The sequence below is a fragment of the Anopheles gambiae genome, chromosome X, assembly GCF_943734735.2.
Source record: "Anopheles gambiae chromosome X, idAnoGambNW_F1_1, whole genome shotgun sequence".
In the NCBI taxonomy this organism is placed as follows: Eukaryota; Metazoa; Arthropoda; class Insecta; order Diptera; family Culicidae; genus Anopheles; species Anopheles gambiae.
This window is the reverse complement of record NC_064600.1, coordinates 23,842,197-23,893,865: the sequence shown is the minus strand read 5'-3', so window position 1 is coordinate 23,893,865 and position 51,669 is coordinate 23,842,197. Positions and strand designations below refer to the sequence as shown.

Sequence of the window (51,669 nt, the reverse complement as noted above, 5' to 3'; positions counted from 1 at the left end):
ACTGAAACGCGCTTGGACAACCGAAACGCGCAAGTCAACCGGACGTCCTCAGAAGACCACGGCGAAAGAAGACCGTAAAGTTGTTAATAGATCGAAAAAACACTGATCGCGAGGGCGGTGGTTCTGCTTATTACATCAAAAACCTTACCCAAAACACAGAAAAACTACTAACAAATCTATACGAAACGACATACTTGTGAAACAAACACACAAATCAATACACATTCAAACATACATACACACACACATGCACACACACACACATGTTCACACACATACACACACATACACACACACACAAACACAAACACACAAACCACACATAAACCTGACCCAACAGGTGCATGCTGCGTTGAAACCACCAGGGTTCTATCTTTATGTCCGATACTGTACGATTGTATCTTCACCATTAACATGAGAGGGACGGAGCTTATACCCCGAACGTACCCGAAAGGTATGCATGCTTCACTCATCAGGATCTAAAGGCATGTCCTTTTGATGCGTTGTCTATGCGTCTCGCTCCGTATCACAGCGGCATACGGCAGGTAAGCAGTACAAATGCTGCTACCTGATACGCACGCATGTTTGTCGAACGCAACTATTCGGTTCGGCTCGGTAAACTCCACGAGGACGCCGGAACAAAAGGGCGCAGACTTTTTCATGATTTTGTATGACTTCGGCTGTTTTGGACTACGCGTGTAGGCGCTCGCAATTACAAGCCAGGTTAATGCCAAACGCAAAAAAAAATTTGAACACATTTTAACGTATTTTTGTGTGTTTTCAAATATAAAACAAGTTAGTTGCCTGAGTCAAATGAGCTACTTTGATCTACATGGAGTGAAATTTTGAGATAATTTTCGTCGCGCGCGACGTTGTCGCTGTATGTCTATTTGAACGGTCAAACGCTGTGTCGTAACCTGTACAGAGTCTAATAACCTTGACATCCACGGCGATGCTCGACGCCATCAGTGGATGAAAGTATGGAAAGAAACGAAGAAAAGCATCAGTCACCATCAGCATCATCTTACTTTCACACTTTTACATTGGTTGATGATTATAAACTTTTCAAATTCACCAAAACAAACAGCGATGGAACCGAATCCAGAACACCAATATTATTATTATTGTTATTTAATCTTCGGGCCGTATGGCCTAAATAAGATGTAACAGTTCAATAAAAAAAATACATAGCAAAAACAAGATTTGCATCGCAATTCACTGCGGCCACGGCAAAAGCCGGAGACGTTCCTTGAAGCACTGAGTTGAGATGTCGAAGTCGAAGCAATCCGAGACAGTGTTGAAGACAGCCGACATGCGGAACATAGGGTCAGACCAACCAGCACTGGAACGGGATTGAACGAGCCGTAGAGTTTCTCTAGACCTAAGTGTTCGGGATGGTGTTTAGATATCGACTCGATCCAACAAAGCTTTGATGCACATGGGGTTGTGGAATTCATCAGTTGTCCGGATAACCACGCCAAGTAATTGATTTCCTCTGGCTACAACGTCATCGATATGCTGTTTAAAGTTCAAACTAGAGTAAAGCAGAACGCCCAGGTCTTTGGCATGATTTTGTCGATTAACTGCAGTGCCGTAATATCACAAACGAGGTAAAAACCCAATACCGCGCTGTAAATAAACCAGTGGCAGTTCGAACATGCGACCTGGGCACTGTGAGCCACAGTCAGTCAGTATGTCAGTTTCAATTGGTGTTGTTTTCATTTATGGCGGTTTGTTTACATTTCGTTGCGCTTATCATCAGGTTCCCGTGGTTCGATATTCGGTCGAGCTTTCTTTTCGTCAACCTCATCGTGACGATCGTGGTGCTCGGTGGACTGTTGGCAACGATCGAAAAGCATCTCCCCTCTGCCATCCGGCAGACGTTCCGGGTATGACAAGCATGCACTGAAGGGATCATCGGACCGATTGGTGTCCCTGCTGGAGATCCTGAAGGCGTGGTTTATACATTTCTACGTCTTTGCTGCCCTCTGGTCGGTGGCCGGATTTGCCGTCATGATGTAGCCAGCGCGTGATTACGTAATCGCCTTCCTCGATACGTTGGCAACCAACAAGCGTATGGTGCGCACCACGCCTACCGAGACGATGGTTGCCATGGCGTTGATCACGCTGCAGTGTTTGCGCCGGTTCTACGAAACCTGGTTCGTGCAGGTGTTCTCGAGCAAGCTGAAAATCACCCACCAGTGGTACGTGGAAAAGTTTCACAACTATCCTAAGCAAAGGAAAGCACTCGTCCTGTTCGTTCTGTGAGATCGACGGTGGGGTGCAGATAATATCATTCCGGTTGTTAGGCTTTTTTTTAGGATCGAAAAAATGGTAAGGTTGGTGTCCGGCTTTTTTTAGGTTGCTGGTTCCCGGCTGATGGGATTCAGCAGGTTTTCCTGGATCGTCTGTGAATGCCTTGTTCCACGGACCGGTCGTCGATGCACTCGAGGTGCACCGCATTGACGAGCGGCAGTAGCAGGATGCAATCGGCGCGGCCGAGCTGGCAGCGAGGCCGTTTCTCGGTGAGCCATTCACGCCGAATGAGGGCGGTCAAGAGCCGGCTGCATACGTTCGATTCGTTCGATTCGATATTCGTTACGCGCACGATCAAACTGTGTAACGATGCCGAGTGTGTCCGGCCATCGCGACTAGAAGCATAGCAGAAGTTAAGTTGCGTCGTCTATTGTGGTACGATGCGCTGTATGTTCCGGGTGTGCGATTGAGTTTCATGTTTGTTTCTTTCTTGTTCACAGACACCTTTTCATCAACAACTGGCATGACTATCGGCGCTCGGTCGGTGGCTCTAGCGAAGGGGAGGGTGCGTTCCAATCGGCTGGCAGGACACAGATCGGATCGGTTAGAACAGCGATCGGCATAGTACGGCTCGCGACCCGCTTGTGGCTATTTGTTGACTAGGTGGAGGCTCTTTATCGTTCACACATTTTAAATAATTTTCATACATGTTCTCTTTTGGTTGATCTAGTTGCCTCTTCAAATGCAAATTTACGAACATGTTTAGAAGATTTGGCTCTTTCGATCGCAACGTTAGCCGAGTCGCTGAGGATATTGGATTGTAAGGAATGAATATACTGTCCGCAGGAACCAGATGATGACATCACCAAGGAGCTAATGCGCTAAAGCTTATCAGGAGGAGGCGAGAATGGTTTGCTGTTTTTGGGACAGCTCCCACGTATCAGCCATACTAGGCATGTGTAAAATGAACGAGAATCGCACCGTTCGAACAGTTCGGTAAAGTGCACGAACGAACGAGGTTCTTAACAAAAAGAACGACCAGGACTTTTGGAAGAAACTGACTACACCGAACGCGTTCAAACGTTCCGTTCAGTGTTCGACGGCACACATAAATGTGGTAATAAAACGTACAAAATCATATTGCTTTCTCGCTCTTTCTCGCACCGTGCGAACGGGTCGTCAGAGATCAAAATGTACCCTGATGGTGTTGAAATCGTACCCATACAACTCAATTCCTCGAACGCCGTCGAATTTGTCCAGCGGTGTTCGATACGTGTGCTGTTGGTGTGGAAATCGTACCTACACAACTGAATTCATCGAACGCGTTCGATCTGATCCGTTAGTGTTCGATCTGATCCGTTAGTGTTCGATCTGATCCGTTAATGTTCGATCTGTGTTCTGTTGGTATGTAAATCGTACCTACACAACTGAATTTATCGAACGCGTTCGAACTGGTGTTCGATCTGTGTTCTGTTGGTGTATAAATCGTACCTACACAACTGAATTCATCGAACGCGTTCGAACTGATGTTCGATCTGTGTTCTGTTGGTATGGAAATTATACCTATACAATTCAATAGATCGAGCCCGTTCAAACGGATTAGTCATTGTTCGCGAATGAACTGAACTGAATTGATTGCGCTCATCATGTTGATCCACATTTAAGTAGTTTTTTTTTAAATAAAATCCTTGAGTGTGTATAAGGCATGGGGTACAATATATGCAGGAGACATTTTTGCTCGTATTAGTTTTTTACATGCTAGTTTTTGGTCGGTTTTGCGATGGATTGTGTTGACCAGACAGCCGAGTGTTTAATGTTTTTAAATGATTGGTTTCAACCGCAGAATGAGTACTTCTTTGGCTACAGTATGCGTCTATGGTGGGTAAATGAAAAAGATAACGAGCGTTTTTTGTGAATAAAAACCCCATGAAACAAAGAACGAAAGAATCGTCGTTCGCGTTCGGTTCTTTTTGGTAAGCGAACTAGTTCGTTCGCGTTCGGTGAAAAGAATCGTTTTGCCCATGCCTAATCCATACCACTCCAAATCATTATGGCGCAGCCGTGAATATGTACAACGTCATCCTGCTCGGGTTGGATGGTCTCCCGCTCGGTATATCTTGACGGCAGTATAACGCAAGGCAAGTATACATATAGTTTCAGTACGTTTAATAAGTATAAAGAATGCTAATATCTTTGTTTCTTATTCAAATTTTCAGATTCAAATGAACAATATACAAGGTGTACTAAACATACACTGGACTCTGTTTGGAACGGGTCTAGTAAAAGTATTTGTTAGTGGTGCGTGCATATTATTATGTGCACCTATTTTATTTTTCCTATCTTGTTACCGATCGAACCGACCGAACCCAGTAGAATAAAAAATATGATTGTATTACACATCCCAAATGTGGCTACTACACCCCAATGCCAAACGAAAGAAAAACAAATAGGCTATCAATTGGTGAGTAATGCGATATATTTATACAATTTCAGATAAAAAATGTGTAGTATATTTGATGCAATAATTATATATGTGTTTGTATAATGAATAATTTCAACATGTAAATAAGGTTAAAGTGCAATATCTTCTTCTTCTTTGGCTCAACAACCGATGTCGGTCAAGGCCTGCCTGTACCCACTTGTGGCCTTGGCTTTCAGTGACTAATTGATTCCCCCCCCATAGCAGGATAGTCAGTCCTACGTATGGCGGCGCGGTCTATTTGAGGATTGAACCCATGACGGGCATGTTGTTAAGTCGTACGAGTTGACAACTGTACTATGAGACCGGCCAAAAAAGTGCAATATACACTTGCGATAATGTCACGATTGTGTGCATGATTGTGTACACATTTCCAAATCAGCTTCATTATCTGTTCCATTACATAATGTGTTAACTGATTCAAATTTCAATTACAGTTTCCTTATGCTTGTTTCGTGGTTTTAACTATAACGGAACCATGGCCGTTAATAATACTGTAAGATGTTGTTAATATATAGTTACGTGCATCATAGTGACACGCAAGGCTCACCTCACCGCTTGAATTGACCATTGATCCGCTGAACCAGCGGAGAGCATCGGACTATCGCGACCAAGAAGAAATACTGTTCTATCGATTACGCACCTGCGGCAAGTACTAGGATCGATTGTCTACAACCAATTGTCTTGTCAGCATTTTGTTCGACCCGAGAACCGCAGCCAACACAACGAGCGTAACAAACAACGGCCTCACATACGCTCTAACACAACGGTTGGTTTTATGATTAGCAAATCTGATGTTAATTATTACTCAAAGTTCGTGCTTTCTCACGAGTATACGTAAATTATATTTCTTTACCCAAATGGTGTTGCTCAACAAACACATAATTATATGTTTGAATAGTCCATGCGTATATTAAGCACAATAAAATCTTATATCTAATTAAACCAAACTAATACTAATACTAATCCTTTGCTAACGTTAAACAAAAGAAAAAAAAGGCACTGGTCACATTATAAGGCAAACAGGGAGGTACATGATGCATAAAATAAACTCATCCATTCTATTCCGTTTGGTGAGTGTTTTGCTCAGCAATCTCATTCACCAGATGTTTCATGATCTGTGCGTTGAAGGACGTGCGTGAGTTACTGAGCACTTGCCTGTCACGGGTTAGCATGATACAACATTAATGTTTCGTCTATATGCTTGGCTATCGTAGGATGTTACGCAGTGACTGTTTCTTACAGTTAGATGAAGGAAAACGAATACCTTAGAAAACAAACAAATAACGTTTAAAAAAAAACATAAGAGATACAGTAAAAAGTAAATGAGCATGTGGTTACTTACCGATAGTGTTGTGTGTTGTGGCATGTGTACTGAAAAAAATAAAACGATTCGCTATCATTTCGCGTGCAATTCCAACATGTAGCACGAACTCATGCGGTAGGGAACATGCAAAAAAAAATAAAGAAACATTTAAGTTTACAAATTTTGTTACCGTCTTGTACTGGTGATGTGAAATAACTTACCGCAGGGAAAACCCCACGATAAGAGACGTTTCCTTTCTTATCGTGAACACTGTCGGATGGTTGGCGTTGTAGATTCCTTTTTCCGCTGCCACTTTAATCCGGATCGACGCGTAGGTCGGCGAGCTCGTGCGGCAGGAGGCATGCAAATAGAAAGTGTTAGGAAAGGAACGAAATTGTTATCATCTCGTGCAAGCCGATCGCTTTGATCTAGAATTACTTACCGCAGGGGAAAACCCCCGATAAAAAAATCGATGTTTTCAACTGTGCTGCCTAAAAAACAAAATTTTAGAAAGGGATTGGTTTTAAAATTTAATTTCTTTTTTTTTTACAAGGAGGGGAAATGTAGAATGCACCTTAGCAAGGTGCCATCAAAACCTCCTCCTTGGGTCCGTTTCGCAGCTAAGCTTCTATGGACCAAATGAGAATCTGCTTTGAGTGTACCTGCTTAAAAAAAAGAAAACTAATTATTAAAAATGTTCGATTTGGTTCCCCCAAGGCATCTATCAAGGCGACAAACACATCATCATTGCATTTCCGGAAGATATGCTCAGCAAAATATTTGTCCATGTTGCTTTTACAGGGTTTACCAGCATAATAAACAACTGTCCACTTGTTTATAACAATAGTCGTTTTGAATAGACACCGCTGTCTACCACTTGCTCACACGTCAGATGGTGTAAGCTACTCTGTCCAATTCAATAACACAATTTTCGCCTTCGATTGCACAACGGTCGGATTCGGCACGGTTTCTTGTGGTTGTTGTATAATTAACAAAATTAATGTTTTGATTTATTGAAATGTATGGTTTATACTGCATATTTCTTGAATAAAAGAAACGTGTTTGAAAATGTTTTGTTTTTGCAAAATTTGTCAAAACAAAACAAACTGTGCCGAATCTGACAGTTGCTTATCGAAGGCGAAAATTGTGTTATTGAAATGGACAGAGTAGCTTACACCATCTGACGTGTGAGCAAGTGGTAGACAGCGGTGTCTATTCAAAACGACTATTGTTATAAACAAGTGGACAGTTGTTTATTATGCTGGTAAACCCTGTAATATTAGTGCCTTGTTTTCTCAAAAATGCCTTCAACCATCTCCAAACATTCTCAATCCGTTGTGTGTTGATATTGTTATCATCTGGATTGAGGAAATTTCTGGAGTGGTTGACACATTCGTGGGGATATCCAAGCTCCTCCAGCCCATTATAACCTTTCCAGAGATCGGTCATAATTTTCGTTCCGGGTTCAACATGCCGAACCACCAGATCGCTCAAAACGGCTAGCGAGCGTTTCGGGACACGCTCCAGGAAAATGGCCTTAGTTTCCCGGCATATCCCACCCACAAGCCACTGAGGACCGGAACTACCGACCCGGCCGACATTGTACTTACGAGTGATGACAGTTTCGTCGATTTCCACCGTCATGCCAGGGCCCCCTATCTTCTCTCGTGTACGATCGAATGTTTCCCAAAGAAAACTTCGGATCGTATCGTACCACGAGAGAACCTCCCATTGGCCCACTCGTAACAGCAACGCACAAGGCTCCTAAGCGAAGCCTTGTGGTTGGCAAATATGGAAATGGCCCGGATACTGCTGGTCCCGCCGCAATTGTAGTCGGGACATACATACAGTATCGGCCAATAAGATAGGGCCTTTGTTTTTCATCGCACCGTGCACTTGTTTTACCTCGTTACTTGTGTTTGTGTGTGTGTGTGTGTGTGTGTGTGTGTGTGTGTGTGTGTGTGTGTGTGTGTGTGTGTGTGTGTGTGTGTGTGTGTGTGTGTGTGTGTGTGTGTGTGTGTGTGTGTGTGTGTGTGTGTGTGTGTGTGTGTGTGTGTGTGTGTGTGTGTGTGTGTGTGTGTGTGTGTGTGTGTGTGTGTGTGTGTGTGTGTGTGTGTGTGTGTGTGTGTGTGTGTGTGTGTGTGTGTGTGTGTGTGTGTGTGTGTGTGTGTGTGTGTGTGTGTGTGTGTGTGTGTGTGTGTGTGTGTGTGTGTGTGTGTGTGTGTGTGTGTGTGTGTGTGTGTCCGCGGGTTTTTGTCTGCAGAAACGTAGCTTGACATGATTTCATATTGCCTTGAAAACATTCTGATTATGTGTGTTGTTATCATGTGAAACAGCGTGCTTTCACACTTGGATAAAAGCTAAAGTTTGCATCGACAGCAGCGCTTCTTCCTCGGACGAGAACGCAGGTGTGCTGTTTCATGAATGTGAATGCGACACCGGTGCGAAATGGACACACGCACAATAGCAATGAACTCGGCATTCTCTCACAGGTGTTTCTCCAGTGCACGCCATTGAAAGGCCTTCGTGCATCTCTGCGTTGCACGTTGTGTGCGAATGGTAAACTTTGTGTGTGCAGTTAGCAAGCGCCCAGGTGTTCTTTTCAATGGGCGTTTTGTTTCATGAGCGCGGCAGTATTATGTTCTCGTTGTGAATGGGTAGATGCTCACTCGCTTACTCATTTATAGTTTTTATCCACACGCTCTTTTTTGGTGCTCGACAACGATGTGATTCATCGCGTATAAAAGCAGAACGCAGGCAATGCACGGCATCAGTCGTGTCCATGTTTTTAACCAGTGTGTTCTTGACGGTCTAAGCAAGCAATTTTTATTACAATGGGTCGAGGTAAACATTGTACCGATTATCAGCGTCATATCATTAACTGAATGGCGGCTGCTGGCATTAAGCGCAGAACGATCGAGTTCGTGGTGGAACGATCGCGCACTTTTGTGGCGAACGCGCTTCGGACAACCGAAACGCGCAAGTCACCCGGACTTCCTCGGAAGACCACGGCGGAGGAAGACCGTAAGATTGTTAATATATCGAAGAAACATCCGTTTAGCTCGGCACCAGAGATCCGAGGCAGACTGAAATTGGCGGTGACGCCGAGAACAGTTCAGCGAAGATTGGTCAGTGCCGGGCTACTCGCGCGAGTGCCACTCAAAGTGCCCAATTTAACACCTGCGCATTAAAACGCACGGGTGTTATTTGCAATTGAGCACATGTTCTTCGATGAAGAGGATTGGCGCAGGGTTTTGTGGTCAGACAAGTCGAAATTCAATCGACAGGGGTCGGACGGACGCAGGTTGGTTCGGCGCCCTGTTAATTGTGCTCTTGATCCGAAATACTGCTTCAAAACTTTTAAGCATGGCGGTGGTAGTCTCATGGTGTGGGGATGCTTCTCCTACTATGGGATGGGTCCGTTGGTTCGAATCCACGGTAATTTGAATCGGTTTGGGTATCGAGATATTCTTGATACTCATTTACTATCACACGCTAGGAAAAACCTTCCTCGGTCTTGGATGTTTGTCATTTGTTTTGTTTACACACTGTGCCGTAGGGTTCAATTTTTCATTCTTAAAAGTCCTAAAAGTAGCTAATAATCATTCTCCAAGCTGTTTAATACATAAATTAGTTGAAAAAAGCATTCTTTTTACGAAAGCCGTTTGTTTACCTTTTGATGAGAATGATCCAACTTGCAGTTCAAGCGGTACGAAAGTGACAGCTGTACAGAATCGCTGAACATGTCAACGTGTCCGAACAATTGTATATCTCGCTGAAAGAGTCTATTATATGCCTGAACGAATCTACAACTCGCTGAACATGTCTATATAATCCTCGAAAACCCTGTATTGCATTTTTGAATAGGGATCACTGCTCGCGAGGGCGGTGGTCCTGCTAATTACAACAAAAACCTAACCCAAAACACAAAATAACTACTAACAAATCTAGCCGAAACGACATACTTGTGAAAGAAACACACACCAATACACACTCAAACATACACACACACACACACACACACACACACACACACACACACACACACACACACACACACACACACACACACACACACACACACACACACACACACACACACACACACACACACACACACACACACACACACACACACACACATGCACACACATGCACACACACATGCACACATACACACACATGCACACACATGCACACACACACACATACACACATGCGCGCGCACACACACACACACACACACACACACACACACACACACACACACACATGTACTCATACACACACATGCACACACACACATACACACACATGCACACACACATACACACACACTCACTCACACACACACAAACACATACAAACCACACATAAACCTGGCCCAACTAAACCACATAAACCACCCAACGGGTGCATAGTGCGTTGAAAAAACCAAGGTCCTATCGTTATGTCCAATGCTGTACCTGTAGCCGTCGATGCTTTTGTAGGGAGTTAGCTTCATTTCCTTTGGACATCACGCACAATTGAACCGGCTGCAGAAGAGCCCGCTTTTGCATCCAGTCGATCGCTTGTTCATGGTCCTGAAAAATATCAGAAAGCATATCAGTATTGTAAGCCATTTTCAATTGCCTCTTTGCGCTTTGAAAAATATGCACAAGTGGCGCCAAATATTGTGTATGTGTGCGGTATATCGATGGGGATACAAACCAGGGTTAAGATATGGGTGAACAACGGTAGCACTGCTTAAATTTGCAAATGTAGGAGCTGGTATAAAATATAATATTTATTGCGGATACACATTGAAAGGGGTTAATAATTAATGCAGAAAACAAATTTATTTACTAAAATATACTTTCGTTATATTTTTATTTATGAGTTTTCAAATATTTTCATTTCATAAACACTGTCCGTCCCACAGTTACCTTTGCAATTACCGTTATTTTTAAAAATTCACATACGCACGCAGGCAATCAATGATATCGTAGTGTACGTGGTTAGCTCTCACACTGAAAAGGTAAACAAACCATTTCAGTTTGTTTACCACTAGCAAAAAGGTGTTTTGTGGGATTTGTGCTTTATTTTATTACAATAATCGTTTGGTTTTTTACTATCTCTTGGTATTTTATTACTTGAATCTACTATGATAGTGTGCCATGTGTGGAATTGAAACGCGTGGACAGTTGTTTGACCTTCTTCATTTTCGTTTTCCTTGCGTTATCGGAATAATTATATTATTACCTTCCGTGTGCCATTAATATAACATTGGTTTCGTTAAGCTTGCTGAAAATTGAACTACTAGCAGACCAATTCGCAGCCAGACAACGGTCATGTTGGGCCCCTCGAAATCCTCGCTCCAAAACCTGAAGAAGCAGCTGATGATTATTGATGGTAAGCATGCATTTTAATTATTGTGTGCGGCTAGGGCTGATGAGCGCAGCTTTACCACACAGTATTACTTCTCAGTCTGAATTTCTCAATTTCCATTTCGAGTGATTGCATCTCCCGGTTACATAGAAGCAGCTGGTGCTGTATCGAAAGCAGATACCACGAGCAGATGCCGATGGACGAGGTGCAATGCCGATGGACGAGGTTTTCGCAACAAATACTTTTGACCCAATACAAAGCTATGTGATAATATACGTAAATATTGTGCTATTTACAGTGCGGTAATTTGCATTTGCATTTCTGTTGGCCGTATGACTACAACATGCCCGTCATGGGGTTCAAGCCCCAAATGGACTGTGCCCCCATGTGTAGGACTGACTATCATGCTATGTGTAATCATTAAAGCCAGAGTGAACTGGTACGAAGCGGAGTAGTGGATCTTTGTCATCTGAACGTCCAGGCAATCACGAACACCCGGAAGGGTACATTTGGAACCGTTTGAGATTAGAAGCCTAACCTAGGGTAGGGGGACGAAATTAAGGTCATGAAATAAGTTGGTTGACAAAGTTTTAGGAAGTTTAACGACCTATGTTGGCAGTTCGAACGAATCTAAATTGCTATGATCGGTGGTGGTTTATTTATGCTACGAAAAGTTATTGATTTGGTACAATATTTTGTGGCGTTCTAATTATCATACGTGGTGATTGTTTTTCCTATTGATTCGTGTCCTGCAACTGACAGCATCTGAGATCGTGGAAGGCCGTTAAGGGTTTCGGGAGTGATCGGGCTACCGAGAAGGGCACTCGATCATAGGCTACGATCCGATATACATGTAGCGACCTTGGCTTGGCCGCAACGATTTCGGCTTTAATGCGGCGGCTACGAATACGGCGGCCGATGATAAGGAGGCGGACAACGACAACGAGAGCGACCGATCGGATAAACTAAGCCGAAGATGACAAAGAGGAGAATATATCGGGGTGATCAACGAGCTGGAGAGAAACTGCAGCTCTCTTAACTGGTGACGGTCTTAGTGTGCGGATCGAATGATTAATTAAATAAACCATAGATTCTAACTTAAACTAATAATTAGTCTTTTCATGTGGTGACAGCGGAAAAAAAGCAAATTGCTTGGAAGTCATTCTGACTGGTGGTAGAAACTGTATAAAAAAAGAGTGTTTATTACTAATAATAATCGGTGAAGGTTCTAATAGTGGGGAAAAAATAGTTTTGTGGTAAAAGTTTGGTGAGTAATCTGGTGATTAGAAATAAAATTCTGCTCCTTGAAGCACATCCCCTTCGCTGGGCCTAAGAAAAAAAAGCACAAATTTTTCTCAATTTTTGCGGTAAATAAATAAAATATTAAAATATACTAAGTGAAATTTTATTAAAGTAAGCATTGAAATCTTAAATTTAACATTAAACTTTAATACTGGTGGTGGGTTATTTTTAGCATTTTAGTTCAATTTTTAGATTAAAATAAAATTAATCCCATGCTCTGTAATGGGATGGGATCTGAAGCCCTCCAAGGGATAACATAGGCTCTCCCATCCAACTCCTATTCCGACACGTCCTCGTCGTGCAGAGTGGTAACATGTGCCTCCATATATCCTAGCTTGGGTACACGGGCTAGATCCAACCCCTTGGGCGGATGGTGGCATATGGCGAACCAGGAGGGGGGTGGGTATCCCGGGAAACTGGGTGCCTGAACGTCGGGGGGGCAACCCGACGCAAAATAAAACGGCCACGTGGGCGCAGGGCCAGTCACCCAGTCTCACGTAATAACTGACTACAGAAAGCACCAGAAGGCAAATTCTTTAATATATGCCTCATAAACGTTCACGCCCCTACCGAAGATAAAGAGGAAGAGGAGAAGGACCTTTTTTACGGCCGCCTCGCTAGAACTATAGATGCGTGCCCCAGGCATGACCTCAAAATCATCCTGGGGGACATCAACGCAAAAGTCGGTAGGGAGCCAATGTACCGCCAATACACTGGCTGTTACAGTCTGCATGAGCACAGTAACGATAATGGTAGTAGATTGGCCCAGTTCGCCGCAGCAAACAATCTGGTTGTAGGAAGTACCAAATTTGCGCGGAGGGACATCCACAAAATGACGTGGGCGCACCCGGATGGCGAATCCTTCAACCAGATCGACCACGTGTTAATAAGCCGCCGACGACAGTCGAGCCTGTTAAACGTCAGAACTTATCGAGGAGCCAATATCGATTCCGATCACTACTTGGTTGGCTTAGTGATACGTTGTAGAATCGCCCGCCCCCGCGCCAATGGGGGCGGAGAAAACACGCAGCCTCGGCTCAACACGGACTCTCTAAGGGACATTACTGTCCAACAGGAATTCAAAGCCGCTTTAGACGAGTCTCTACTACCAGAAAACAGATATGAAACTACGAGCGAGAGGTGGAACGCTCTAAAAACAAAAATAATAAACTGTGCAAGAAATATACTCCCACCACGTCGTGGCAACACCAAATCTGGCTGGTTCGACGATGAATGCAGACTAGTGACCGAACGTAAGAATACTGCATACCGAGCAATGCAGCAACGGCATAGAACGCGGGCATGCGCAGAGGAATATTCACGGCTCAGACGCGAAGAGAAACGAGTTCACCGCTCCAAGAAGCATGCTTTGGAAGAGCAAAACATGCGGGAACTCGAGCAAACCAGAGAGGCGTACGGACCGACACGAAAGTTTTACCAAGCGATAGCAGGTCACCGAATTGCTTGGAAGTCATTCTGACTGGTGGTAGAAACTGTATAAAAAAAGAGTGTTTATTACTAATAATAATCGGTGAAGGTTCTAATAGTGGGGAAAAAATAGTTTTGTGGTAAAAGTTTGGTGAGTAATCTGGTGATTAGAAATAAAATTCTGCTCCTTGAAGCACATCCCCTTCGCTGGGCCTAAGAAAAAAAAGCACAAATTTTTCTCAATTTTTGCGGTAAATAAATAAAATATTAAAATATACTAAGTGAAATTTTATTAAAGTAAGCATTGAAATCTTAAATTTAACATTAAACTTTAATACTGGTGGTGGGTTATTTTTAGCATTTTAGTTCAATTTTTAGATTAAAATAAAATTAATCCCATGCTCTGTAATGGGATGGGATCCGAAGCCCTCCAAGGGATAACATAGGCTCTCCCATCCAACTCCTATTCCGACACGTCCTCGTCGTGCAGAGTGGTAACATGTGCCTCCATATATCCTAGCTTGGGTACACGGGCTAGATCCAACCCCTTGGGCGGATGGTGGCATATGGCGAACCAGGAGGGGGGTGGGTATCCCGGGAAACTGGGTGCCTGAACGTCGGGGGGGCAACCCGACGCAAAATAAAACGGCCACGTGGGCGCAGGGCCAGTCACCCAGTCTCACGTAATAACTGACTACAGAAAGCACCAGAAGGATACGAAACGGACTTAACGATACCGACCCAACGCAATGCCCCCGGAAAACGATAAAAATGGGCTCATGGAACGTACGCACTCTTAGCAAAGCCGGAGCCTTGAAACAACTTGATGACGCCCTAGCCACACTGAGCATGGACCTCGTAGCTCTACAAGAGATTCGGTGGCTAGGGAACGGTGTGCACAACAGGCATGGTAAGCAATGCTACGACATTTACTACAGCTGCCACGACCGCCACCACGTGCTCGGAACGGGTTTCGCCGTAGGTCCTAGGGTGAAATCCATAATCATAGATTTCAAGGCTATAAACGATAAGCTCTGCACCCTGCGCATGCGAGGCAAATTCTTTAATATATGCCTCATAAACGTTCACGCCCCTACCGAAGATAAAGAGGAAGAGGAGAAGGACCTTTTTTACGGCCGCCTCGCTAGAACTATAGATGCGTGCCCCAGGCATGACCTCAAAATCATCCTGGGGGACATCAACGCAAAAGTCGGTAGGGAGCCAATGTACCGCCAATACACTGGCTGTTACAGTCTGCATGAGCACAGTAACGATAATGGTAGTAGATTGGCCCAGTTCGCCGCAGCGAACAATCTGGTTGTAGGAAGTACCAAATTTGCGCGGAGGGACATCCACAAAATGACGTGGGCGCACCCGGATGGCGAATCCTTCAACCAGATCGACCACGTGTTAATAAGCCGCCGACGACAGTCGAGCCTGTTAAACGTCAGAACTTATCGAGGAGCCAATATCGATTCCGATCACTACTTGGTTGGCTTAGTGATACGTTGTAGAATCGCCCGCCCCCGCGCCAATGGGGGCGGAGAAAACACGCAGCCTCGGCTCAACACGGACTCTCTAAGGGACATTACTGTCCAACAGGAATTCAAAGCCGCTTTAGACGAGTCTCTACTACCAGAAAACAGATATGAAACTACGAGCGAGAGGTGGAACGCTCTAAAAACAAAAATAATAAACTGTGCAAGAAATATACTCCCACCACGTCGTGGCAACACCAAATCTGGCTGGTTCGACGATGAATGCAGACTAGTGACCGAACGTAAGAATACTGCATACCGAGCAATGCAGCAACGGCATAGAACGCGGGCATGCGCAGAGGAATATTCACGGCTCAGACGCGAAGAGAAACGAGTTCACCGCTCCAAGAAGCATGCTTTGGAAGAGCAAAACATGCGGGAACTCGAGCAAACCAGAGAGGCGTACGGACCGACACGAAAGTTTTACCAAGTGAAGCGTTCCGCTCACGCTATAAAGCGCAACGCTAGGATAAAACAAAGCGGCGCGTTAGTGATCGCGCGGAGGACAACGTAAGGATCGACGAAAGATTGTCAAAGATAGAGAAATTGAGAAGAAGCAGAAGAAGGGGGGGTCGTCCGGTCATTCCTCCTCGGGAGAGAGGTCAAGTGGTGGCAAACTTGGATACGAAGGAGGATTAACTCGGTGGACGGGAAGCTAGAAGGTGCAATAAATTGGTTATTAACACGGTGTAACAAAAATAAAACTAGTTTCTTTTATTAATATAAAGTGTAGTTTAGTTCATCTGGTGACAGCGGTAAAGCAAATATTTGCATGGTGATTTCTGGCTGGTGCTAAAATTCAAGTGGCTAGGTGATAAAGTAAATTGGTGAAAGGTAAATCGCAGCGTAGTTATAGTAAAATTTAGTGATTAATTAGTTAGTGATTATAATAGTGATTAACACATAGTGAAGTTTTTGGTTTTGGATTTTTCAGTTTTTTTTATTAAACATATTTTTTAAATATTTTTTTTTGGTTATTTTAAATATTAAATTTATGTTTATGAATACAATAAGATTAAAAGTAGTTTAAATAAGTCAAATAATTATTGCGTATACAGCATTTGTATAAGAGCATTGGTACGGGAATGAACGACAGAGTGCTGGCGCTAAGGAATAGAGCTGTTCGAATCAACAATAGTTCGGATAATATTAACAAAATTCACAATTTGCACAATTTCAATTCAACTGCAATAAGTGAATCAAACGTAAATAAAGCTTATTGTTACAAGCAACGACTTCAAATACTTAAGGCGGAATTTTTTAACCAAAGTATTGAGATTGAAAAAGCTTTGAATAACACATTAACAAATATGGAGTACGCGTTCCCAACAGAGAGAGCAATGATGTGCATTCCGGACTTTCACGGTGAATCGAAAGATTTGGAAAGATTTTTATATCAAATCGACTTCTTTGCTAAACGAATCCCTGAGGGGGAGTCAGAGGAAGAGCTTATTCAAGTAGTAATGTTCAAACTTAAAGGAAAGGCTGCAAGTTTGTTTAATCGCATTGTTGATGAAAGTTGGGATAATGTGAAAACAAATTTAATCAAGCAATTTGGTGAAAAGGTTAACGTGGAGGCCATTTTCCAACAAGTGGAAACGCTACAGCAGGAGTTCAATGAACCTTTCACAACGTATAAGGAAAGAGTTCTAAAATTAAAAGAGCAGATCATGAATAACTATGCAAAAAACGCAGAAGATTCATATGCCATTAGAAGTTTAAAAATTCATTTCTTAGCTGGACTCAAAAATCAAGAACTGAAAACACTAGCTCGAACCAACAAGCATCTCGAATTTGATGATTTGTTAGATTACCTCGAAGAGGAGGTGGTGCAAATTGAGCACATTCGAAAGATTGAGGAAAGGTTAAATCGAAGCCAAGTTTCCTCACACAGTTTCCTCACACATGATACACACACCAATTATCAACCCAACCTGGAGGAAAGTTTCATAGATGATAACGTGCAACAACCGATGCAAAGTAGAAATTGTCAACACGGTAGTTTTTACAATAGAGATAGATTAACACGCTGCGATGAAAGTAGATGTAATAATTTACGGGTAGATAAGGGTAATTTCCAACCTCAACACAACAGTACCACTTATTATCCTAACACTTCAAGAAACTTTTCTCAACCTAAACAATTCACTTCATATGGCTCCTCATATAATCAACACTCATCACAACACATAAACTACCCAAATAATCCATCCTCCTTCCAACGTAACCAACATCAAAGTAGTTATTTGCAACAACCACAACGTAGTCAATATCAAAACCATAACACCCAACAAATACCAAAACATAACCCATATCACAACGATAAAATACAGCAACAGTTATGCCAGAACCAACAACAAAAAAACTAAATATTGGATCATTAGATATTGCTACTAAAACCTCTAGTGTTCCCATAGAAAAGAAAAATATTTTTCATATAAGCCATCCAGAGTCAAATCATAGTCAGACAGAGCCAACAGATGGGGATTATTATGAAAACATTCAGGTTAGTTTCTCAAATGAAGGAAAACCAATGGCTAATATTTTATCCGAGCATCGTGAAAAAATCGAGCTAAAATATTTAATAGACTCTGGAGCTTGTTTCAATGTGCTGAGCTGGGATGCAGCTAAAATGTTAGGGGAATCGGCTATTAATTATACCGATAAAATAATGTTGTCAAGTTTCGATGGAAGTTGTGTTGAAACTATGGGTTCAATGTTAGTACGCTTGTACATTGGAAAATTTATATATTGTGAGAAATTTCACATAGTGGAAGTTCTTTTGGTACCGGGAATTATTGGATCGAACTTTTTAAGAAAATATGCAAGCAAGGTTGAAAGACATTTTCAAAACATTCTTTTAACAAAGCCGCACAACGAAGAAGAGTGTAAAGAGGGTAATAATTTAGAAGGGAATGATGAAAACGATAAGGAGGTATTCTTGGAGAAGATTAACTCAGAAGAGAATGCACATGAATGCCTCTCTTACTTGGAGGAAAAAGATGCAGATTGTGATTTACTAGGTAAGGGGAAAGAGGCAATAGGTGAAGCAAGATATAAAGAATTATTAAACAAAATTAATACCAACCATTTAGATTTGCATGAAAAAACATGCATCACAAAAATAATAATGGATTTTTCTGATACATTTTACTTGCCGGGAGATAAGCTCACATTCACTGAAGCAACTAAACATGAAATAGAAACTAGTTCAAATATACCAATTTACAAGAGACAATACAGATTCCCGGCTACAATAAATGCGATAATGGAAGAAGAAATTGAGGAAATGTTAGCACAAAATATAATACGACCAAGCAAAAGTCCGTGGAATTCACCTGTCATGTGTATCCCGAAAAAGACGGACGAAAATGAAAAAAAGAAATATCGTATTGTTGTAGATTTCAGGGCACTAAATCAAATAACTAAACCATTTATCTATCCTATACCTAGAATAGACGATATAATGGATAATATAGGCAAAAGTAATTTTTTTTTCCACTATCGATCTGAAGTCCGGTTTTTTTCAAATATTAATAGATCCTAAAGATGCTGCAAAGACAGCTTTCTCTACAACTAGAGGGCATTATGAATTTACACGAATGCCTATGGGACTAAAAAACAGCCCATCTACGTTCCAAAAGCTGATGAATACCGTCATATATGCTATACAGCCGGTAAAAGCATTTGTTTATTTAGATGACATTGTAGTTTTTGGTGAAACCATAGAAGAACACAATATCAATTTAATTAAAATTTTAAACGGTCTAAAACATTACAACCTAAAAATAGAACCATCTAAATGCAAACTATTACATAAACAAATAAATTATCTGGGGCATACAATCAATTCAGAGGGAATTAAACCTACAAAATCTAATATTGATGCAATAGTAAATATGCCAGCACCAAAAACATTAAAACAACTCAGATCGTTTTTAGGTGCTATTAACTTTTACGGAAAATTCATTCCCAATGTTTCCGAGGTACGAAAGCCCTTGCACGAACTTTTAAAGAAAGATTCGAAATTTGCTTGGGATGAAAATTGCGATGAGGCTTTCCAAACACTAAATTTTTTTTTAATTTCTGAACCTATATTAGTACGACCAAATTACAATGATATGTTTATAATCACTACAGATGCCAGTGATTATGCACTTGGAGCAGTGCTTTCTAATGAAAAAACTAAAGAAAAACCTATTGCATATGCTAGTAGATCTCTTGTAGGGGCAGAGAAAAGATACCACCCTATCGAAAAAGAATTATTAGCGATTGTATGGGCAGTAGAACATTTTAAGCACTATGTATATGGTCAGAAATTTGTTATCTATTCTGATCATAGACCGCTTGTTTCTATTTGGCGCCTCAAAGAAAATTCTACGATATTAACAAGACTAAGACTTAGATTGCAAGGTTTAGAATGCGAAGTACGATACATGAAAGGAAGAGAAAATGTAGTCGCAGACCTTCTGTCTCGGCTTCCGGGTGTGGAAATGAAAGAGATAGAAGCTGAAAATCACACATTAGCTGTTGTAACGCGCCAGCAAATGAAAAACAATATAATTTGTGAAAACAATAAGCAACGTAAAGCTACGGAAGAGACATGTGAGAATTTAGAGCAACAACACTGGGAGGATTTATTAAAAATAACTATCGATAACGATCCAAATGAGAACGAAATGCGAAGGAAAGAACGATTGAAGGATATGCAACAAGTTGATAAAACTAAATTTAAAAATTACAAACCGGGCAATGAGAGAATAGAAGTAGATAGAAGTGAGATAGAAACAGTTTTGAAAGAATTTCACGACGCACCTTTAGGAGGACACGTAGGGGTACGTAGGATGAAAAAAAGAATAAAAGAACTGTTTTACTGGAAGGATATGAACGTCGATATAGAAAGATACGTTAAAACGTGTAGATCTTGTCAATGTAACAAAATTAGCCGGTACAACAAAATACCCATGCAAATAACAACCACTTCAAATAACCCCTTTGATAAGCTATACATGGATATTGTCATTCTCCCGGAATCAGAAAAGGGTAACAAATACGGACTAGTGATTCAGGATGACTTAACAAGATATTTAATAGTTTTACCAATGGAAAATCAAGAGTCAACAACCGTAGCAAAAGCATTTGTCGAAGGAGTTATATGCTATGTTGGAGCTCCTTTGGAATTAGTAACCGACCAAGGGACAAACTTTATGAGCCAGGTTATGAAGGACACTTGCAAACTGTTGAAAATTAAAAAAATAAACACTTCGGCATATCATCCTCAAGCAAACCTCGTAGAACGAGCTAATAGAGAGCTAAACATTTACTTAAGACAGTTTGTAGGGCAAAACTATAAAACATGGGACAGATATCTACCATACTTCGCATTTGAATATAATACTACAGTAAATACATCAACCGGATTTACCCCATATGAGCTAATCTATGGCAGGAAGGCAAGATTACCGACATCAATTTTTAACCAAAATAGTAATAAGCGAGTGTATAATGATTATTGCGAGGAACTGAAATTAAGATTAAACGAAATGCATATAATAGCAAAAACAAATCTAATCAAATCAAAAGAGATGAGGAAACAACAATATGATCAAGATGCGAAAGAATGGAAGCCTATGTGGGGAGAAAAAGTGTTGGTAAGAAATATCCCAACAGGTGCAGGACAGAAGCTACAAAGCCTGTGGAAAGGTCCGTATGAAGTAGTAGAGATTCCCAGCGACCAAACATGTGTCGTAAGAAATGGAAAAAGATTCGAAAAAGTTCACAATAATAGGTTAAAAAGATTCTATGAGTGATAAGTTTAGGATTTAGCTAGGTAAAAAAAAAAAAAAAAAAAAAAAAAAAAAAAAAAAAAAAAAAACTCTGTGAATTCTCTTGAAATACTTCATACCCCTATTATCTTTAAAATATTAATAAGTTCACTAGGTTTAGGTAGGTTAATTCATTAGGTTTAGGTACGCTTTTTCACTAGGTTTAGAAAGGTTTCATCGCTAATTTTAGGTAGGCTCTTTCACTAGGTTTAGATTGTAGGTAGCTTTAAGTACGCGTAGGTAAAGATTACTTTTATAACGTTATTTGAAAAAAAAAAACCCAAGCACACACATACACCACATTATGCCACTGTAAGCCACTAACAGTTACATTCCATTTTAGCAACTGCTTGGTTTTGATCTCGGAGGGGTTTGATAGGCGATCCGGAAGCCTCGCGCTCAACGTATCGTATGCGTAGGCGGAATGATTGTGTGAAGAAGAAGATGATCGATCATTTGTAAACGTTGATCGAAGAGAGCGATGATTGAGAGAGATGAGAGGTGAAGTTACATGTATTGTACACCAGGATACAACGGTAGTAGTATGGCTAAAAACTCAACGGAAAAAAGGTTAGAATGGGTCACAAAGAAAAATAGATATCCATATTACGTACTATTTCCGCGCACACACACTGAGTATAGCCCAACGGAACGACGATAGTAACGAACGATGATGATATGACAATGAAGAAGGGATAGCGATCGCTGAGCGATAATCATGAATCGATGACGATGTGTAGGGAGCCGAATGGTATGTGGATCAGCACAGCAGAACACCGTACAGCTAAAAGTCGGTGATAGAGAATGTTATTAGAAGGATTAGGAAAGCACCATGAAAAACTACTTAGTTAAGACACTTCGGCGAAGTTAAAGGTAGTTTCGGTATTGCTGCACGAAAGGATGTTTCCGGAATGAGCTATGACGTTTGTCACGAGGTGAAGAAAAAAAAAAAAAAAAAAAAAAAAAAAAAGGGTAATGAGATGAAGCGTTCCGCTCACGCTATAAAGCGCAACGCTAGGATAAAACAAAGCGGCGCGTTAGTGATCGCGCGGAGGACAACGTAAGGATCGACGAAAGATTGTCAAAGATAGAGAAATTGAGAAGAAGCAGAAGAAGGGGGGGTCGTCCGGTCATTCCTCCTCGGGAGAGAGGTCAAGTGGTGGCAAACTTGGATACGAAGGAGGATTAACTCGGTGGACGGGAAGCTAGAAGGTGCAATAAATTGGTTATTAACACGGTGTAACAAAAATAAAACTAGTTTCTTTTATTAATATAAAGTGTAGTTTAGTTCACAAGCGATAGCAGGTCACCGAAACAACGTTGTACCTAAGGTAACCTGCTGTCGCAACAAGGATGGAGATCTGGTTAGTAACCAGCCAGAGGTCTTCTCGCGGGGGGCTCAGTACTTTGATGAATTACTCAACGACCAGCTCAACGAACAGCCAGAAGCGCCACTAGCAGATAGTGTCATGCTACTGCCACCTAGCATAGAAGAAACACAAAAGGCTATCCGTCGGCTGAAAAATAACAAGGCACCCGGAACCGACGGAATTGCAGCTGAACTGGTCAAGAATGGAGGTGCAAGACTGGAAAACGAGATTCATCAAATTGTTACTGAGGTGTGGGATAGCGAATCGATGCCTTATGATTGGAATGTCGGCATCATCTACCCCATATACAAGAAGGGAGACAGGTTGGACTGCAACAACTACAGGGGTATTACGGTGTTGAATACCGCCTATAAAATATTCTCCCTGATCCTTCAGGATCGCCTTGTCCCGCACGTCAAAGAGATAGTCGGAAACTATCAAAGAGGATTCCGAAACGGAAAATCTACCACTGATCAGATCTTCACCATGCGGCAGATCTTGGAGAAGATGGCTGAATACAGACACGACACATACCATCTCTTCATTGACTTCAAAGCCGCATATGATAGCATAGCCAGAGTAAAACTGTATGACGCTATGAGCTCTTTTGGAATCCCGGCCGAACTGATAAGGCTAGTTAGAATGACTATGGCCAACGTCTCTTGCCAGGTGAGGGTGGATGGAAAACTCTCGGGACCTTTTGCTACCACCAAAGGTCTGCGCCAGGGGGACGGGATTGCTTGTCTCTTATTCAACCTGGCGGTAGAGAGGGCCATTCGTGACTCGAGGGTGGAGACTACGGGAACCATCTTCTATAAGTCAACCCAGATCCTGGCATACGCTGATGATAAAGGCATCATTGGTCTGCGGCTCTCCTATGTAGCAGAAGCCTTCCAAAGGATCGAGCAGGCGGCAGAGAGCCTCGGATTGCAGATAAACGAGGCAAAGACCAAACTGATGGTGGCAACATCAGCGGGCCTACCAATAAATAATCAGAATCTACGTAGGCGTAACGTGCAGATAAGTGAACGCACTTTTGAAGTCGTCCCACAATTCACCTATCTGGGATCAAAGGTCAGCAACAACAATAGCATGGAAGCTGAGTTGCGCGCAAGGATGCTGGCTGCCAACCGGTCATTCTACAGCCTGAAAAAGCAGTTCACCTCAAAGAACCTGTCGCGACGGACGAAGCTGGGACTATATAGTACCTATATAGTACCAGTACTCACATACGCCTCTGAGACATGGACACTGTCCAAATCTGACGAAACCCTCTTAGCCGCGTTCGAGAGAAAGATGCTCAGGAGGATACTTGGCCCCGTATGTGTGGAAGGACAATGGAGGAGCCGCTATAATGACGAGCTATACGAGATGTACGGCGACCTTATTGTCGTGCAGCGTATCAAGCTCGCCAGGCTCCGGTGGGCTGGCCATGTTGTACGCATGGAAACGGACGACCCAGCCCGTAAAGTCTTTTTAGGCCGTCCACAAGGACAGAGGAGGCGTGGTAGGCCCAAATTGAGGTGGCAAGATGGCGTGGAGGCGTCCGCCATTAAGGATAACGGATAACGGACTGGCAGACGAAGGCGCGAGACCGTGAGCGGTTTCGGACTCTAGTGAGGCAGGCCAAGACCGCAAAGCGGTTGTAGCGCCGGATAAGTAAGTAAGTAAGACAAGGAAGATGCAGCCAACTATAGAGGCATAACATCACTCAGTGCTGGAGCCAAAGTTTTTGAGAAAGTGATAAAAAAAAGTTTACTCACGGCTTCATATACACCTGTTCTCACTTTCCTCTGAATCTTTATCCGGTTGCTATGGATCGCAATCCATGAGATTGGATCGCAATCAAGTACGTCTGAATCGTTTGCAGCTACGTTTGGATCGTTTTCAGTAACGTTTGGATCGCTCTCAGCTACCTTTGGATTTTGCAGTAGCTCGCGCAAATCTCGTTGCGGCGCAAAGTTTATTTAGTGACCATTCGGCGTACCTCACGATTCTCCTCATAACAGACGATTTGAAAAGCAACAATTTCATATTGTTCTATGTTTGAACTTGAGAACCAATTGAGAATATGTGTTAAAACCCATTTTTAAGCTATGAACAACATTTGACAGATTTGTCTGCTTCTACGCATCAGAACAGTTTTCCTCCATTCTAAAGATGGAATATCCGGCTATACCTCGAAACCCAAGAACAAGACTGAATGACCACGTAGGTTACGCTAAAAAGAAGAAGATTGTGCTGGTTTGTTTGGAAAACTTGGTCTAATAATCAAAAACATATGAATGATGATGTAAGCTTAAAATACGATATGATTTTACAATCGAATGCATCAATTATTTAGTTCTTTCCTTGGGGTGCAAATGTGTCCCGCGGTCACCAAATAAACGGTGCGCTAAAATGAAATTCGCGCAAGCTACCGTAAAATCTAAAGGTAGCTGAGAGCGATCCAAACGTAGCTGAAAACGATTCAGACGTAGTTGAAAACGATTCAGACGTAGTTGATTGCGATCCATTCTCATGGATTGCGATCCATAGCAACCAGATAAAGATTCAGAGGAAAGTGAGAACAGGTGTAACTATATTAGCCCTCAACAACACGGTTTCGTTCCAAAGCGGTCGACGATTACTAACTTTGTTGACTTTACATCACAATGTCTCCGTAACATGGATAGCAGGATGCAAGCAGATGCAGTTTATATGGATTTAAAGGCTGCTTTTGATAGCATCGATCACAACATCCTTTTAGCCAAGATGAATAAGTTGGGACTTGGGCGAAATTTAATATGCTGGTTAAACTCGTACCTTGTCAATCGATCGTATGCTGTATCTTTCCAACGGTACCATTCAAGGTCTTTCATTGCATCATCTGGTGTGCCACAAGGTAGCAACCTGGGTCCACAACTGTTCGTATTGTTCATCAACGACCTATCGAATGTAGTACCAGCAGCGAATCATTTAATGTATGCAGATGACATTAAAATCTACATGACGATAAAGAATGACACAGACCACTCCGAGCTACAACAATACCTTCTCGATTTTCACCAATGGTGCAATCGAAACCGCCTGAGCCTCTGCATTGAAAAATGCCGAGTCATTTCATTCACACGAGCACGAGAAATTAGGAACACCAGCTACACAGTTAACGGTTTACCAATAGAACGCACTAATGCTATGAAGGATCTCGGAGTCATGCTTGATTCAAAGCTGTCATTTGACCAGCAAACAGAGGAGGTGATTACCCGAGGTAATCAATTGCTTGGCATGTTGTTTCGGATAACAAGAGATTTCAAAGACCCAGTCTGCAACGATTTCGCTGGTGTGCGATGATGAGTGAGGTGTAGTTTGTGTTGCTCTCCCTGTTGAAATGTTTAAAGTGGTGAAAGGTTGTAAATATGGTGGAAATTTTTGTTACACATGACGACTGAATAACAATACTTTGATATGTAGTGAAGTTGTATCGAGAGACGATTAAAATACTCTTGAGTTTAATTAATATATTTTGTGTTGTTTCAGTAGCTGTAAATAGCTCCAATGTGTTAGTGAACTCTACGAACGAAGGAGGATCTCCTGAAATAGCGTATAACGTGTATTAGTATTAGTTGTAAGCAAAACGGGCATCGATCATTACTAATACACTCGGTGTGCTGATGAGTGTTTATAAACACATGTATAAGACCGGTGTTGATTAGTGACGACCCTGTTACTTGTATGGGTATATGCCATGGTCAATTTCATCGAGCTTGCACAAGGCTTACTAAACCAGCGGCTAAGATGATTAACGACATAGTGAACGTGAAGTATTGGTGCGATGATTGCTTGGAACAAGAAGGCTCAGGTGCATCAAAATCCGACGAAATGCTAGAAATGAAAGCGATTTTAGAAAATATTAAATTGTCAATTGTTGCCATCGAGGAGAAAATAAGAAAGAGTGTGTGTGAAGTTGTTAGCATTGGTATTACCAATATGCAGAAAACTTCGATTGATGCTATTGAAACGAAATTTGCCAGTAGTGTTAGTGATGCGGTTAACACCGACATCTCTAGCATTGAGAAAAAATTAAATACAAAAGTTGCATGCAATATGCCAAAAAAAAAACTTGGTAGAAACATCTGATGCAACTTCCCTTATTTTGCAGGATACAGAACACACTGATTCAATAGGTACAACAGAATGGACAACTCTAACTCGTAAAAGAAAAAGGACAAATAGTGGAAGGATGGAGACTCCTAGAAATACCAAACTTCCCAATGTCTCAAAAATGGATAATCTAGTAAAAAACAATACTGGTACTTTAATAATTATACCAAAGATAGATCAAACTTGTGACAAAACTAGAAGCGACATGAGAGCGAATTTGGATCCAAGAATACATAAAATAACAAATTTCCGTAATGGTAAGCCTGGTCAAATTATTGTTGAATGGGCTTCACAAGAAGGGATTGACCATATAAGAAAGGAAATACAGACATCTTTGGGTGAGCAGTATCTAACTTCCTTGCCAACTAGAAAGTTCCGTATTATCGGTTTGTCGGAAAATTACCAAGAAGACGAAATGGTAGATCTCATCAAAACGCAAAATAATGGCTTTTCAGCAGCGTACATCAAAATTTTGGGAAAATTTTTAAAAAGCTGACTATAAAAACAAAAAGTATAATGTCATAATTGAGGTAGATCACGACACAGCAATTTACTTAGCCAGAGAAAATAATAAGATTAATATTGGATTTGATAGAGTCTACGTACATGAATCTTTTCATATTATGAGATGTTTTAAGTGCGGACAATTTGGTCATAAAAGCCCAACATGTGATAATCGACGACAGCACAACATGTGATGAGAGAGATCGACTGTCAAACCGAGTGATTGTGCCTTCCTTGTGCTCCTGATTTTTGATGCTGTTTTGCCGTGTTACTGCCTGATTTTCAACATTTGCAACATTGGTGCTGCTGAGTTGCTTGCACTGGCTAGTGCGTGCCTTCGATTGTTATCAAGTTGCACTTGAATTCTTGCACCTAGTCTCCTGTTATTTCGTCATTTTTGCCGAGATATTGTTTGGCTTCGTTTCTGCTCCTGTTACTCATCAGTTTGTGCTGTGTCATCGTTATGCAGTGCTCAACCTGCAATGCACCCACCGATAGTGCAAATTCGGTGTCCTGCGCCGGTGTTTGTGGTTCCAAGCATCATACCCATTGCACGGGTTTGTCCCGTGATTCTACTCGTGAGCTTGGGCGTAATAATCAGTTATTGTGGTTGTGCAAAAAATGTAACGAGTTTCGCAATGGCACAAACTCACTTCTCACAAGTGAGATAGCAGCCCTACTCGAGTTGGGGAAAGCAGATATTCTCACCACGATTGACTCATCTCTCTCTTCTCTTAGATTGACTATCAAGAGCGATTTGCTTTCCGAGATCCTCGCTCTCGCTGATAAGCTAACACCCATATTAGCTAAGCCGTCTATTTCTTACGCATCGCAAACGCACACGTCCACTAATGCATTGTCACTCAACGCCACTAATACCAGAACGACTAAAACAGCATCCACTCGCCGTAGATTTACCAACTCAATGAAGCTCACTGCAGATTTCCAACAAGCAGCGAACGATACCAACACTGTGGAAGATTCTGATAACTGTAACCACTACACTCATCGTACTAAGGTGACTAGTGATATTAGTGCTGGTCACTGCCGAACAAATACAAAATCATCTTCTGATCCTGTTTTGAACCATGATACCACGAACACTGGCATAGCAGAGAAAGTATGGTTATACTTCACGAACATCAAATCGCATGTCTCCGCTGATGATATGCGTGTGTGGCTTAAAGCTGTGCTGCCAACCGACAACATAGATGTTTATGTTTATGTTTATGTTTATTTGTCTATCGATGGACAATAATGCCATCTCGAACCATTTTAGCAATGTTTTACAATGAGTTCTTTACAATGGATTACAATAACATAGAACATAAAAATGTGCACTATGGAACCAAATTTAACACAGAAACACGATCATTAAACTCAGTTGTCGAAATCCTCGGCTCAAAAGCGTCGCTGACTGCGTTGAAAGCACGGCACATGAGTAGGAACGGGTCAGAGGAGCCAAATTGCGTTCTACGGTCGTCGAGGGCCAACATTGCCCGAGTCCGGAGCGGCCTGGCCGAAACGTACAGGTTGATGGCAGCCAGTAGTGACGGAGAGTCAATACGGCCGTCGAGAAGTCCCGTGATGAACGACAACCTGGCTTTTCGTATTCGCTCACTTAGGGTGGGTAGCCCTAAGTAAACTGAGTAGTAAACACCTAGTCCGGTAATCGAGGCGTACGTAGGCGTAACGTGCAGATAAGTGAACGCACTTTTGAAGTCGTCCCACAATTCACCTATCTGGGATCAAAGGTCAGCAACAACAATAGCATGGAAGCTGAGTTGCGCGCAAGGATGCTGGCTGCCAACCGGTCATTCTACAGCCTGAAAAAGCAGTTCACCTCAAAGAACCTGTCGCGACGGACGAAGCTGGGACTATATAGTACCTATATAGTACCAGTACTCACATACGCCTCTGAGACATGGACACTGTCCAAATCTGACGAAACCCTCTTAGCCGCGTTCGAGAGAAAGATGCTCAGGAGGATACTTGGCCCCGTATGTGTGGAAGGACAATGGAGGAGCCGCTATAATGACGAGCTATACGAGATGTACGGCGACCTTATTGTCGTGCAGCGTATCAAGCTCGCCAGGCTCCGGTGGGCTGGCCATGTTGTACGCATGGAAACGGACGACCCAGCCCGTAAAGTCTTTTTAGGCCGTCCACAAGGACAGAGGAGGCGTGGTAGGCCCAAATTGAGGTGGCAAGATGGCGTGGAGGCGTCCGCCATTAAGGATAACGGATAACGGACTGGCAGACGAAGGCGCGAGACCGTGAGCGGTTTCGGACTCTAGTGAGGCAGGCCAAGACCGCAAAGCGGTTGTAGCGCCGGATAAGTAAGTAAGTAAGACAAGGAAGATGCAGCCAACTATAGAGGCATAACATCACTCAGTGCTGGAGCCAAAGTTTTTGAGAAAGTGATAAAAAAAAGTTTACTCACGGCTTCATATACACCTGTTCTCACTTTCCTCTGAATCTTTATCCGGTTGCTATGGATCGCAATCCATGAGATTGGATCGCAATCAAGTACGTCTGAATCGTTTGCAGCTACGTTTGGATCGTTTTCAGTAACGTTTGGATCGCTCTCAGCTACCTTTGGATTTTGCAGTAGCTCGCGCAAATCTCGTTGCGGCGCAAAGTTTATTTAGTGACCATTCGGCGTACCTCACGATTCTCCTCATAACAGACGATTTGAAAAGCAACAATTTCATATTGTTCTATGTTTGAACTTGAGAACCAATTGAGAATATGTGTTAAAACCCATTTTTAAGCTATGAACAACATTTGACAGATTTGTCTGCTTCTACGCATCAGAACAGTTTTCCTCCATTCTAAAGATGGAATATCCGGCTATACCTCGAAACCCAAGAACAAGACTGAATGACCACGTAGGTTACGCTAAAAAGAAGAAGATTGTGCTGGTTTGTTTGGAAAACTTGGTCTAATAATCAAAAACATATGAATGATGATGTAAGCTTAAAATACGATATGATTTTACAATCGAATGCATCAATTATTTAGTTCTTTCCTTGGGGTGCAAATGTGTCCCGCGGTCACCAAATAAACGGTGCGCTAAAATGAAATTCGCGCAAGCTACCGTAAAATCTAAAGGTAGCTGAGAGCGATCCAAACGTAGCTGAAAACGATTCAGACGTAGTTGAAAACGATTCAGACGTAGTTGATTGCGATCCATTCTCATGGATTGCGATCCATAGCAACCAGATAAAGATTCAGAGGAAAGTGAGAACAGGTGTAACTATATTAGCCCTCAACAACACGGTTTCGTTCCAAAGCGGTCGACGATTACTAACTTTGTTGACTTTACATCACAATGTCTCCGTAACATGGATAGCAGGATGCAAGCAGATGCAGTTTATATGGATTTAAAGGCTGCTTTTGATAGCATCGATCACAACATCCTTTTAGCCAAGATGAATAAGTTGGGACTTGGGCGAAATTTAATATGCTGGTTAAACTCGTACCTTGTCAATCGATCGTATGCTGTATCTTTCCAACGGTACCATTCAAGGTCTTTCATTGCATCATCTGGTGTGCCACAAGGTAGCAACCTGGGTCCACAACTGTTCGTATTGTTCATCAACGACCTATCGAATGTAGTACCAGCAGCGAATCATTTAATGTATGCAGATGACATTAAAATCTACATGACGATAAAGAATGACACAGACCACTCCGAGCTACAACAATACCTTCTCGATTTTCACCAATGGTGCAATCGAAACCGCCTGAGCCTCTGCATTGAAAAATGCCGAGTCATTTCATTCACACGAGCACGAGAAATTAGGAACACCAGCTACACAGTTAACGGTTTACCAATAGAACGCACTAATGCTATGAAGGATCTCGGAGTCATGCTTGATTCAAAGCTGTCATTTGACCAGCAAACAGAGGAGGTGATTACCCGAGGTAATCAATTGCTTGGCATGTTGTTTCGGATAACAAGAGATTTCAAAGACCCAGTCTGCAACGATTTCGCTGGTGTGCGATGATGAGTGAGGTGTAGTTTGTGTTGCTCTCCCTGTTGAAATGTTTAAAGTGGTGAAAGGTTGTAAATATGGTGGAAATTTTTGTTACACATGACGACTGAATAACAATACTTTGATATGTAGTGAAGTTGTATCGAGAGACGATTAAAATACTCTTGAGTTTAATTAATATATTTTGTGTTGTTTCAGTAGCTGTAAATAGCTCCAATGTGTTAGTGAACTCTACGAACGAAGGAGGATCTCCTGAAATAGCGTATAACGTGTATTAGTATTAGTTGTAAGCAAAACGGGCATCGATCATTACTAATACACTCGGTGTGCTGATGAGTGTTTATAAACACATGTATAAGACCGGTGTTGATTAGTGACGACCCTGTTACTTGTATGGGTATATGCCATGGTCAATTTCATCGAGCTTGCACAAGGCTTACTAAACCAGCGGCTAAGATGATTAACGACATAGTGAACGTGAAGTATTGGTGCGATGATTGCTTGGAACAAGAAGGCTCAGGTGCATCAAAATCCGACGAAATGCTAGAAATGAAAGCGATTTTAGAAAATATTAAATTGTCAATTGTTGCCATCGAGGAGAAAATAAGAAAGAGTGTGTGTGAAGTTGTTAGCATTGGTATTACCAATATGCAGAAAACTTCGATTGATGCTATTGAAACGAAATTTGCCAGTAGTGTTAGTGATGCGGTTAACACCGACATCTCTAGCATTGAGAAAAAATTAAATACAAAAGTTGCATGCAATATGCCAAAAAAAAAACTTGGTAGAAACATCTGATGCAACTTCCCTTATTTTGCAGGATACAGAACACACTGATTCAATAGGTACAACAGAATGGACAACTCTAACTCGTAAAAGAAAAAGGACAAATAGTGGAAGGATGGAGACTCCTAGAAATACCAAACTTCCCAATGTCTCAAAAATGGATAATCTAGTAAAAAACAATACTGGTACTTTAATAATTATACCAAAGATAGATCAAACTTGTGACAAAACTAGAAGCGACATGAGAGCGAATTTGGATCCAAGAATACATAAAATAACAAATTTCCGTAATGGTAAGCCTGGTCAAATTATTGTTGAATGGGCTTCACAAGAAGGGATTGACCATATAAGAAAGGAAATACAGACATCTTTGGGTGAGCAGTATCTAACTTCCTTGCCAACTAGAAAGTTCCGTATTATCGGTTTGTCGGAAAATTACCAAGAAGACGAAATGGTAGATCTCATCAAAACGCAAAATAATGGCTTTTCAGCAGCTTACATCAAAATTTTGGGAAAATTTTTAAAAAGCTGACTATAAAAACAAAAAGTATAATGTCATAATTGAGGTAGATCACGACACAGCAATTTACTTAGCCAGAGAAAATAATAAGATTAATATTGGATTTGATAGAGTCTACGTACATGAATCTTTTCATATTATGAGATGTTTTAAGTGCGGACAATTTGGTCATAAAAGCCCAACATGTGATAATCGACGACAGCACAACATGTGATGAGAGAGATCGACTGTCAAACCGAGTGATTGTGCCTTCCTTGTGCTCCTGATTTTTGATGCTGTTTTGCCGTGTTACTGCCTGATTTTCAACATTTGCAACATTGGTGCTGCTGAGTTGCTTGCACTGGCTAGTGCGTGCCTTCGATTGTTATCAAGTTGCACTTGAATTCTTGCACCTAGTCTCCTGTTATTTCGTCATTTTTGCCGAGATATTGTTTGGCTTCGTTTCTGCTCCTGTTACTCATCAGTTTGTGCTGTGTCATCGTTATGCAGTGCTCAACCTGCAATGCACCCACCGATAGTGCAAATTCGGTGTCCTGCGCCGGTGTTTGTGGTTCCAAGCATCATACCCATTGCACGGGTTTGTCCCGTGATTCTACTCGTGAGCTTGGGCGTAATAATCAGTTATTGTGGTTGTGCAAAAAATGTAACGAGTTTCGCAATGGCACAAACTCACTTCTCACAAGTGAGATAGCAGCCCTACTCGAGTTGGGGAAAGCAGATATTCTCACCACGATTGACTCATCTCTCTCTTCTCTTAGATTGACTATCAAGAGCGATTTGCTTTCCGAGATCCTCGCTCTCGCTGATAAGCTAACACCCATATTAGCTAAGCCGTCTATTTCTTACGCATCGCAAACGCACACGTCCACTAATGCATTGTCACTCAACGCCACTAATACCAGAACGACTAAAACAGCATCCACTCGCCGTAGATTTACCAACTCAATGAAGCTCACTGCAGATTTCCAACAAGCAGCGAACGATACCAACACTGTGGAAGATTCTGATAACTGTAACCACTACACTCATCGTACTAAGGTGACTAGTGATATTAGTGCTGGTCACTGCCGAACAAATACAAAATCATCTTCTGATCCTGTTTTGAACCATGATACCACGAACACTGGCATAGCAGAGAAAGTATGGTTATACTTCACGAACATCAAATCGCATGTCTCCGCTGATGATATGCGTGTGTGGCTTAAAGCTGTGCTGCCAACCGACAACATAGATGTTTATGTTTATGTTTATGTTTATTTGTCTATCGATGGACAATAATGCCATCTCGAACCATTTTAGCAATGTTTTACAATGAGTTCTTTACAATGGATTACAATAACATAGAACATAAAAATGTGCACTATGGAACCAAATTTAACACAGAAACACGATCATTAAACTCAGTTGTCGAAATCCTCGGCTCAAAAGCGTCGCTGACTGCGTTGAAAGCACGGCACATGAGTAGGAACGGGTCAGAGGAGCCAAATTGCGTTCTACGGTCGTCGAGGGCCAACATTGCCCGAGTCCGGAGCGGCCTGGCCGAAACGTACAGGTTGATGGCAGCCAGTAGTGACGGAGAGTCAATACGGCCGTCGAGAAGTCCCGTGATGAACGACAACCTGGCTTTTCGTATTCGCTCACTTAGGGTGGGTAGCCCTAAGTAAACTGAGTAGTAAACACCTAGTCCGGTAATCGAGCCTTTGGTTCCATGAGCTAAGTGCAAATCGTGTAATTTTGCGCTGGATTGATTCCAATCGAGCTAACGGACGCGCTGCAGTTGGCCACCATACGATATTTGCATATTCCATTAACGACCGGATAAGTGAACAATAGAGAGCCTTGGTGCAAGGTGTATCATTAAGCTCGCGAGTCATATTGATAACTAGTCCTAGCATTCTATTGCTGGTGGCTACTACATGATCCAGCTGATCCTTAAATGATAGTTTTGTATCAAGCAAAACACCTAGATCCTTAACACATAGTTTTCGCACCAAGGACTGTCCCTCAAGCGCATATTCATACAATGATGGGCAGCGAGAACGACTGAAAGTGATGACTTCACATTTATGTGTGCATAGGGATAAAGCATTACGGTTGCACCAACACTGGAACTCATGCAAGGAAGTTTGCAGTCGGGCGTGGTCTTCTGGTTCACGAATAACACGAAAAATTTTCGCGTCATCTGCGTACAGTAGATGATTATCAGCCGGAAGGATCAATGTCGCGTCGTTGATGAAAAGAAGGAACAGCAAAGGACCCAGGTTGCTGCCCTGCGGGACTCCAGAAGATGCATGCACTGGACTTGACATGTACGGGCCTAACTTCACAGAATATTGACGATCTGTAAGGTACGATCTAAGCCACATTATCATAGGGTTTGGGAGACCAAGTAAGTCGAGTTTCGCTAGCAAGATGGAGTGCGATACACTGTCGAATGCTGCCTTGATATCCGTATAAATAGCATCTAGTTGTAAACCGTTATCGATAGATTTATGGCATTTGCTAACAAATTCTAGTAGATTAGTCGTTGTAGATCGCCTGGGTACAAAACCATGTTGATTCACACTAATATAGTTGCAGGCCGAGGCCAACAATGGCTCGTAGATTAGCATTTCGAACACCTTTGCACACACGCTGAGTGAGGTTATGCCACGATAGTTTACAGCATCATTCTTACAGCCCTTCTTGTAGATGGGTGTCATCCAGGAAGATTTCCAAGTGGCAGGAAAGGTTCCACATCTCAGGGACTCCTTAAAAATCTTCATCAGCGAGGGAGCAGGCGCAGAAGCACCCCACTTTAGGATAACGGCCGGTATACCTTGTGGGCCAGGGGTATAAGAGGATTTGACACGTTTGATGGCAGAGGTGATCGTATCGTCAGTGATGACTGGTAGCATAGGGAGCAGTGCACCAACAGGTGTGTTAGAGAGAGTATCGGCCACATCTTCTGGACCAGTAGTTTGAGAAGCGAAGTTGTTCTTGAAACGCAAGGCAAACAATTTACACATTTCTGGCAGGGAACAGGCACTTTCACCGTCAAAACGTATAATGCTTGGTAGCCCAGCAGATTTTCGTTTTTTGTCCATATAACTCCAAAAGCGCCTAGGGTACTTGCAGAGGGAACGTGCAGTTTGTTGCAAATAACTTCGGTGACAGGATCTATTATATCGGCGAAAGAGAGAATGAACTCTGTTGTAGTAAAGATGTGACGTGCTGTTTCGTTCTGCTCGTTGATCAGAATAGGCTTTTCTTTTTTCTTTTTTTAATGCATTTAGTGTGCGATCAGCCCATGGTGGTCCACGACGAGGAATTTTAACAGGAGTGCATTCACATATAGCAGATCTCATGAACTCACAAAAAGCCTCTGTGGCATCGTCAATGGTTAAAATCCGAACAGTTAAAATAATTGTCAAAAGATAAAATCAATCGCTCCAATTTTGGAAGGTCAACACGAGCATAATTCAGCCTTTTATCAGCATCAATGGCTGTAGCGATCGTAACTGGGGCTACGTTGTCCAAATCAAAGTCAAGCGGAGGGTGGTGTTCGTCGATAGTAGTAAGGGGATATTCACAGACACGTATTGAAGAACATGTAGATGCAGCTGGCCAAATTGCGTAAATTAGGTCATGTATTCGCCCCGATGAGTTAGTATTGAAGTTAAGCTGGTATAGTCCACTCTGATGCAAACCATCAACGAACTGGACCGTAAGATGTTTCCCGTCTCACGAAAAAGGGTGCGAACCTTGATTTGATGTCCTTTATATCGTTCAAAGTGAGTATTCCTAAATCACTTGAGGATTTGGCGCTTCAATCTGCTATTTGGCCAGTTTCACTTACTGTTCGTGAGTTTGTTGATCGCGGCCTACCAAAGCAACGTATACATGAAAGGGCCCGATTTGACCCTTCTGAGTTTACTTCGCATCGTTCAAGCAGTGCAAATTGCTCTTCAGCTGCGCCAAAAACCACCGCTCATCCGGATCATTTTTTGGAACATCGATCGCCATCCCCACAGCGCGGGATTCTATCACCATCCCAGATGACCGAGATCCTAGAGGCTATTCAACTGGAGTTTCCTCCCACACCACCTCAGTTATCACCGGGGGTGGGGTTTCAATCACATAACAATCTCAGCAACACGAACCGCTCACCACAGATCAGCCCGTTTGCCAAACGGATAGCTCCTAATTAATAGTCCCTTTCGATTAATATTACCAAAATGTTCGAGGCCTTCGCACCAAATACAATGAATTGCGCCTTTCTGCGAATGAATCAGGGTTTGAAATGCTTGCCCTTACTGAAACCTGGTTAAATGAATCGATTCCATCCAACATGGTCCTTGATAGTGATGCCTACAACATATACCGCTGTGATCGAAGCAGGTTAAACAACGAACGTTCGCGTGGGGGTGGTGTGCTACTTGCATGTTCCGTTCGATATCCTTCTGTGGCACTTAACATTAATCAACCCACGCTTGAAGCTTTATGTATACGTGTTTCTTTTTCTAAGTTTCGTCTTTATGTGGGGATTGTTTATGTGCCACCGTATTTGAGCAGCGACCGCAACTCTTTGGAATCCCTTTCTGCTTTCATCAGTGATGCATACATGCAAATGAAACCGAATGATCATCTTATCCTTCTGGGTGACTTCAATCAACCTGCGTTAGAGTGGTCGCTTTCTACCGCAGTAAGGCCAGATTCATCTTCAGCTATAAGACATTATGTGCCACATATTTCTTCGAATACATCCAGTTCCTGCTTTTTGGATATGTTAAACCTGCATGAACTCTATCAGCTGAACGGGGTGCATAACCATTTAAATCATTATTTGGACCTGGTGCTCTCCAACTCTGCTGCAGCTGCTTGTTGTTCTGTGTATCCTGCTTCGTCACTGCTCCTGCCCCAGGATGCCCATCATCCTGCTCTAGAAATTGCGTTACCGTCTTCTTTATTTAGGGCTAGTAGGGTTATGAATGTATTACCTTCTGCTCCTAATTCATTGAGAGTTCGTTATAATTTTCGGCTCACAGACTATCGTAAACTTAATTCAATTCTATCTCGTTCCGACTGGTCTTTTTTTTTATCAATGTACATCGGTCGACGAGGCTGTCCAATCGTTTAATGCTTTGTTAACCTCTGCACTCCTTTCATGTACACCTATTTTTCGTTCCCTTCCTAATCCTCCCTGGTCCAATCGTACTCTTCGCAACCTGAAAAAGGATAGAATGAAATATCTTAGGAGGTATCGTCTGAACCGATCTGCTTTCAACTTTCGTTTATTTAAGTACGCTGCCTCTGCGCATCGACTATACAACAGGGCTCGTTTTGAGGCCTATTCGAGTAAACTGCAATCGCGTTTCCGTTCTGATCCAGCATCCTTCTGGCAATTTGTTAGGATTCGAAGAGGGTGCAATACGTTACCTAATGAAATGGTACTTGATTCTCGAACTGCCTCTACGCCTGTTGAGATCTGTGAGCTATTCTCTGCACATTTTTCCCAAATGTTTGAGCCACCGGTTAGTGACCCTAACCTTATTGAGGGTGGGCTACTCTACACGCCAGAGAACTTAATTAATCTCTCCGATATTTCGTATAGCTCTGAAACAGTTGCACAGGTGTTATTTGGGTTGAAACGTTCTTTTACTCCTGGTCCAGATGGCATTCCTCAGTTTTAATAAACTGTAAGGACGTGCTTGCTCCACACCTTGCTAAAATTTTCAACCTTTCACTTTCTCTTGGGGTTTTTCCTGCTCTTTGGAAATCCTGTTGGCTTTTTCCGGTACACAAAAAGGGATGCCGTAGCATTGTTTCTAATTATCGTGGGATAACCCAAACTTGCGCCACAGCCAAAACTTTTGAGCTATGTATCCTTCCAACCATACTTCATAGTTGTAGTTCAGCTATTAGCCCTAAACTGCATGGGTTTATGCCTGGTAGGTCTACTTCAACTAATCTCATGTCTTTTATTTCCAATATTTTTAGATCTTTTGAGGCCGGTACCCAACTTGATGCAATATACACCGACTTTCATGCTGCTTTTGATAGTTTACCTCACTCTTTATTATTAGCTAAATTGTCTAAACTTGGTTTTGGTGATGGCATTATTAGCTGGCTGTCCTTATATTTAAGTAATCGATCATGCAGGGTTAAAACCGGGTCGTACTTATCTGAGGAGTTTTTTTGTACGTCAGGTGTCCCTCAGGGTTGTGTGCTAAGTCCACTTCTGTTTTCTTTGTTCATCAATGATGTTTGTAATGTTTTACCTCCTGATGGTCATCTCCTTTATGCGGATGATATCAAAATCTTTTTACCTGTGTCTTCTTCTTCTGATTGTCTGAGACTTCAGCATTACCTCAATGCATTTGCTCATTGGTGTTCATCCAATTTACTTCGCCTGTGTCCCGAAAAATGTTCTGTTATTTCTTTCTCTCACTCTCTTTCTCCTATTTTATTTAACTATACTCTCTCTAGCGCTTCCCTCTCTCGTGTTATGTCCATCCGTGACCTTGGTATTATACTTGACTGTCGTCTTAACTTTAAACTGCAGCTTGATGAGGTGCTACTAAAAGCAAATCGAACCCTTGGGTTTATCTTACGTTTTACCTCTATTTTTAGAGATCAAAGCATCCTAAAAATCCTTTATTGTGCTTTGGTAAGGCCTATTCTTGAATATGCAAGTATCATCTGGAATCCTCCCACTATTGATGGCTGTTCGAGAATTGAAAGCATTCAGCGCCTCTTTACCAGGATTGCCTTTCGTCGTTTGTTCGGTGCTGCCTCACTACCTCCCTATGAAACGCGATTGCAGTTATTCAATCTTCACTCCTTAAGCTTCCGCCGCCAAGTGTTTCAGGCTTGTTTTATTGGTGGCTTATTACTTTCTGCTACTGATGCTCCTGATTTACTCTCGTCCATCTTGCTGTATGTTCCCTCTCGTTCTCTTCGTCCACGTGATCCTCTGTCAATTGAAACACGTCATACTCTTTATACTTTCAATGACCCTCTTCTGTCCTGTTTCAGGTTGTTTAACCACTTTTACTATCTCTTTGATTTCGACTCCTCTCTTAACTCTTTCCGTAACCGTAGTTTTTCTTCTAATTCCCTTTAATTATTCTCCTTAGTTTTCTATTACTCTCTTTTTTTTTGTTTTTTGTTAAGTTTATGATAGTCTCTACGCTCTACTCTTGTTTTTTTTCTTTTCTTTTTTGCTAGGTCAAGACTAGGTTAGTTAGGCTTAGTTTTTCATGAATTATTTTGTTTATTTGTTAGTATTAAATTAGTTTTAAGTCTATTATATTTAGCCTTGATGGCGGATATTGTATGAAATAAATGAAATGAAATGAAATGAAATGAAATGAAATGAAATATGTCTACAAAAAAAAGATAGATTTTGTTTATTAGAAAAACATTTTGTAACACGGCTAATGTCTGCGTATTTTGTCATGTTTGTTATTTTATACAATGTGGATAAACTGACTTTTTCTCATATTTATGTGAACAACTCGGATTTTTTGTATTCAATTGAAAAAGCAGACTTGCAATTGGCGAGGTTTGAATGTACAGGCGTCCCCCGAGTTACGACCCCCTCGAGTTACGACCTTTTGCAGATACGACGATTTTGATTTTGACAGTTAATAGTTGTCATTGACAAGAAATTTATGTATTTTTTTGAATTTCTGGGCTGATAACCGTTATACACACATTTCCAAAGATTCCACAACTACCCTTTATTGAATATCTATGTTTTATACGGCTTTTAAAATATAATTATTACATTATTGAACATGATTTTAAATAAAATACACGATATCATAGATTCCAACTCTTCAAGTTCGGTTATAAACTTTATATTCATAGATATTCGGCATACGTCTTTTTCGACTTACGCCTTGCTTTGGGACATTTTTTCGGTCCCAAATACAGTCGTATCTCGGGGGACACCTGTATTTGACTTCGTCACCAAGGTGTTATAAATGACAAGGTGAAGTTGTTCAGAGACTTGACATATCTCTTCCAGGGGCTCCTGTATAAAAATCGGTGAGGGCTGGTGCGGGGTAATGAAATTTGTATGCAGAGAGTGACAGATGTCCCCCACAATGTCGCCCAGCAAAAGCGATAAAAATAAACCTTCTAAATACATTATCCTTGTTCGTCACATGACAGCTCGCATATCTGTCAAGTCAGAAACGTAAACAAACACGGACAACCGCACGTAAAGATTGTGTGCAGAATAATCGTAAAATTTTATGTGAAAACTCGGGAAAAGGTAAGTGTGCTGTGCATATTTCAGTAAACAAACTATCTTTTAATGTTTGAACACATTATTCCACAGGAAAAACATCATTTCATCCCGAAATTTGGCAACATTCGTCCGAGTATGATCGAGCAGCTGTGTGTGTGTGTGTATGCCGACGAAATACGACGCCGGTAAGATAAAATGTTTTACTTTTTCACTTTTACTTTACTTTTTCACTTTACTTTTTCATGAAATCACAATGAATTGTAAAAATAATGCAGATTTAATAATATTGATCTTTGTTACAGGTTCTACAACAATCACTAAAGCCGGCTGTGATCGTGATCGGCACATTCTCAACTGGACCAACACACCGGTCGTTGTGTATCTTCAAGCAAACCAACGTTGCCATACACCACAAAATAGCATGGAAAGGAAAGTATTATAAAATAATGTCATATTTGAAAGCATTCTAATCTTTCATTGTTATTTTTCCACTGCAAACAGGACATTGGATCACCGCATCGACAAGTGGTTTTTATGTGCAAGTGTTGTTAAAAAGTGTGTTGTACGGTGTATTATGTGTTTTACTTTATTTGTATCGCTTTGCAAGTGGTACAATTAGTGCGTTTAATCGTTGTGCTACTGCTAACGAAAAAACGACCCGAGCATTAGAAGCGGCAACAATACATGTGCCTGACGCAGAGACAACAACGCCTTCGGCATCAGTTGATACCATCCAAAGTGATGGTTGAAATCGTATATAAACGTGTAAAACCATATATTGGGGCATGTAAGTATTGAATAATAGTTAAATAAAATACATTTTATCGTTGTACTGGACAATGTGCATCGAAATTTTAAAAAAGTGTGTGTGTTTTTGTTTACATCCGAATACAGAACCCACAGCGTTATACTGTGGTTCGAGCACTCGCTAAGTAACGCTTGAGCTTTGAGCTTTCATTGAGCTTATATAGAATGTTACACGCTACCTGTTCACTACCCGCTGCGCAAAGCGACGCAAGAAATTATGGAGTTCTGAGAATTTCGTCATGCCATCTTTTTCCCTCCAACGGCAAATTTGTCAAGCAGCTCGTCGAGCTACCCGTCCCTGGCTCCGCCTCGTACCCCTCGCCTGAGCGCGCTGTCGATGGTTTGAATGTGTTGGTGCGTCAGACGGCCAATCGCTGTCAGCCGTCGTCCGTGCTTTTTCCCACCATAGCGCTATCTCTTTCTCGCGTGTGGTCAATGCTCGCGAGCTGTTGTGGCGCCTAAAAATGCCGTTAATAAACATTGCGGCGATGAAGTTGCATTTTCACAAATCAATCCAAAAAAGCGCAATAAGTTCAATTGCTGCAATATAAAAATGACTAAGGAAAAGCTAGCTAAAGCTTGAGGGTTTGCTGTGCAACGCGCAGAACCCTAATTCGCATTAACACATTCAGCCCGGCGCTGATTTTCATCAACTTTCCGTTCCACCAGCACCTAGAACGCAGGCTGGAAAGTTCACTGGCAGTCCTTGGGGCCTGCCATCGATATGAACGTGTTAAGCATTAAACATAACTTTTTTTTGCTTTTGCTTTTGCTAAGCTTTTGCTTTCGTATGTTGTAGATTACACAGATATGCTGTGCCGTCTGCGCAAGGGTATGAGCGTGCGTGTGTGTGCACAACTGTCGCCAAATGTAATTTCTTCCGGAATGTTATGATCCATCGGTCAAAGAAAGGAAGGTGTGCATGATAGTGGCGGATTAGGGGAATCGGGGTCCCTAGGCGGAATGACGAGTTGAGGCGCCTCTAAATGGTAACTGATGACAGGGAGGAGGGGGTACTGGCACACAGCTGTTGGGAAATAGAACAGTATACTTATATTACCGGCGGGGGATGGGGGGGGGGCCTTCTCGGGAGATCTTCTTCGACCGCCTAGTCCGCCTAACGGTAGATCCGCCGCTGGTTCATGACGGTGTTTTTTTACTGTAGAGTGCATCCTTCCCCCTGCCTGCAGCGTATGCATCGAGCAGGAGACAGTGTGGCAGTATGCAAGTTGCCCACTGGATAGGAGCGATCCCGCGGCACCTCATTACTCACATCTGCATGCCCGGCGTGGGTTCTAACCGCGTATGAACCGTCCGCCGTAGCAAGAGCTGACTATCCGGCTACGTGGTACTCAAGTCCTGAAAAGGCCGGTATGATCGCGTAGGCCATAATGACAATAATAATAATAATAATAATAATAATAATAATAATAATAATAATAATAATAATAATAATAATAATGAGAAGAAGAATTTAACATAGCAGTCCACACTCGGGGAAGGACTGCCGGCAATCGGCGTCATGATAACGACTACTAACCAACAAGCCACCAGATTCTGGACGGACAGGTGCAGCACCATACGCGCACCGTAACAAACAAATCCAGAATCCTCTGTTGTATGGATTCAATTCAAAATGTTGTTTCCACTTGCGTCCGCTAGCTGAATTAGAAATAAATGTGCAACAAATCACACGCATGTTTGCTTAGATCGTGTGTCTTTTTAATACCCCCAACAGCAGAGCCGATCGCAAAGATGCCAATGCCAATGGTTGTGTTGTCTCTCAGGTAGCGAGATAAAAAATGCGTGGTATTTTGTAGCCGCAGCGGATGAAAATGTACGCATCAGAATCAAATAGTTTTGTGGTTTCCAAACGCACACACACACACAAACACACAAACACGCGCGCGCAAACTCACACACAAATACGCGCGCGCAAACTCGCACACACACACACACACACACACACACACACACACACACACACACACACACACACACACACACACACACACACACACACACACACACACACACGCACACCTGCATGAACGCGCGCACGCCAGCACGCACGCACGCACACACACACGCATGTACGCGCGCCCGCGAGCATGAAAGCGCGCACGCCAGCACGCACCCACGAAAGCGCGCTCGCGAGCACGCACCCCCGAAGTCGTACAAGCACGCACCCCCCCCCCCCCCCACTAGACCACCCCCCCACCCTCCACGCAAAAAAAAAACGGTCAAAATTTTTTTTAAAAATTGGCGCCCATTTTTTCGTCCGCTTCTTCTCCCTCCCTCACCCTGCCTTGCCTTACTTGCGCTTCAGCCCGTGCCTTCCGCCGCCAGCTGATTGGCTGTTGCGGTGTATGCGTTGATACTCATATGTGCATTGCGGTTGTGTATTGTTATTGGTGGATGTTAGCATTTATTAATTTGTGTGTGACCTTGAGACGCTGTGGGAGAAGCTGGTTGGGTTGGTTTGGGATTTAAAGTGTTATCGGTGTATTGATGGTTTATTTTATTTCGTGCCGCTGCTGATGAGACCATTCGATGCCCCTGCCAGTTGAGGGTGACGAAGCCTATTTAAAACAAGCGTAGGAGAACGTCTAACACTAATCTAATATTTTTTTATTTGAACATGTTTGATGCTTCCACGACCTTCTAAGCATCATGTAGCACAGTGTATAGTGGCAATATAATATTTTTTTTAATGTACCGAAATCTGTCTCGCGTTTTCGGGTCTCGTCACACACACGCACACACACAGCGCGGGGAAAGTGATCGTTCACTCTATCATGTCGCGATTCCCCACCCCACCCGGCGCTAGTGTGTGTGTGTGTGTGTGTGTGTGTGTGTGTGTGTGTGAGTTTGCGCGCGCGTGTTTGTGTGTTTGTGTGTGTGTGTGCGTTTGGAAACCCCAAAACTATTTGATTCTGATGCGTAGATTTTCAGCCGCTGCGGCTACAAAATACCACGCATTTTCGATCTCGCTACCTGAGAGACAACACAACCATTGGCATTGGCATCTTTGCGATCGGCTCTGCTGTTGGGGGTATTAAAAAGACACACGATCTAAGCAATCGTGCGTGTGATATGTTGCACATTTATTTCTAATTCAGCTAGCGGACGCAAGTGGAAACAACATTTTGAATTGAATCCATACGAAAGAGGATTCTGGATTTGTTTATTACGGTGCGCGTATGGTGCTGCACATGTCCGTCCAGAATCTGGTGGCTTGTTGGTTAGTAGTAGTTATCATGACGCCGATTGACCGGCAATGCCTTGGAATGGGTTCGGATCGGTAGGTTCATGTTTTGATCGAGTTCATTCCGTGCATTTGTTGCGTCACAGCGGTAGCCCGGCAGCAACAAAGTCAAAACAAAAACCTTCCCCGAGTGTGGACTGCTATGCTAAGTTCTTCTTCTTCTTGTTATTATTATTATTGGCGTAATAGCCAACGCGATCATGCCGGCCTTTTCAGGACTTGAGTACCACGTAGCCGGAGCCGGTGACTAACCCCTTGCTACGGCGGAGGTTCATACGCGGTTAGAACCCACGACGGGCATGCAGATGCACGGAATGATGGCGGTGCCGTGGGCAACTTGCGGATTGATGGCGGTACCGCGGGCCCGTTCCTATCCAGTGTGCAACTTGCATACTGCCACACTGTCTCCTGCCCGGTGCATACGCAGCAGGCAGGGGGAAGGATGCACCTCCACGATAAAAAATAACACCGTCATGAACCAGCGGCGGACCTAACGGTAGGCGGACTAGGCGGTCACCGAAGATCTCTAGTCTGTAGTATGCCGTATGTCTACAATTGGACAGAGTATTAGCGACAAGGGCCCCCGGAAAGATGGTCGTTGGGGCTCCGTACCTGGAGAACCATTTGCACCTCCCCTCCCACCATGGCGACTACAATTTTAGGGCCTGTGACCGATGATCGTAGGGGTCCCATGGCCAACATCCCCCCCCCCCTCCATCCGTCGGCAATTTAAGTATACTGTTCAATCTTCCAACAGCTGTGTCTCAGTACCCGCTCCTCCCGGTCATCAATTCGTGTTTCCGCCTTTCATCAACACTTTCCTTTCTTTGACCGATGGATCATAACATTCCGGAAAAAAACACATTTGGCGACAGTTGTGCACACACACGCACGCTCATACCCTTGCGCAGACGGCACAGCATATCTGTGTAATCTACAACATACGAAAGCAAAAGCTTAGCAAAAGCAAAAGCAAAAAAAAGTTATGTTTAATGCTTAACACGTTCAGATCGATGGCAGGCCCCAGGGACTGCCAGTGAACTTTCCAGCCTGCGTTCTAGGTGCTGGCGGAACGGAAAGTTGATGAAAATCAGCGCCGGGCTGATCGTGTCAATGCGAATTAGGGCTCAGCGCGTTGCACAGCAATCCCTCCAGCGTAAACTAGCGATTCCTTAGTCATTTTTACATTGCAGCAATTGAACTCAATGCGATTTTTTGGTTTGATTTGTGAAAATGCAACTTCATCGCCGCAATGTTTATTAACGGCATTTTTAGGCGCCACAACAGCTCGCGAGCATTGACCACACGCGAGAAAGAGATAGCGCTATGGAGGGAAAAAGCACGGACGACGGCTGACAGCGATTGGCCGTCTGACGCACCAACACATTCAAACCTTCGACAGCGCGCTCAGGCGAGGGGTATGAAGCGGAGCCAGGGACGGGCAGCTCGACGAGCTGCTCGACAAATTTGCCGTTGGAGAGAAAAGGAAGGCATGATAAAATTCTCAGAACGCCATGATTTCTTCCGTCGCTTTGCGCAGCGGGGAAGGCATGATAAAATTCTCAGAACGCCATGATTTCTTCCGTCGCTTTGCGCAGCGGGTAGTTCCCTACATCACTTCCCCCTTTAAAAATTAATAGCGCTGCGGTATTGTGATCGAACGGCCGAATCGTGTAGTGTACGTTTTTTTATCATGCCCTGTCGTGTTTGTTTCCGAGAGAGGATCTTCTTGAGCGATTGGTTGTTCCTGTGCGTCTATGTGTGCTGCCTTTACACGATCTATCGATACATCGACGTTTCGACCTCTAACGCATATGACGAACGTTTTCTCTTTTTTACTAATGATCCTAAAGGGTCCGTCGTACGGAGGTGCTAGTGTCGGTCTAACGACATCAATACGAAGCCACACATGCGTGCACGATTGCTCTCTGAACTCTGTTTGAACGTATGGTTGGTATTTGTTGTGCTGTTGAGTTTGTGTTGCTTTTACATGGCTCATTATTTTTTTGAGCTTGTCAACGTATTCCGGAGTCGTGTTTACGTGAGATTTACTAGTATCAAAAAACTCTCCGGGTAAACGAAGCGTTGTTCCGTACGTAAGCTCTGCTACAGTTGCGCCGATATCTTTTTTTATTGTTGGCCGTAGACCCAATAATACGATTGGTAATACCTCAGTCCATCGTGTACGGTCGTGGCACATTATTGCGGATTTAAACTGTCGGTGTACTCGTTCGATCTGACCATTAGCTTGCGGATGATAAGGTGTAGGTCGTTCGTAAGTGATCTATGCCCAGTGTTACAAATATTTGTTTAAAGAGCTCAGACTCGAATTGTCTGCCTTGATCTGTTGTAACTTTCGGTGGCACTCCGAATCTCGATACCCAATGATTTACAAACGCTTTTGTTACGGTTTCTGCAGTCATGTTAGGAAGTGGAATTGCTTCGGGCCAACGAGTGAATATGTCTATCATTGTTAGACCATAAAGATTCCCTTCTGATGGTGGTAATGGGCCTATTAAGTCGATATGGACGTGATAAAATCTGTGATCTGGTACGTTTATATGATTTATGCGGAGTGTGATTGTGACATATGATTTTAGTTTTTTGGGATGCTAAACAGTGTGTGACGAAATGTTTGCAATCTTTGCGCATGGAAGGCCAAACGAATCTTTCGGAGATCATTTGTGTTGTTGCTTTTATTCCCGGGTGCGATATATTATGAGTGTGACGAAATGTTTGCAATCTTTGCGCATGGAAGGCCAAACGAATCATTCGGAGATCATTTGTGTTGTTGCTTTTATTCCCGGGTGCGATATATTATGTAGTTTTGATATAATTCGTCTTCTGAGCGGCAGAGGAACGAATGGCCTGATTTTTGCGGTAGATGTGTCGCAGAAAATTGCCGTTTTTGTTCCGGGCATGTTGAAATCTTTCAGTGTTAGTGTTGTGTTTGCAGGTGCATTTTTTAAATATTGGATTGTTTCGGTGTCACTGCGTTGGAGCTTTGCCATGTGTTCGTAGTCTAGTATCAGTGTTAATAGCGTCAACTCTGCTTAACATATCCGCGATTAGGTTTTTTTCGCCGGAAACGTGACGGATGTCTGTCGTGTATTCGCTGATGAAGCAAAGTCTGCGTTGTTGCGTTGGATTAGCTCTTTCTGGACGTTGTTGGAAGGCAATTACTAATGGCTTATGATCCGTGTATACGCAAAATTCTCGTGCTTCAAGTAAGTCTTTAAAGTATCGGACTGATTCGTAAATGGCATATAACTCTCGGTCGTACGTGCTTGCCTTTCGCAAACAAGGTGATGGGCATTTATAAAAAAAGCTAAGGGTTGTTGACCGTTTTTGTCGATCTGTTGGAGGACACCACCGATCGCGTGATTTGAAGCGTCTACGTTAAGAGCGAGTCTGGCATGTGGTGAAGGGTGCGCGAGAGTTGCGGCATTTGCCAAGTCTTCCTTGCATTTGGAAAATGCGGTATTTGTCTCTTCGTTCCAGATTAGTGTGGTAGTGTCATTGCGCTTATTTCCCTTGATCATTTTTTGTAAAATATTTTGCGTGTGTGCGGCGTGTGGCATGAATCGACGGTAAAAATTGATTGCCCCGAGGAATCTTTTAAGCTGTTTAGCCATCACAGGCTTAGGAAAGTCTATTATTGCTTGTATTATTGCTATCGATAACCGCGCGATGAACTCCTTCGGTCCCTTGACCTTCATGTGTATCGGAGGCGTGACGTGTGCTGCGATGGGCGTCGGTCCACTGATAGTATTTCATCCATCCGTTGAGAAAGTTCCTCGATTCGGTATTCCAGTGATGCAATGTAATCGAGCGTTGTGTGAGTTGTATGCTGCGTACGGATTTCATCTCGTTGTACTGCAGCAATGTCGGACAGCAGCATGCTAGGCTTCCAGTCGCCCAAGGAAATGCCAGATAGGAGGCTGGTTAAGCGTTGGTTTTCCGATGGCTGGAAATACGCCAGTACGGCGTTTTTCAGCGTCTGGTAACGATCGGTGATCTCGCTTTTGTTGCACTTAGCGATGGCCGCATAAACATATTTGGCACGGTTACCAAGCGCCACGATGATGGTATCGACATCGTCCGCGTCGAAATCGGGGATAGTGATTTTTGATATCACGTGCCTTTCCTCCGTCTCCGTCTTGACATCTGCATGGGAAGTGCAGGGAACCGCGCTCGGCGCGGTAGGGAACGCTGCTTCGGGATTCATCTCGTGTCACAGGCGCAAAAAAAAAACACGGTCGCTTCGCTGGACGGATGTTTAGCTTGAGCTTTTGGATTTCACTATCACGTCGGGGTCACCATTTTAGGGATATTATACGGTTCCCTAACACTAGCACAGGGGCTTCGGATGAGCTTTAGAAAGACGTCTTACTCGGTTGAGGTTCAGGATACAAGAGAGCGTTTATTCGCTATTGTCACGTCGAGACGCATAAGGACAAGTATCTTATGCGCCTTGTTTACGCCCACGAGTTAGGCGATTATATTATAATGCTGCTATCGAGCAGTTTCCTAATGATGCTATCGAGCAGTTCCCTAATCTTGCTGTCGAGCAGTTTCTTAACATAGTTCCCTACAGCACTTTAATCCCCCAAGGGCTCCTCATTTCGGCGGGCTGTGGGAATCTGCAGTGAAGGTAGCTAAAAGGCATCTGTATCGTTTCCTCGGTGCATCTCGTTTGTCATTTGAAGATTTTTATACGGTACTAACGCAAATCGAAGCGGTCATGAACTCGCGACCGTTGCTTCCTCTTTCAGAAAATCCCGATGAACTGGCGGCGCTAACTCTGGGTCACTTTCTGATCGGCATCTCCATGCAAGCACGAACCTAGCTTGTGTGACGTTCCCTTAAACCGGTTGGAGCACTATTGGAAGCTACAAGCCTACGTGCAGCGTTTCTGGGTCCACTGGAAAGGCGAATATTTACAAGAGCTGCAAAAGGATACGGTGGGACATGAACTGAATCCTCACTTCACGATCGGCAGGATGGTCATTCTCATCGATGAACTGTTACCCGCAACCCGATGGCCTTTGGCACGTATTGTGGAAACGCATGCTGGAAGGGACAGAATAACGAGAGTAGTATCTGTGCGCACCAGTAAGGGTATATACAAACGTCCCATCACAAAAATATGTCTGCTACCGATACCATCTTCAATAGACGACGCAGCTTCAGAGCAGGTTGATTGAACATAGTGAAATTGATAGGAGAATAGTTATCAACGCTGAATGCACGTGCAGCAGTCTGTATTTTTGTTTGCACCGTTCTGACGGGAGATTGTTTTGTTGTGCTTGTTCCGGTAGCAATCGGTTTGTTGATATGCCATATCAAGGGGGGAGAGAGGATGTTTATACGCAAGAGTTAGGAGCTGCGGCAGCTGCAATGCTATAATTAGCGAATATTATAACTAGCGAATTGAACCATAATAGGAGATGATAATGCTTTTACCTAGAGTGCCATAATTTGGCGGCCATCAACGCGTTGGTTCCTAATTCCTATCCTAATTCTATACTATATGCTAACTATTTACAAGACTATCTACTATCTAACTAACTATTAACTAACTATATACAACTATTTACATAACACTCAGGGCTGATCCCCATCGCGACGGTTGGCCCGGTTGGCCAACACAAACTCCTCGGCATCTAGCATGGTTCGTTGAACCCTTGAGGTCACAACACGCTGTTCCTCTGACGTGAACCTCGTCTGGAATTCAGCGACCCAGCGGCCAAACACATTCTCCGAGGAGTTTGCATTGGCCATCGTGGCTTCCGCCACGCGTGTGAGGGCCTCGCTCATACGAAGCCCCCCGTCGCTAGGGGTTCGTCGACGACGCCGTCCTTGCCGAGGATGGGAGAGGCTTGGGAAGGTCGGGAGACTTGATGAGGAAAGGATACCTGAGAAGGGGAGGGAAGGGGAGAATTTCGGGAGGGTGTAGGATGACGGATTGGTTGATGGAGGTTGGGGGTTGGCTGGCACTGAAGAGGTTCGCTGGGACTGAAGGATTGGATGGAAAAAGTGTTTGTAGGGTCCGGACTAAAGGAACAAGGTGGATCATACTCAATGTATGTGTGATCGGCAAGGATCCGGGATCGTGCAACGGCCGAACCCGTTGTGACGAGGGAGTTCAGAGCGAGGCCCTCATCTTCCTCGTCAAGCTGAAATGAAAAATGGGTACAAAATTAATAGAAATAATAATAGAAAAAATCATGTTTACAATATAGAAAATGCATGCTTATATTAATAATCCTATCATCTACCTAATAATACTTTATACACAGTGAAAATTATGAGATAATCTCGCGTCTTTTTTTAAATTTAACATTTATTACTACTAATATGTTAAATAGTCTAGGGATTATTATGCTTACTTTTCAAAGGCTTTCGTCTTAATTTAAATGCACGCTAATTCAATGTTTCTTTTCATTTTCAGCTACCGTCTACTAAACAACAATGGCTGAAGGTATCACAAAGGTTTGAGCAGCGTTGGAACTTCCCCCATGCCATTG

At 42.8% G+C, this 51,669-nt stretch overlaps 1 protein-coding gene across 1 annotated transcript; it reads left to right on the top strand.

The window, feature by feature from the left end:
- Nucleotides 1–2,103: 2,103 nt before the first annotated feature.
- Nucleotides 2,104–42,027, top strand: LOC11176127 (uncharacterized). Its single transcript, XM_061644955.1, has 4 exons — nt 2,104–2,264; nt 40,986–41,088; nt 41,155–41,249; nt 41,367–42,027. Exons 1-4 carry the CDS (start codon nt 2,104–2,106, stop codon nt 41,383–41,385), a joined length of 378 nt encoding a protein of 125 aa, XP_061500939.1. The 3' UTR covers nt 41,386–42,027.
- The last annotated feature ends 9,642 nt before the right edge of the window (nt 42,028–51,669 follow it).

Bases quoted from the DNA above. Each gene is read 5' to 3' on its own strand.
- LOC11176127 (XM_061644955.1), top strand. From the start codon at position 2,104: ATGGTTGCCATGGCGTTGATCACGCTGCAGTGTTTGCGCCGGTTCTAC. The intron at 2,265-40,985 runs GTGAGATCGACG...GTCACATGACAG, and splicing joins GCACTCGTCCTGTTCGTTCT to CTCGCATATCTGTCAAGTCA. The intron at 41,089-41,154 runs GTAAGTGTGCTG...ATTATTCCACAG, and splicing joins ATGTGAAAACTCGGGAAAAG to GAAAAACATCATTTCATCCC.